This window comes from Ursus arctos, unplaced genomic scaffold (genome assembly GCF_023065955.2).
Source record: "Ursus arctos isolate Adak ecotype North America unplaced genomic scaffold, UrsArc2.0 scaffold_29, whole genome shotgun sequence".
Classification (NCBI taxonomy): domain Eukaryota; kingdom Metazoa; phylum Chordata; class Mammalia; order Carnivora; family Ursidae; genus Ursus; species Ursus arctos.
In genome coordinates, this window is record NW_026622974.1 from 28,155,076 (window position 1) to 28,226,766 (window position 71,691).

Sequence of the window (71,691 nt, forward strand, 5' to 3'; positions counted from 1 at the left end):
CAAAATAATTCTCTTATTTAGGGTAAGGAAGGCATTTTATCTTCTGATTCAGGAAGCCAAGAAATTAACGTGCATTCCATGCTGCTGCTCTAAATACACAATTTAAAAAAAGTCAACTCTGTGTTTATGAAATACAATACATATGATGACATATCCTGTCTCCTTATCTCTAAACTCTTTAAACATATATGGAATATCCATAGAGAAGTAATGGCAAGTTGGGAATATAATTTGGGTTCGTAAGCAATAAATAATTTAATAATTTAAAAAAAAGCTGGCTTCCATTTTATAGATCCTCCCACCAAGCTACTAAGCTAGAATCTATTGTGGAATCCTTTTAATTGTCAAAGCCACATTTCAAATTTTAAAAAGTCAAATGACGTAATGTTGCAGGCAGGTTATAGATCAGTTGATTTGTGAACATTCTGTTCTAATTTTCCCCATAAACTAGAAGTATTGAGTGTCATGCTAACATCTGTGACCTAAACATAAAGTTGACAAAAATCAACCTTAACAGCTTTTCCTACTCTAAAATAATGTCTAGTTTCAATCTGTGGTTAAAAAAAATCTGGAGTGTCAAAGCAATATATGCCTCATATTTCTAACCATTTTGTGTTTTCCCATTGAACACAGTTTCACTGGAATCTAAATTAGGGTTTTTGTTTTTTTTTTTAATTTGGTTTATGATGAGATTTTGTTTTCCTGTGGTGTCAAATGGTCTTTATGTCAAAGATTCAGAGCCATGAGGCCTTTAGCAATCATCTAATATAATATTTTAGTTTTACATGTGGAGAAAATGATCTCCCTTTAATTCCATAGGGTCTCAGTGGAAAAGGGAAAAATTGTTGCAGAAGTGGGTGCAAAGGTGGTGGTGGCTTGTGTGTGTATATTTTGAGCAGGTTGTTGATAGGAGTAGGGCACGGCCTGTATGGTTGATTATCTGTGTGTATATGTATATAACAAATGCTTATTCTATTTTTTGATTAGATTTTTCTGCATTTGAGTGAGATTGCAACCACAAGATTGCAACCACTTTTCTGATAATTGCCAACACTGCACTTTGATCCCCAGCATAGCCCGTTCTTTGCTTTTGCTTACAATAGGGAATGGGTACCTTTTGATTCAGCTCATCACTGTGGTCCTATTCTAATTGTCCTGTTTGTGGTCATATCTCTTCGGTTTTCCTCTCAATTGCTGCAGAGTTCAGCCATCATCTGTTGATCACATATATCGAACACAGCACAGCCGAGGGGCTGCGAGTTCTGTTTCAGGACCAGCAATACTCCAGGAGCCTGGTTTTATTCCTTGCGTGAATTTTTTGTCTTGCTGTTTGTTGATGATGTCGTTTCTAGGTGACCCTAATAAAAATGTCCAGGAAGTTATGTGTGATGCTGTTGACAAGTCCATTAACAGCTGCTTATTAGGAGAAATGTCTGACTTTATCTGGTGCCTGATGATTTCGTTGTGGCTCAGCGTTCCACTGACTGGGTTGTGTTAGGTACTCTTCATAACAGACACACACTTGGGCCTCTGCCTTTTGGAAGCTGATGCCATCTAATTCGAGAGCCTGAAAGGGCACAGGACCACCCTCAGAATGACTAGAAAGCCTGTGAGGTTTTCCTTAGTGCTCTCAGCTTTGTTTATTATTTCCTTTTTCCTCCTTTGTGGCTCATATCCTAATCTCACATACTTCCTTCATACTGAAAAGAATAATGTATCCAAAACAATGTAAAGAACTACTCGAGTTGTTTTTTGTTTTTTTTTATTTTAGTACTGAACGAATCTCAAATAGGAATAAGTTGTAATATTTGGATTTCAAATTTTAATGACAGGAATAATTTTCTATGTTGGGGTTTTCTCATTACCCACTAGTGGTCATGTGGCTATGGACCTTGGTATGATTTTCTTTTCTTTTTCTTTTTTTAAGATTTATTTATTTGGCAGAGAGAGAGACAGCCAGCGAGAGAGGGAACACAAGCAGGGGGAGTGGGAGAGGAAGAAGCAGGCTCCCAGGGGAGCAGGGAGCCTGGTGGTGGGGCTCAATCCCAGGACCCTGGGATCACGCCCTGAGCCAAAGGCAGACGCTTAATGGCTGAGCCATTCAGGCGCCCCTTGGTATGATTTTCTAATAAACAGGTTCACATTATGTTAGTTTGAGTATGTCCTTCTAAGTAAGTCATGTTAGAATTACACTGTTCAGCACTAGTTGAGGAGGTTATCAGCTGATCTGTGCATTAGTAATCGTGCTCAGGTGAATAATTAAACTAATTAAAAAGAAGTTATTGCAGCATCTCATTTGGGGCAAAGGTATTTTTTTCCAGTTTTATTGAGATATAACTGATATATAACATTGTGTAAGTTTAAGGTATACAGTGTGATGATTTGATACGTATATATTGAAAAATGATTAAAATATGCTTTGAGTTATTGGTATCTTTTGGGTATATATGGCATATATAACTTAGGAAAGAAGATAGGGAATTTTAAATTTGTCTGAATGTTTTTAGGTAATATATTGTATTAGTTATCTCTTGCTACGCAACACATTACCCGAAAACTTAAAACCACAAACATTTATTAGTCACAGTTTTTTTTCTAAGATTTTATTTATTTATTTGATAGAGAGAGTGTATACGCAAGGGGAGCAGCCGGTAGAGGGGTAGCAGACTCCCCACTGAGCAGGGAGCCCAATATCCCAGGACCCTGAGATTAAGCAGATGCTTAACCAAGTGAGCCCCCCAGGAGCCCTGAGTCACAGTTTTGGTAAGTCAGGGATTTGACAGCAGCTTAGCTGAGGGTCTGGCATAGCATTTCTCCTGAATCTGCCACGCGGTAGCCAGGGCTGCAGTCATCTGAAGGTTTGACTGGAGCTGGAGTAGCTACTTCTTCCGATGTCTGATTCATATGGCTTTTTGTAGGAGGCCTCAGTTCCTTGCCATGGGGACTTCTTTATAGGGTTCTTGGGTATTCTTAAAACGTGATACCTGGCTTCCACCAGAGAGGGTTATCTAAGAGAAAGAACAAGGAGGATCCTCAGTGAATTCTGTCACATTCTAGTTCTTAGAAGTTAATCACTAAGTTGAGCACACACTCCAAGGGAGGGGCTTTAAGGTCCACCTCTTGAAGAGATGAGTATAAAAGAATTTGTGGACATATTTAAAACCACCACACGAATTGAAGGGGCAGGAGGAGGATGTAGGGGAAATCATCCAACCTAATTGAGCCACAAAGGATCCAACTTTATTTTGAAAGATTTCTTTCTCTATTTCTCCTATTACCTGGGAAATACCTTCTCTTGATTTCTAGAGCTACTGATCTGTAGCTGATTGCTATAGATATATTCTTAATACAGCCTAAACTGATTATTAGGCGAACTGTATGTTTAGAACATATAGAACATATGTATACAGAAACAAATATAGAAACTATCTGTTTATGCTTTTCTCATTCTAGAGCACATCATATGTTGTCCTATGTTCTCACAGAGTTTCAGCAGAGGCTTCAAGGCTGAGAACAATGGATTTTAAGTGATCTCTTGTCCTGAAGACCAGTACTGATATTTCCATAGGACTTGCTGAAAGGAAGATTTAAAATGATTGTATCATGGACCCTTAGCCCATGTTGCCTGAGATGATAAATTTGGGGTAGAGGGATCTGACCGAGGAGGAAGTTAATTTGAAAAAGATTGTTGGCTGTAGTAGAGTGGAGCTGTTTTCCTCTTACTCATGCTAAATGGGGTGGCTGCCTTTGAGAGAGTCACTGGTGAAGATTGGAAACTGCTGTCTTGCCCTGACTGGTTGCAGATATGAATAGGCCACCAGAGTGGAGGGGATTAGCAAGTTCTCGGGAAGTGTTGATCTGTTTACTGTTCGCCTTGGTTTCAGCAGGCACTGGGTGTCTGCTTTTTACCTAGAAAAGTCTCAAGTATGAGAGGCTGCCTGTGGCAGCTGCTGCAAGTCAAGTGAGGAGAGCGCTGCAGTCTGAGCGACAGACTCCACGAATGGGAGGGCGGGTGGGATGCGGAGGGTGTGCTTCCTGGAGCCACAGGGGGTGCTGCGGAAGGAAGCAAGAACAGAATTTAGAGGGATGTCTAGTAGGGCAAGTTGAACTATAAGTGGAAGGGAATCCTGTTTAAGTGAGGACAGAGAGAAACTTAAAAATTGGGTGAGAAATGAATGCTTGAAGTTCAATTAAACTGGAAAGGAGGTGGAAAAGGAGACTGTTCTAATGCCTGAAAGTAATCAGAAAGCTATGGAATCTGCCAAGGATATAGCCAAGGGACAGGGGAAGAAAAATATGACAGATAAGTTTGAAGACAGGTATGTGAAAAAAATGAGAGTATTTCCTATTTGAACTCTTCGGCTCATTCAATAAATTGGTTGAACAAAAGCTTATTGAGCAATCATGTTCAAAATCAGTGCCCCGCGGCATACTGGATCCCTTCCCGGGTGTTCATCAAATGATGGTAAATGGGAGCAGTGTATCCCCATTCCCCACAGAGTAATCATCCTGTGAAGTCTCTGGGCTGAAATGATGAACTGAGAGGTTCATGCAAAGGGGTACCAAGGGGCAAGCTGGAAGAGGACTAGCATAAGGTCCACTGACTGCCAATGAGGGTTTGCATGAACACTAAAGAATACCAAATATTGCCTCCCTGGTCGGAAGTGAACAGATCTGAGAGACATGGCAATAAACGGTGACAAGTGAATAAGCAACACCATGGATGCTTTTCTGGACACCATAAGCCCTAATAATTGCACTGTGGCTATTTCTGATTTGTTTAGGAATTGTTTGGAATCTTTTAATCCTTCAATCATACTACCAAAAAACGTCTGGTATTTGAAAGTGCACCTGCAACCACTGTTGTAGATAACAAAGAAATGGAAGTCAAAAGATGTCCAAGAGGAAAGTATAGTTAAAAGTGATGATGGTGATGATGGTGTTGAACACATATAACAATTCAGCATTGTTCTAAGTCTGCTAAATATGGTAACTTGCCTTGCCATAATATTGGCAAGGATTTTCTTAAGTCTTTCATATATCTGATTTTATTTAAACATTTTTATATTTGTTCTATGCTATGGACATCCCATTTAAACATAACTGGTTAGGGTTGCTTTTTTTCAGTATGAAGAATTATCACTATTCAGAAGTGTTGTGTCATCCTTCTAACTATATTTTTTGAAAGCCAGACTTTGTTTCTTACCTTCAGAATCACTATTGGTGATATAATATTGCCATACAAACTAAGACTAAAAACTGTTATGTTCAAGTTTTCTTTTTTCTTTTCTTTTCCCTTCCTTTCCCTTCCCTTCTTTCCTTTCCTTCCTCTTTCTTTCTTTTTTTTTTTTCTTTTTTTTTTTTTTTTTAAAGATTTTATTTATTTATGTGACAGAGAGACAGCCAGCGAGAGAGGGAACACAAGCAGGGGGAGTGGGAGAGGAAGAAGCAGGCTCCCAGCGGAGGAGCCCGATGTGGGACTCGATCCCGGATCGCCAGGATCACGCCCTGAGCCGAAGGCAGACGCTTTAACGACTGCGCTACCCAGGCGCCCCCTCTTTTCTTTTCTTTTCTTTCTTCTTTCTTTGCTGTTACAGGCTCGTTCCATAGGGGAAAGATAGAATTTTTTTTTTCCTGCTTAGAGGCTTTGCATGAAAAACTTCTTTTAAATATTTTGAGAGACTTTTCACTCAGAGGAGGTGTTATTTCATTTGAGGTTTGTGACTCATTTGTTTTAATTAAACGTACCCTGATAATATAATTAAATGTGTTTTTAAATAATATGGTTTTTCCTACATATGTGGTAGTTTACTGTATGTGCTAGTTATTTGAAACAGACATAACCTGGGGGAGGCATAAGGATAATTCTTTATTCCAGAATAAAGAATACAGAGAGTGAATGGAAACATATCTGCTTCACTGCTCTTGGGTTCTATACTTGGTCCTGTTGACTTACCATTTTGAGGCCACCAGATTTATATCCTTTGAAATTATGGAATTTGGATCAAATTCTCATGTTGGAAAACAGCCTAAAGTGAAATTAAATGAGCATGTGATTTGAACAACTTACAATTTTCACGTAGGTTCAGATCACCAAAGTAAAAATATTTCCCATAAAATGCTGTAAATTTGCTGAAATTTAACCCAAACCCCCTATGGTACAATAATACAAAGAGATTCTGTTTACTAAAAGAAATTCTGAAATACCCTTTCTGGATTTTATTTTTAACAGTTTCAAGGCAGAAACATCTCACAGATATGAAAGAAATACGTCCTCAGTTCAAGTCAAGAGGTTATTTTTAAGCGAGTGACTAACATGGTACATTATTGGAAAATGTTATTAAAATTACAGAATGTCAGAGTTGGAAGACTCAGACAGTTTATACCCACTCTGTTAGTTGACTTCTCAGATAGTCACAATTGATTCGGCAAGTCTAATGATCAGTTTGTAAGAATTTTCTATTGCTGTGTAACAGGTTATGACAAATTTAGAGGCTTGAAACAAGCCATTCAGTATGTCACAATTTAGTATGGCACAGTGCAACTGGATTTTTTGCTCTGAGCCTTACTGGGCTGAAATCAAGGTGTTATCCAGGCCTGCAGTTCTCTCCCGGTGCTTGGGATTCTCTGCCAAGTTCGTTGTTCGCAGGCAGAATTCATTTCCTTGTGGATGTAGAACTGAACTTCATTGCCTGCTAGCCGTCAGCCAGGGAAGACTCTCAGCTCCTGGAGGCTGCCCTGAGGTCTTCCGACGGGGTCTCGGGGTCTCGTCCATCTTCAAGTCAGTGATGGTGCTTTCAATCTCCGACTTTCCCTTCTGCCACAAGACAGAGAAAACTCTCTGCTTTTGAAAGGATTATGCGATTAGGTCATGCTCACGGGATAATCTCCTTTTGGCCATATCATGTTAGCACAATTACAGGGATGATATCATATTTACAAGTTCTGCTCACGCTCTAGGAAAGGAGAGTTGACAGCGGCACAGCTTACTTTGGGGTGAGGGGTTATCTTAGGAATTTGCCTGCCACACATCCGCATATACACCAGTGACTACAACTTTGCATTCTGCAGGACTATTTATATTGGGGAAATCTGCATTCTGGACAGTGGTCCGGAGTTCTGGCTTGTCTGGTTATTACCATCCATTCCTACTTGATTTTTTTTCACATATTCGTGGCCTTAAGGTACTTTCTGGAAAGTAGACGGCACTCCTTCCTTGATTTTGACTCATTAGTGCCAATATTCCAGGCTTAAGCTTCTCTCTCTTTCATTTCCACACCACAGACTTATTCAAGTGAAGTCCATGGCAAATGGATAGGTTCTAGTTGCATAGCATTTGGAATAAAATGCCACAATTTCTACTTATAAAAATATTTTTGGTTCAGAATTTTGTACGGAAACACAGTAAATTTGCCCCTTCCCTTTTTCTTATAATGAAACAATAATATTTGTTCCTTGATCTTCTGGGTTTCTGAGAAGAGCACATACCTGACATTTCCTGAAATGAGTTTACTCAGCAACAATACATGCTCATTCCTTCTTGTTAATGCTCCTGTATTTTAGTGGAAGGTAGAATTTTGTTTATACGTAGGATTTGCTTCAATTTTTTACACGTTTTCTAAGAATGTGCATATTGAGGTTGGTGGGGATTACTGTACATAAGATCTGTATTCTTACTCTTTTTGGCTCGTATGTATTGGAAACACCAACTTGCCAAGGTTTTTTTGATGAATTGAGACAAATGCATCTGAATATTTTCCGTCAAACAGGAGGTAGAGGATCAAGCATGGATTTTCTCTTTATAGCACTTCTGGCAGGAGGCTTTTGGAATGAAATTCATGTATTCCTTTTCCAACTTGGTAACCGCAACATCTGTTTGTCTCCATTGGCTTTTGGCCATTGATCTCCTGTCTTCAGTGGAAGACACCCACGATCCCTCTTAAGACCAAATGATGACAAGAAACAAGCAGTTCTCAAGTGATTTTAGTCATGGAACTAGTCATAGCCAAAGCATGGCCTGGTTACGTCATCTAAATTCATTGAAAAGGGGCTTAATTCTATGTTTTTCTTTGATTTGGGCGACTGAATTATTAATAGTACTTATTTATTGCAAAGAGAAAAGGTCAAGAGACTTAGACTGGAACCAGGAAAACACACTCCCTACTTCCTTAATATAGTGCAGGATGTGTAAATTTACTTTTTAACTAAAAGAACCACCAAAAGAATTTAGTTAATTTTCACAAATTCAGGGAATAAAAATATAGCTGAAATTTTAAAAAGTATATATATATATATAATATGTGTATATTATATATATATATTTAGTATATTAGAGTAAACGTTTAAAAAAATTAAAACACCATGTTCTCCAAGTTTTTAAAAAAGGGTTTTGCTAATATGTAAAAACAGTAGCTCATAACTTTACTACAAAACTCTTGCTACTTCTAAAACTGCAGTTTGCAACTAGTAGGCAGAACAAGGAAAAGTTCAGGAGAGGCCGCTGCATGCAAAGTTGGTGGTATCATTATCTTTCAACAAGGGTTTGGGGCCTGTGGAGCTCTCCTTTGATCAAGGACTCTCTCGGTGCTGGTACCTCTCATTGGATGACTCTCTAGTTTTGCTTTGTTCTGGCTGGCCACACCCTGTCCAGCTGTGGCAGGTCCTTTAGCTGGTACTGCTGCTGTTTCTTTATCTTTTTGGTTTAACTGAAATTGCCCTAAAGCAAAAATAGGTTGGGCCATTTAGAAGCAGGAAGACTTGGACTGAAAATCTAGGCTTATGCTGTAAAAATTCTCAAGAGCCCTGATGAAAGCACTTTCCCTTAGACTTCTGAGATGCGGTGCTCAGATCTGGATTTGCCTCTGTCTCTAGTCTCAGCATCTCCTCTGGGGCATCTGCTGCCCATTCTGTGCCTCAGCTTTCTGCTGTGGCCACTCACTCTTCCTCTGTCCTAGACTCAGAAGGAGTACCTCCTGTTACTGACACCTCCCAGTTTCTTGGTCATGTCTCTCTTCTGTGGTTCTCTCGTAAGACCTTGGTTTGTCTCTGGCCCAATGCAGGCCTACTGGATCCTGCCCTGCTCACCTCTCTCCCAGCTGGAGCTGTATTACATCACACTGTGCTCAAACTGAAGGGAGCTGGGGGAACAAGATAGATGTGGTATTCACCTGCAAGGAGCTCGCAGACTAGTAGCAATGGCAGACCTTCATTAATTAGAGTATCAATCCTTCATGCTCTAATTCTGAATTGCATAAATATTGGAACATTATTTTTTTTCCTGTCCCGCTTTCATATCGGTTATTTCTAAATATTCCAACACCCACTGATTTAAACTAGGGCTAGTTTCTAACCTGGCTACATCTCTGCTCTGGAGTGCTCACTAAATTCCCAGCTTCGGTGTCAACAGTAAGAAGGAAGGCATTGAGTGGATGGATTCAACTTTAGGCTGCCCTTTGTTGTGGAAGTGCCCTGGCCCCTGAATTTTGACTGTATATGTTCTTTATTTCATAAAAACTATCATTGCTGTGAAAATGTCCCTATGTGATTTTGTTTGCTGACTGAAAAGAAATTCAGAAGAAATAATTATAGTTGTTGCAGAAGAAAATGTTTCAATATAGGAGCTTTTGTTCCCCTCTCTTTAACCTTCATAATTCCGCTGGTAATATTTTCTGGAAAACATCTTAGGAAGTATGTGGAGTGTTAGGGATATTTATGGTAAAAACAAATATGGTGAGGTGAAAGGAATTGTCTAGGGACCCACACAAATGGAGGCACACTCATACTCTTGTGTTCTAGCCACTGGGCTTCTTTCTTGGTCTTTCTTTGTTCTATCCGCCAAGGGATGACCAGAGCAGAAAACATCCTCAACCAATTAGTCAAGCTCCCTATTTGGTGATTAGCCTTGTTTTGAGAACATCTTGTGTATTACCACAGTTGAGGCTCTAATTGGAGCTTCGTTCACCTTTGGGGGCAGCTCTTTCCAAGGAGCTGACCTTCTGACTGAGCCAGGAGGAGCTGGGTTAAGCTTTTCTCAACTGGATGTTACATGTTACATATTTAAAGTATTTGGTCACTGAGATCCATATGAGGCAGGGGAGGAGAAGGCTGTGCCTTACAGAGCTTCTGAGTAGATTTCCAATCCTTAAGTCCAGCTTGGCCATCTCATCTAATAACAGCATTTAAATGTGTCTATATTCTGAGAGCTCCCAAATTTATATCTCCGGTGTGGACTTCTTGCCCAAACTCCAGACTTCTATACCACTGCTTCCTTGATGTTACCATGTACTTGTGATCTTTGAATGTCACGAGTCCAATATTAACCCCTGATATTCTTTTCAAAATCTTTTTTTCCTCATCTTTATCATCTCGGTATCATCTCAGCACTTTTTTCTTCAGTTCTCAGTCCAAAAACCATAGTCATCTTTGACCTCTCGTTTTTCCTCCATCCCATACCCATACTCTCAGTAAATTCTATTGACTCTACCTTCAAAATAAACAGAATCTGAACACACTTCCTTTCCTCCTACACCACCTCTTGGTTCAAGGCACCATTATTTCTTGCATAGATTATTACGAGACTCTTTTAATGGGTCTTCCTGATTCTTTTCTTTCCCTATGGTATCTCTGCTCAGTGATTATGTCTTAAGCACTTAAATCGGATCATGTCACTCTTAAATATTCTCCTTTTTCGTAGCAGCATAAACAATGAATATTCCATAACACAGATCTATATGTGCCTATATCATGGTCTTTATCCTTTATTTTATGTCATTAGGTAGTTTTGGAAAAGGGAAAGAACTTTTTATATTCACACATGTGCGCGCACACACATGCACACATACACACACAGGAAAATGAAAGACTTTGACACAAATGTTGAAAGTTGTGAAGAACGCCAAAATCAGTTCTAATCCAGGGGCCAGCCAAATGTCACTTAAAAACAACAGTACAAATAATTTATACACTTAATTTTTCCCTCAATAATGTGAAAGAAGTTATGGGAAATTGCTAACTTAATAAAAATGAGATCTGTTCTATGTCAAGTCAAAATTCTTCTCAATAACGTTGAAATTTGTATGCATAAATGCACCTAAAATTGATCAGCGTCCTAAAATAGAATGTCATTCTATTCCCGATGTAAAAATTAAAATGAGTTCAAAAAGTGAATCTGTGCATTTAGAAGTGATGAGGCAAAGGATTAGTTTATTTATTCTCTCTTGAGCCCTCCTGTGTGCAATGTATAGCCTGGCTTCTCACGGGGGGTGAGGGCAGTGTTTTTGCCTTTGTTATTTTCGGTGTTGTTCCTTGCAGTACTCATTCTCATAAAATATATGTAGAATGAATAAATAAATACAAAAAATATTGTAGAGTGTGACAGTCAGGATTTTCCCTTGTGAATTTTCTAAGATCATACAGATATTTAGTGAATTTGCTATAAATAGTTTTTAAGCTTTCCTGATTTTTAATGTCAAATAAAATGATTTTAGTTACATAAAAGTAAAATGTTTTAGTTCAAGAGGTTATGGTCCTGATGAATTTAACAAGCTCATTTCAAAACACATGTAAATAACAACTCCTGAAATATAAAATCTTGCTATTTTTATTGAATGTGCATAAGCATTTTTAGATTAAAACAATCAGATAAAAATTAATGTATGTAGTTTTATTTTATTTTATTATATTTTTTTAAAGATTTTATTTATTTATTTGTCAGAGAGAGAGAGCACAAGCAGGGGGAGCTGTAGGCAAAGGGAGAAGCAGACTCCCCCCTGAGCAGGGAGCCCAATGTGGGGCTCAATCCCAGGACGCTGGGATCATGACCTGAGCTGAAGGCAGATACTTAACCAATTGAGCCACTGAGGCATCTCAACATATGTAAATTTAATAGAAAAATAGAACTTAACTTTTTTGACTTTTGATAAATAAAAATTGAAACTTCAAATTTTAATCCTGATTTTTCTTTAGACTCTGACTTGAAGTACTTTGAAAGAAAAAAAATCTTATTTGATTATATCAATTTAATTTAAAAATTGATCATATAAATAAATCATCCCCCTTGAATTTGAATTCCCTTTATTAGTGAAGGTTTAATATAAATTTTAGAAAATAGTTACTCATAATTATTAAAAGACATTCTAATATGTGAAATATACATTGCAGAGTTTAATTTCATAACTTCCAGGTAAAGAAAAATCATAAAAATTATGTAATTATTTTAGAAATTCCTAGTTTTTACTATAGTAAATTTGCAAAACTGAATAAGTTTTCTTTCTTATTTTTTTTAAAGATTTTTATTTATTTACTTGAGGCAGAGAAAGCACAGAGGGAGAAGGAGAGGGAGAAGCAGACTCCATGCTGAGTAGGAACCCAACGTGGGGCTCGATCCCAGGACCCTGAGATGATAACCTGAGCCAAAGGCAGACGTCTAACCAACTGAGCCACCTGGGCGCCCCCTGAATAAATTTTCTTTAACAGAATTTTTCCCCCATAGAATTAGTATAACTGGAATATTATTTCTGACTATAGACTTTCCATAAGATAATTTAAAAAATGCCTATGGGGTGCCTGGGTGGCTCAGTCAGTTAAGTGTCTGACTCTTGATTTTGGCTCAGGTCATGTGAGTTTGAGCCCTGCATCTGGCTCCGCACTTGTGGAGCCTGCTTAAGATTCCCCCTCTTCTTCTTCCTCTGCCCCTCTCCCCAATAAAATAAATAAAAAATAAAAAAATAAAAAATGGTTATTGATGATAATCATATGGTGGAACAAAAAAGTGATTATATACTTTTACATATTTAAAAATTGCAAACTATTGACCATTTCTATTGGATTATAATTAATGTATGTACATGTGCAAGGGGATATCAGTTACAGAGCTACAAGAATTCTGAGGTTATGTGGGGAAGAACTCTGTTCTAGCCACATTTTCCCTGAAACTAATTTCTAGTAATTAAAGTTTTTTATTGCCAAAAATTTGATTTGCATTTTTTGGAAATTAAAAGGAAGTGGGTGTGGTTCAGTGGGGATTTGGATATTTGGATGTTGTGAATCTTTAATAAAAGTAAGTGAAGGCCTTGAAATGATGCCATCCTTTTTCCTTGCTCTTTATTTCTCCCTAACCAAGAGAAGCTTTCTAAATCATTGCATTGACTGTAAGTTGCTTTAAGTTTCTGTATGCAGTAATTAAAACTTTGTTGCCAGTTATTGGGACAATGGATATTTCTCTACAAAGCCTTGAAAATGATTACCAGGTCTTTGACATGATCTTTTTTAAAAAATTTTTTTTCTTAATTTTTTTTTTTTTTTTTTAAGTAGGCTCTACACCCAGTGTGGAGCGCAATGTGGGGCGACCCAGAGATCAAGACGTGAGCTGAAATCAAGAGTCGGTTGCTTAACTGACTGAGCCATCCGGGCACCCCATGACATGATCTTTTAAAGAGAATTTTAAGTTTCTCCTGTAGGATTGCTAAGAAGTACCTACATTATATGAGACCTTTTGCCTTCTGAGTGGTTGGACATTAATTAGAATTGTGACATTTTATGTGTCAGCCAGTGGAATTATTGTTAATGTTTACTTAATAGATTTGTTTATGAACAGCCTCTGGAACAGGCTTGTTCTTGAAGAAGCTTGGAACTTTCAGCAAATAGGTAGTGCAGGGAAATGACTTGTAGCACTTAGGATTTTAATGATTTGACAGTGTCCCAGTGTGAGATCAACTGGACTTCATCCTCAGTCCCGTGGCTTGTGAACATGGGGAAAGCCTGGGAGGCAATTTCCCAGCTTTCCTTACCCAAAGTTCTCCAGTTAGATTCTGTTAATGGGAGGTACTAGGACCCAGTTTGAAAGTCAAAAGAGAAGGAGAAACCATTATTTTTTAGCAAAAACTGTGAGCAGGTGCACAATCACCATAAGCGAGGCTTACGGTGGCTTCCAGGTGATTCCCTGTGATGTGCTGCACTGGGGTTTGGGTATGTCTTAATTTCATGCCCTCTGTTAATTTCCTTTTGCTCTCCCAGCCCTTCCCATAGTCACAGAACCCCCTAGTTCCCTGTATTAAGCCCTTTCCTACTTCATACCCATAGGTTTTACATTTTCCTGATAAAATCCAGAGTGATAACCATAAAACTTTAAAAATCAGCCATTGTTTCAACAAATGTAATCAGAATTTGGCTAAAAAGTACCTAACATCCTGTGTGATAGAGAAATTGTTTGGATGTATACTTCTTTTCTTTCACCATTGTGTTTGGTTGTGTTCCCCAGAAACACAGTCTGAGACAAGGATTTGGTATAAATAGTTTATTTGGGCAATTCTAGAGAGCACTGGTAGGGGAATCAAGAAGTTACATAGGTAAGGGAAAGAAGCTTATACAGAGTAAGGTTAATTGGGGGGGGGGGTTGTGGTGGAATATTGGGATTCAATCATGCTGGAGACCTCTGGGGACAGTGTGGAACATGCTTCAGAATTGTCCTGTCCAGGGGGCAAGAAAACTGTTGTACTGGTCACCAGTTCCCATCTGTTACTGGTTAGGGGCCATTCCTGGAGGCATTTACTCCCCAGTGTTTATGATCTCCTCCTCTTGCTAATGGGCCAAGCAGGCTGCAGCACCAGCTAGAGCTCTGAAGCGGAGACAATTCCAGGTCCTTGTAGTAAGACACCATGGACGTGGACAAGAAATTGTTAAAGGGCTGTGAATTCTGAAAGCCTCTGCTACAACTATGATATGTTAAAAACAAAAGAAGTACATACTGTATATGGCTACGTTTGAAGGTAAAAATCGAAATTATGGATGGATAAGAACTTGTAAGTAATCTGAAAGACTGAAAGCAGACAGGGTCCAATTAAAATAAATGGTAGGCAAGAACGTATGCAGGAGCCCCTGCAGGGAAGTATTGGAATAAAGGGTGGGTCATATGGCAATCCACCCCCAAATGTAGTGGTAACAGAAGGCGGGGTATCCCAGGAGGAAGTGGCAAAGGAATTAAATGGGAACCACTGTGGAAAATGCTGGATGGTCTGACTCCTATGGATTCCTTTCTGTCCCCCCAAGAGCCAGGCATAGAAATGGGGTTGTCTGTCATCAGGCAGAAGCAACACTTGAGGAAAGTAGAGCAGCACCCAGAATAGCTGGTAATGTCCAAGGGATCTGGGAGCAGCCAGACTCAGAAGACTAGATAGAAAGGTACTCTGCCTGGTGCAGAATTTCTACCTCCTGGATTTTACTGATTGCTTCCTTGGGGATGGTATTTCATTTGTTCTTCTATCCCCTGTATTTTCTGTAAAGTAGAAGTTAGATCTAGAGCCTTGCCTAGATTCAAGTTAAGAATATTTGGACTGTAGGATCTATTATATCCCTAGTCTTTTAAGAGCCTAAAACACAATGAAGAGAGAAAACAATCAGCAAAGAACTTACGTACACCTCAAAGAAGAGTTAACAGAGAAAGTGGAACACTAAAAAAAGTATTTGTTATTCTCAGAGACAAAAGAGAAAATATAGCATCTAGGAGACAGGAAAAGATGTTATGGAAATGAATTAATTATGTTGGGTATAAAAATATCATTATTGACATAAAAACTCAAATAGGCCGAATAGCTGCATAAACGTGCCTAAAGATTGAATTAATGAGCTAAAATATAGAGGCAAGGGATTCTTCAAGAACAGAACAAAGAAATGAAGGTTTGAAAGTCTAAAAGACATATTAAGAGATGTGGAAATTAAATCTGAAATTGCCAATTTTTGTTCCAGAAGGAGAGAATAGAAAGGATAGATGGAACTCCCCAGTTGAAGATAGAAAGCCTAAAATTTTCCAGAAACGAAGAGAGGCAAATGTCCTGCCAATAGTATAGTTTGAAAAATAAACAAAGAAAAAAAAATGAACAGAAACAACAATGAAAAAAACACTGAGTGGAGTAAAGAGAAAACACTAGAACCAACACTAGAACCAACAACAGAGGGAGAGAGCAACTGAGATAGATTACTCAAAAGATACAAAACAGGGGCGCCTGGGTGGCGCAATCGTTAAGCGTCTGCCTTCGGCTCAGGGCGTGATCCTGGTGTTCTGGGATCGAGTCCCACATCAGGCTCCTCCGCTGGGAGCCTGCTTCTTCCTCTCCCACTCCCCTGCTGTGTTCCCTCTCTCGCTGGCTGTGTCTCTCTCTGTCAAATAAATAAATAAAATCTTTAAAAAAAAGAAGATACAAAACAGATTGAAATCAGCTTTCTTAACAGCTATAAGAGACAATGGATTCTGATTTTTAAAGTCCTAAAGGAAAAGGAATTTGGACTATAATCCCATACCAGCATTCAAAGGTGGGGATAAAATAAGGGCCTTTTTATATATAGAAGGACTTAGGAAGTTAATTCTGTACAAATCTTCTCTTTAATAGGAACACCTATAAGAAGAAAATTTCACCCACAAGGAGAGAGTGGGCTGTAAGAAGTTCTGGTGAGTAAGCAAATTGGTAAAACTTCTTAAGCATACAGAGTGCCAGGTGTCAAAGTCAAAAAATCATTTGATACTCATTTATTATTAAATTCCTGGGGATATCAACATCGTAGTGGAATGTAGTCATATTCTTTTTTATTTGTGGGGAGGATACTGTTATAGAATAAATGTAAATGAGAGAAGATTCAAATTCTTTATTTGGATATGGCTGAGTCATAGGCTTTTATTAGTTCTTTCAAGCATATGGGAGAAGAAGAAAGTGCCAATGGTCTTTTTCTGATTTGACATACAATGTTTACAAATATTTATATGCTTTAAGGGAACACATTATGGCATTATGACCAAGGCAACAAATTGTAATATATTTTTGGTTATTTGTAATTATTTTAGAAATTTGGGATGCCCTTTAAAATGGTCTTTTCCTTCTGAACTTGCCCTTCATATTTATTTCATCTTTGTATTTGGAGTGGAAAGTGTTGATTCTGAGGAAAGGGAGCCCACTGTATGGTTTCTCCAGGGCTCCACAGTCCCCAGGAATGATCTTGCATCTGTATTCCCCTGAGAATTGTCGTGGGAGCCTGGGATTGTGAACCAAACTGGTGAGGTTTTTTAAAGGAGGTAGAGCTTGGTGAGTTTGTAGAATTTAGGGTGGTGGTAAATGGTAAGGAATACCTAACTCATAACAATCCCCATTTAATTACAGGCCCTCAGTGGCAATGAATTTTTCTCTGAGAACCACCAGGACAGTTTGACTCCAGACATTTGTTCACAGTTAATTGGCCCAGATTTTGGGACTTTATACAAACTGGGCTAACCAGAGGCCCTGCTCTGGGAATCTTGAATGGAGAGTATGAGATGCTAGTGTCAGTCTAAACCTGTCTCTCAGTAGAGGAGATAAAGAGCTATTTCATTTTTTGTCATGGGGATCAGGGATCAAAGAGAAGTGAAAAAGAGAAAGGAAAAGTGAGAAGAAACTGTCTTCAAATAGCGGTTCAAATTTGTTCTTGAGGCCTGGTTACATTTCTGCCTTTGGATTCAGTGAGAAATATTCATAATATATATGTATGTATTTGTTTTAACTTTTACCTGTTCTATTGGTTCTATTATTTGTAACCAGTGTAATCCTAACTGACGTAGTGGGCCAGAGTGAACAAAGATATTCTTGGAATTACAGTAAGTAGCCCAGTCTGGCTGCAACAGCAGATGGCAGAGAGCTCTGCATTCTGAGGAGCTGGTGTTGGGCTGCCTTTGCTCAGCACATTACAGGGAGGAGTAATGGAGCACATTAGAGGGTTAATCATACTCACCCACTAAAAGACTGTTTAGAATTGAGTAAATAGCAGGTTTGGTATTACCATGGGCCAAATGCAGAAGATGATCAGTATTAAGGAAGCTGACGTTGAAGGAAATGAGTAGAGCAATAGAAGTGTCTTGATCTTTTCATGAAGACCCAGAGAAGAGCAACTAGAGAGAGATATAGATGTGACCCATGTTTCATGACAGCTGCAAAATACACACATTGATTAAAAAAGAAAAGCTTTCTTCTCAATCTCTTAGATCCAAAGGGATGTGGGTAGAGAACTAAACCACAAAGCTTGCCATGCCAGGTTAGTTTGACCCTACTATTGATTATTGTCTTTTAATTTTTAAAACATTCTCTTATATAAGCTCTTATTTAACTTAATATCTGCATTTTTTGGCGGGCTGGCTGGCTGATACATTTGACTAATCCAGCATATTCTCCAGTGACCTTTGAAAATTTTTTCCTACTTACTTTTTTCAGAAGGATGTTTAAGTAAGTTCCACACATTTTTTTTTAATGAGCAAGACAGTTGGTTCTAATAAAGACCAAAAAAATATAGTATGAGATAGTGATTTGATATAAATATAAGTTAAACACTAAATACATCAGCCCAAGAACCCCAAAAGATATGGGGTTTGCACGGAAATGAGAAGCACAGCCTTGGACTAATCATGAGCTTTTCCTGGATTTCTTGTGTTAACATGGAACAGAGGAGTGTGTACATAGGCCCTGGAGGAGCTGACCACTTTGGAATAATGGAGAGAAAGAAGTGTATATGCATTTTTAAATAGCTTTGTTCTGAATTTTGAAGACAGTTTGATTATTGCAATTCAAAATAAAAATTAGTGAAATGAAGTTGTCAAAGATTTGAATGTTAGAACAATTTCCACTGAGTATTTGATTAAGTTTAAGTATTTGGGATCTGAAAGGCAAAACTACACATAATCTTGCATGTTATATCACTAAAGGCTGATCTGTTTTTTTTTTTTTTTCTTGCTCTCAAAAAGGGATTAGCCATTTATTTGAGCAGACATGTAAAGGAAAAAGAGATTGCTTGCTTTTTGTTGTACGCCATCCTAGAAACAGATATACATACACACCAGTACTGTAAAAATCAAACATTAAATTTTCCCATCTGAAATTAAAGAATATATTTTAGAAATACATACATTTTTAAACAAATAATATATAATTTTCTAATCTGGAAATGTGCAGAGACATATTTAATGTGATGGAAAAAGGCAAAGTTATAGGTCAGGAGCAAAGAAACAAATAACAATGAACCCATATGATATTTATGTGCCAGGCCTTGTTCTAGGTGATTGACATATACGAACTTATTCAATCTTCACAATGGCCCTATGAATTATATACTGCTAGCAGGCTCATTTTAAAGATGAGGATGAAGCTTGGAGAAGCACTAACTTGTCAAAGGTCACATAGTCTGGATTCGAAGACTAAGGGCTGATCTTTTATTTAATAAACACTTCTGTCAAAAGATCAACTTTTCCTAGTCATTATTCTCTTCTAAGAGAAAGAGAAGGGAAAGGAGTGGAAATACATGTTATCAAGCTAGACACAAACTATGCTATATACATACGTATCTCTCAGCTTCTCAACACACTATGAATTGTGTTTCATCACCCACTTTCATAAAATATGACCATGCAGCTTAATTCTTTAGAAATTTGATTAAACTCATGCTGCTAGAATCTGATAGAATTAAGTTTGAAATCCATATCTGTATCACTACTTGATTCATCTAAAAAAATATGTACTTACTGTGTGCCAGGCATTGTGTTAGATATTATAGACTCAAAGGTGAACAAACCAGAGACTGTCCCTGCCTCCAAGGAATTAGCAATCTGGTTGGGGTTAGCACTAATCAAAGGACCACACATACCATGTACGTTGCAATTGTCATTAGTGCTCCGAAGGGGAGAGTTAAAGGATGCTACAAGAGTTTATGCTGGGAGGTTTGGTCCCATCGGTGGAAGGCAGGAAAGCCTTTCATGAGGAAGGGATGATGGAGTTGGCTTTGACAGTGAAAAAGCCAGTGCAGTCTGGTTCATACAGGTGCCTTAACTTGCACAGGGAAAGCTCCTGAGCCAAGGGAGGTTGGGAGTTTGAGATTAGCAGAGCAGAGCCTTATTGGCTTTTGGTCATTTGGTTAGAATTTTGGTCTTTATCCCAAGAGCAATTAGAAGCTATTGAAAGTTTCAAAGTTGACCTTTGTTTTGAAAACAATACTCTTCTTGTAAAACAGTCAGCTGATTAAACACATTTTCTATTTGCATTTTTTTTTTAGAGAAAGAGAGAGTACATGCAAGTGGGAAGGCAAGGTGGGGGGAGGGACAGGGGGACAGAGAATCTCAAGCAGACTCCCCTCCAAGAGGGCAGCCCCATGCGAGGCTCAAGGCTTGATTTCACGACCCTGAGACCATTGACTTGAGCCAAAATCAACCCTGTCACTTCACTGACTGAGCAACCCAGGTGCCTTTCTATTTGCTTTCCAACTGGTGGTTGTATGTGCCCTGGGAAAACAAAGTAGTTAGCTTATGTGCTTATCCCTCTCGATGTTCTCAATTTCTGCTTTAAGTTTGTAAGAAATAAAAAAAAGGAATTATAAGATTTCACCTCAACCTTTGAAAGAAAGATTCCGTAATTCAGATCTTAGAAAAGAAGACAAAAAAAATAATAACCCAATGTTAATCAAGATCTGTCTTACAGTTAAATCTTTCTTTGGTATTTCCTGTCTCCCTCCACACAGTCATCAGACATGTGGACCTATTTGTTATACAATGAACATTACTAATTTCCTTTAGTCCTAGTGGGAATTATGTGTTTACACCAAAGAGGAAAAAATATCTTTGAAAGGTTAGTGACAGAATTGTGAAATACAGTTGAATGGATAAAGTATTAGTTTATAAATATTCATTTATTTTTGAAAAAAGAAATTGAATCTTTCTGTTTATATGTTTCTGTTTCAAAATGTTAAATTTTGAAAATTAATGATGGAGTTATTTTCATTTATTAGATCATATGTGATATTGGCATTCACACGGAATATATTTTTCAAAAAAATAAAATTTCTCTTCATCTTTAGAAGGGACTTCTATGATACTGAAATGATATAACAACCAGTTGACCTTAAGTTCCAAATGGAGACCAGAATATTAGTTTTCAACTTTCAGAATTCCTAGCAAAGAGTGGCACGGTTATAGTTAAGAAAACACCACTCCAAATATATGACAAATAGAATGATACTGTAAATATCAGCAGTAACTAGTGCAAGAATTACTTTCATTGTATAGTTTTTATGATCACTTTCCTGTTGTCTGTGAGTACCAACAATAGGTTAAAGCATGATATGGACAGAACATTTACTACTTGGTGAAAGTTACAATTTGTATTTTGTGGAACTGCACTATGAAAAATGAATGACTTAATATAAACAAGGGGATGCTTTTGGGAAATGATTAGAATAAAATGCTTGAGACATCATGTTAACAGCATGAAGTTAGTTGCTGTTAAAACATGAAAAATCAAAAATTGCTTTCCCGAGGATAGCTAAGTAAAATGAAATTGCCTGAGCCAGATCTGAATTAAAATCTGTCTCTAGACTCAGTCTGAAAACTTCCTTTTTCCTTAGTTGCTGAAGTATTTCATATAAGAATAAGCTAATCAGATGTTAAAAGATCTGCTGCTCTTTTCTTTAAAAAGTCAGAGTCAAAATATCTAATGCCCCTCCCACTCAGGAATAAATAGATTTAGTTCACACCACAACTTAGGTTTTAGTTCAAAGGAGGTAAAAGAGATTATCTTTAAGAATACTTCAAAAGACGTGTTCAAATTTAGATGTAAGTTTCATTAATTTTTGTTTGAGCTTTAAATGCACAAAAATCTGCCATTCAAATGTATTTCACCTCTAGCATTAATAACATGCAAGAATTTAAAAATATTTATACTCTGTAACTGTAGAAATATTAGTCCCTTGAAAGATCTCTTTGTATATAAAATATTTCTGTGACTAGTGTCAGACATGGGGACTCTACAATAAATGGGAACGTAGGAAATTAGTTAGTCATGTAGAAATTCCCCCTCATAAATTTTGGCTGCCTTCACTGAAGGCTGTCATCAAAAGTGCTATCAATTTTCACCTCTCCTTCATTCCCATGCTGTCTTGCAAAAACAAAGGGAGAAAAGAAAAAATAATCTAAAGGTTAAATGACTCTTCCACAAATTCACACTCAAAACAAAAACATTTTGAGGCCACATAATACACCCTTCCCCCACAACACCTCAAAAAAATTGGAAATGATTATTGTTACACATAAAAGCACAGACCTAATTTCCTATATATTTACTGGAACCTAACTGGTCTTTAAGAGAGTGAAAGTAAATAGTATGTGTACAGCACTACAGCCTCTGGGGCAACATCACTGGTGGCTTTGCTCTGGTTGCAGTGCAGTGGTTAGGTTTTTATTAGTGTATGTGGGCCTCTCCCACCTCCTGCTGGAAAGCTTCAGTCACCCTCCCCCATCCCCCCAACTTGGCTTGGTAGATAATTACAATCACACTGTGTGATTCCTCCAGTGAAGGCTTTGGGATCTCTGTTTGTGACTGAAAACAGAATTTTGAGAACATTTGTACCTTGTTCTTGGTGACAAATGGCTCAGTACAAATTCTAAGATATTATTGAAGAAAAAGTCCTTACCTTTAGAAATCAGTTATAAAAGACTAATTGTTCATTTCCCTCATCTATTACTTTCAAACATTTCTTTTCCTTTACTAATAATATTGTTGTTACAATGTTAATTTTAAAATTTAAGATTCAGCTTTCAACAAGATCAAAATAATATGCCAGAGTTCAGTGGAAGAGGAGAGAGAGATTCAACAACCAAGCGAGTAGACCTTTAGAGCAAGTTACCAGGGACACATAACAGTCAGCATGTGTAATGTGTATTCTGAGGGGATGCTCTTACCCACTCCATTTTATTTGTCCTATTTAACTTACTTTATGCTAATAGATTTAAAAGATGGAAAAATAGCTATTTGTGTTATCTTATAATTATTATTTGCTAATTCTTCAAAGTTGAGACCTATACCTTTAAATTTATCTTCACTGACATTCTGTGTAGTTCAAGTTATTGGTTAGGGGGTCTTGGGTTTCTTAATAACACACAATTGGATAAGATAGAAGATTGTCTTCATAGATAATGCTATCTCTTGGTGCTGGGAGGCTATATTTTTGATTGAAAAAAAATGTGCTTATCTAGAATTAACAAAATATATATATAAACCAAGCCCTACATTTACTAACTCTTTGCTGCACTGTTTAATCTCTTTGGGATCCAAATTTCTCACCTATGAAATGGAAATGGTACTAAGCCATATCATAAGGCTGTTGAGAAAATTATGAGACTTGTAAAATATATGCCTGTTATATGAATTATTGTCGTTATTAGCTTCAATTTTGACAATATAATATAATATTTCATTTTATTAATTTGACTAACACATATTATGTAATAAAACAAACTCCCAATGCTATATATAACTCAAATTTATGAAGAAGGAGTTGTGCTAAAGTACATAAGTTGAAAGGCATATTCTTCGTAACAAAGCTGCATATTATCATTTCGAGAATAGTGAAAACACATGGCTGGCAACAGAACATTAAAAAATGTCTGGAATTGTCTCGTTCAGAAATAGAGGTAATTTTTTATAGTTCTGAAAACATCAAAGAATGGATGGAGTCGGGAGTAATGTAATATTTCTTTTTTTTAATTTTTTATTTTTTTAAGATTTTATTTATTTATTTGACAGAGATGGAGACAGCCAGCGAGAGAGGGAACACAAGCAGGGGGAGTGGGAGAGGAAGAAGCAGGCTCATAGTGGAAGAGCTTGATGTGGGGCCCGATCCCTTAACACCGGGACCACGCCCTGAGCCAATGGCAGACGCTTAACGGCTGTGCCACCCAGGCGCCCCGGGAGTAATGTAATATTTCTATAATAAGTAGTTATAGACCAGTAAAAGTGAATCTATACAATGTGGCCACTACATGGACATTTAAGAAAAATTAAAACTAATTTAATACCAAGTTCTTCTCTCTCTTATCTAGATATTTAACAAGACTGCCTGAGTAATAAATTATCTAATGTACATACACTGTTGATTCTTTCTTTACTAATATAGTATTATGTTATTGCTATGATTGTTAAATTAGCATTGAGATAATAGATACGTGGATAGATAATAGATTACACACATACCTTGACCTATCATGTGTTTCAAAGAAAAATAAAAAATATTCAAAATTCTGCTTTCTTCGTGTAGTTTCTTAATCATATATTTTGCCTGTTCCCCAAAGGAAATAGTAATTTAAAAAATACAGCTAAGATTTTCAGGGTCTATTTTTCATTTTTTCCTTTGCCTCTTTAGAACTAGCCCTGAGCAAAACTGTGAAGTGGATTTGTTTTGTTTTCCTCTCCGTTTCCTTTCCTGTGTATGATACTGTTTATCCACAGGCACCAGGGCATGTCCTTGGAGTTGTTTTTCAATTCCTGGTGATGGATTTACAGTGATCCATCCACACTGTTGGCCCAATGTCTTTTGTAGTCATCACCCTGCACTCTTTGTCTCCAGGCCAGTGTTAGTGGTTCTGCTTTTGCCTTGGAACTCAGTGAAATGGACTGTCCCATGGGGAGACTTCACGCCGCCAGTCCCAGATGAAACACAAGTGGGGCTGCTTTTCTCCCAACCATCCTTCCCAACCCTTTTAACAAACCATTGATGTGCTGCATTCAGAATCCCAGGGCAGTTGTCTGTATTTATCTCGTCCTCTTTTCTACAGGTAGGATTAGAAGGCCAAAACTTAAGAAGAAAAGCTCCAAATGATGTATGTTTTAAAAGGAAAGCCTAGGAATTACATACTCCATACAAGTGAGTACGAATATTTTTAATATTCTCTAGGTAACTGTGTACTGCAGCTGTACACTGTCCTACTAAAGAGAATGGTGTCTTCAATATTGTGCTAGAGCCACCCCCCACTTCACGTTGGCTTGTGTCTTTTGCCTTTTAAAAATTTATATTCTTTCATTCAGTTGTTTAGCCTTTACGTTTCCAGACAAACTAGTCATTGGAGAGCCCTTCTGTTTCTGAATTCCTTGCTTAAATTATATTTAGGCAGCTGAAGGGTCCAATTAACAGACTTTATGTTAGCTTCAGGTCAAGAGTTCCTGAAATAGTGGAGGCATTATCCAATAATCTACTTCTTATCTCTGACAGAAGATACTGGTTTTCCTTTCTGAAAACATAGGATGGTTGAGACGTGTTAATCTTTGTATTTTCCTAATACACACGTGTAGCTCCTTCTTCATCCCAGAGTATGAAATTCCATGATTAGGAAATATATTTTCCCATTTTTTCCAAGAGCACAATTTGCACTGTGTATATTTACTACTGTTTGTAGAAAAGAAAGACTTTTGTTTTTCTTTAATATATAAAATAAAGAAGACATAGATAATACTCAAATTAAAACACACTATGCTGTTACAGGCATAATAATATAGAAATTCCATGTTAGTCTAATCCACAGTTTGTCTGGCATACTGTTTAATTTATTAGGAAATTCCTAACATGCTGAGTGACATAGACACTTTCGATCCTTTCATTTTACTTTATTTATTTTACTGGTAACATTATAACAATATTAAGAATAATCAAGAAGGAGTAAGTTTTTCCAGGGTCTTTAATTCTAAGTGATTAAACTGTATTTCACCTTTTACACTTTAGTCATTATATTGCTAATCTCTTAGTTAACAAGTAAAATTATTTAAATTAGCTATGATACAAAATTAAGAGAATCTCTTTCATGGTTAACTTTAAAAAAAATTCGAAACAATCTCAAGCTTATAGAAATTTGCAAGTATAATACAAAAGCTTTTTGTTGTTGTTTGATATCTTTTGAGAATTACTTGCTGATAAGATATTCTACCACCCGCGCCATCTTTAGTGTGTATTTACTGCAAACAGGGATTTTCTCCAACAAAATCAGAATACAGTCACCAATCAGGAAACTAATAATATTGGTACTTGACTACCATCTAGTCCTCAGGCTCCACTCAATTTCCCAGTTATCTCAACGTTCTTTATAGCAAAAAGATGCAGTTTACAAATACTGGTATGTTTAGTATATATTTAGGTGATATATTTAGTTGTGTCTCATAATCCTCTCCAATTTGAAACCATTTCTCGGTCTTTCCTTGTCTTTTATGGCTTTGTTACATTTGAAGTTTTGGGTACTTTGTAGAATGTCCCTCAACTTGGACATAGCTGATATTTCTTCCTGCTTAGATTCAGTTTACGTATATTCAGCAGGAATAGAATGTGACGAAGTGAGGCTATGTTGTTTTAACTACCTCCTATTCGGTGGCATAAATTCTTAGTTTTTCTTATTGTTGATAACATTTACTTTTATCACAGGTCTGATGTAGTATCTGCTAGCTAGGCTTCCCCACTATAAGGTTATTTTCTTTTCACTTTGTAATAAATAAATATTTTATGCGAAGGTGGCTTGAAATGATATAAAATCCAGTTCTTCATAAAAATTTCAATTTATGTAATTATAATCATATGAATTCATAACTCTTAGTTTGCTCAGTAAGTGATAACTCATTACTATATGTATTTATTTTGATGTTCAAATTGCCTCCAATTTAGTCAATGGCTTTTGTAAACTTGAGGCTTACTTCTGGGACCTTTTAAAAAAGTCCCCTTTGAGCCAAGAATAGTCCTGGGGAAAAGATAGTCGTTTTAATAAGTGGTGTTTGAAAAAGTGGATATTCACATGCAAAAGGATGAAAGTGGACTCCTATCTTATGCCACTCACAAAATTAACTCAGAATGGATTAAAGACTTAAATATAAGAACTGAAGCCATGAAACTTATAGAAGACAACACAAGGAAAAGCTCCTTGACATTGGTCTTGGCAGTGATGTTTTGGATGCAACATGAAAAGTACAAACAACACAAATAAAAATAAATGGGATGACATTAAACTAAAAAGCTTCTGCTGTGCTTAAGAATAATTATGAGCAAAATGAAAAGGCAGCCTACTTAATGGCAGAAAATATGTGCAAACCGTACATCAGAGAAGGTGTTAATATATAAAATATATAATATACTTGTACAACTCAATAGCAAAAAACATCACCTGATTTAAAAAATGGGTCAAGGACCTGAATATTCATTTTTCCAAAGAAGACATCCAGATGGCCAACAGGTACATGAAAGGTGCTCAACATCACTATCATCAGGGAGATGCAAATCAAACCACAATGAGGTATCACCTCCTACCTGTTAGGATGGGTTGTTATCAAAAAGACAAGAGATAACAAATGTTGGGAAGCATAAGGAGAAAAGAAAACCCTTATGTGTTATTGCTGGGAATGTAAATTGGTGAAGCCACTGTGGAAAACAGTATGGAGGTTCCTCAAAAAATTAAAAACAGAACTACCATATGATCCAGCAATCCCACTTCTGAAAATATATTTGAAGGAAATGAAATAATTATCTCAAAGAGATATCTGCAGCCGCATATTTATTATAGCATTATTCACAACAGCCAAGATATGGAAATAATCTAAATCTTCATTGATGAACGAATGGATAAAGACAACGTGGTAAAGAAAAGGTGAGAAAATACATGTAATGGAATATTATTTAGCCATAAAAGGAAGGAAGAACTGCTATTTGTGACAAATAGGTGGAACTTGAGGGCATTATGCTAAGTGAAATAAGTCAGACAGAGAAAAACAAATACTCTATGATCTTACTTATAGGTGGGATTTAATAAAAGCCAAACTCATGGAAACAAAGAGTAGACTGGTGGTTCCTATGGGCCGAGGGGCAGGGGAAATGGGGTCATGTTGGTCAAGTTTTGACCAACTTCCAGTTATAAGATGAATAAGTTTTGGAGATCTAATATATGGCATGGTGACTACAGTTAATAATGCTGTACTATATACTTGAAAATTGCTGAGAAAGATCCTAAATGTTCTCACCCCACACACAAACAAAATTATAACTATGTGAGGTGATGACTATATTAACTAACCTTACTGTGGAAGTCGTTTTACAATACATATGTGTATCAAATCATCGTATTGTACATCTTAACCTTGCACAATGTTCTATGTTAGTTATATCTTGATAAAGCTAGAAAAAATTTAAGATTTCCCTTCCTATTTTGAGCACCACAAAATGTTCATTCTTAAATTTTCTGACATAACAACATGCTTCCGTCCTGTATCTTCCCTGCCCTAGCCATGAAGTCGACTGTTTCTCCTGTGCTCCTTTTATTGAAGAATTAAAATTAGAATTATAGATCTGAGGGTTGGATTTGCTTACTGTTGCTGGGTGTTGCTGTTCCCAGGCTGTTTTGGGGAACAAAGCTATATTAATTTTGTTACCTACCTATATGTATTTTGAAGTGCATGAGTTCATACTGCTGCATCCATTCTCAAGCCAACACTCGGGGATCATCCTAGTTTTTTGCTTTTGTATTTTTTTTAAAAAGATTTATTTATTTATTTGAGAGAGAGAGAGAGCATGAGCGGGATGGGCATAGGGAGAAGGAGAGAGAATCTCAAGCAGACTCCCTGCTGAACTCGATCCCAGGACCCTGAGATCATGACCTAAGCCGAAACCAAGAGTCAGACACTTAACTAACTGCATCACCCAGGTGCCCCCGAGATGAGATGGGCTATTCCTATATATTACCTAGCTCTTTTCAGAATCCGGAGAGTGGGTAGTAATCAAAATTGTATGTAAAATATGTGGGGCCCAGATCAGAAGAGCCAAAGACAGATACAGGGGTACAGAATAGATGGCAGCAGGAGGAGTTCTAAGGGATGCTAAGCAGGACAGCATCCTGCTAGATGAAGCATTAGGACTGGGCATATGTGAGTGCTAGGGGTCAGAAAAAGTGATTATTTTAACCAGCCGGGCAATTTGCGGTCAGAGCACGCTGTCCTCATGACCTTGTCTCTGTTTCTCTTTATTAGTTGGTGAAGTTCTCTTGGTTTTTTTCCACAAAGGAAGAAAACAAAACAAACTTCTTCCAAAGTAACTTTTAGAAATATTTGTGCAAAGGATAAAAATGAGATGAAAGTAAGGGTTTCCAGCTATATGACAAGTTGATGTGTTAATCTTAACACAAATAAGAACAGAAAATTTCTATATCTTATGTAGTCCTTGTCACTATTTTTGATGAATCCACTTTGGAGTGTCCATTTACCCTCAGAGGAATAGCATGCAATCTATTTCTTTTTTATTTGTTTGCTTGTTTTAGTAAAAGATGATTTTAGAACTACTTAGCAATGGCAGGGAAGTGATTCTTCTTTTCACGATTTGGTAATTTACTTGTGACTTTACAGCAACAGCATTAACAAGACTAAACAACATATTTTAAAAGAAGTTGAATCAACCAAAGGGAATTTACAAATCATTTTGGCCCTGTCCTCATTCCATCTCTATTTGGACATGATCAGATTGATAGAGGAGTGGGAACAAGGAGGCTGGATGTGGAAGAAATAGCAAAAAGAATAACAAAAAAGGCTGAGCTCATCCCCAGCCTGGGCTGCGTCTTAGCCCTGATCACATTTATCAGAGTTCCCAAGTGTGGTGGTGACAAATCTTTTTTCCTGGCTTCTTGCCTTACACAGGATTAATAAATAATGAGCTCAATATTTTAGGAAAGGATTATTTCATTATCATATCTTTCTAAAACATTTATTTTGGTTACGAGCCATTATTGATTCGTATTTGAATCACAATACTATGATAGATATCTGTATCTGTATTTATAATCTCGATGGAAGACAGCGTGAGCACACATACGCATAATATATGTCTATGTACAGAAATACATTGTTATACACATGAATGATAATCTTTCTAACACCAGCTTACAATTTCATTCTTTAAAGATTATTTTGATTTCATGGATAGATTTGGAAAGATATGTTGGAGAATATCAGTTGCAGAGAGTTTTTTTTGGAAATGAAGTCTTCTGATTTCCCGTATCCAATGGTAGAAGGCATCATTTATGGGGGTGAGTGGGGAGGAGTGGGCAGAAGTAGATGGAAGTGGAAAGTTGCTCAGGCACACCTTGTGAGCTTGTCCTGGAAGGGGAGATCACAGATAGGAACGTTGATTTGATAGTCGTTTTGTCAATCCAGTCCTTTTCAGAGAACAACTGACACCATTTAGAAATTAGTTATCTCCTTACTGATTTATTTCCTCAGATAAAATAATCACAATTCTCTTCCTAATGAGCAGAAACAGTTTATATATTTTTTTGATGTCAAAGGAGCAGAAGGAGCCAAAAGCATAGATGAGTGCGCTTGTGTAATATCTAGTAAATTCCACCGTGCATCATAAACATTAGGTTCATGATAACTTTCATCCAAAAATGGGATTAATTTGATCCAAACCAGATGAATGAGGAAAGCAGCTACTGTGTAAATAGTTCACTTGTTACTTTTCCAGACAGAAAACAAACTAGCTATAAATCTTTTGGGGCCATTTAAAAAACCCAAAACTTTCATAGTTTTGTCAGGATAGCATTAATTTTTGGAATCTTAAGAATGTAATATTTTCCAAAGATAAACTCTAAAGGGTTAGATGAACAAATAGACACATAAAATATTTTAAGTGATACAGCAGCAGATTTCTTCCCTACACTTTTTTCAGTTTTAGGCTGGGACTGTTTTTTCTAGGTAATGCCATTAAGTTGTTATATTTAAGTAGGCATGGAGAAGGTATTTTGTTTTGTAGACTCAGTGTACCATGACATGTCCACAATGGAAGAAGGAAAGTCTTTGTGGTATTTGCTTCAGACCACCGTTTTGTGGCTACAAATCCATTGACTACTTCAGCAAAAAGCAAGCAGTGATGTTTTCAATGAAAAATGCCATTATGTAACCATCCGTCAATATATAAATGATCAGAGTGTTCCAGCCAGGTCTTTTAGCCTGTCTTTAAGCCCCTTACCCCATCCCTTCATACTTGGGACAGTTAAGACCAGTGAAGAGGAAGAGAGAGAGAAAGAAGGAAGCAGAGCATCGTTTTAAACAAAGTTGGAACCCTTCCCCTCCAAAACAAAATTCTTTTTGCAGTATTTATCCAGCAACTCATTTTCCATCTTCCGCTCATTTTCTTTGCAGTAAACTCTGTCTCCTTCAGGTTCAGCACCTGTGTTAAATTTTCAGTTTTCTCTACCTTCACGTCCTGTCCTGCCTTGGATTCTGAAGGCTGAGATCCTTTCAGTAAATCGTAGTTTGCATTAGTTCTATTTTTAGCCCAAGACTTCATATCCACATATCTTGGGGATAAAAGCAACCAAGAGAATGCAGTGCTGTTGTATTGAACATTAGAATGAGATAGTATTTCGAGATCAGGTCCTGTTTTATTCATTTTTATACTTCCCTCTCTGACGGGTGGAGCGGCCAGCACAGTGCTTTGCACACAGTAAAAGGCACTAGATAAATAATTGCTGGAAAACAGAGGCAGATATACTTGAGTTCTCACTCTGGTCCTCAGTAACTGAGTCATAGGGAGCTTCTGTTTCTGCTGCTATAAGACAAGAGTAATGCAGGACTTATGTAGCTGATACATTAAGTAAATGAGAGAACCCGCTTAAGAAGTGCCTTGCAGAGTTCTGAGAACAGAGTAGGTCCACAATAAATATTAGTTCTGTTCTCTTTAGGCTAGTCATTTAATTTTCCTGAACTGTACTTTCCTCATGTGCACAAAAGGATGATGATAATTCTTGGAACATCCCGATGGGTTTTTTCAAAGGATTAGATGAGTTTAGGTTTATGACACTCCTTTTACAGTATTAAAAAAAATAAGTAAATTATTATTAAGGTATTGAAAGTCTTTATCAAACAGATGTTGAAACACTGATAGATTAAGGAATTTAAGAACAAGGCTACTCTTGAGAGATTATTTTCTTTTCAAGGGCAATGTCAGTATTTACACTTTTATTTTTTTATTTTTTATTTTTTAAAGATTTTATTTATTTATTTGACAGAGAGAGAGACAGCCATCGAGAGAGGGAACACAAGCAGGGGGAGTGGGAGAGGAAGAAGCAGGCTCATAGCGGAGGAGCCTGATGTGGGGCTCGATCCCATAACGCTGGGATCACGCCCTGAGCGGAAGGCAGACGCTTAACCGCTGTGCCACCCAGGTGCCCCAGTATTTACACTTTTAAAAAGATGTTTTTGATTATATATGGCCTGTTTGTCTAAAATGTGTAATGTAGTGGCTAGTAGCAGGGCTGTGAGGCAATTCTGCTTGGGTTTGAATTCTGGCTTTAGCACTTTTCAGGTATATAGTCTTGCACAACTTCTCAGAGCCTTTGTTTACTCGTTTGTGAGATGGCAATAGCAAGACAGCTGAACTCGCAGGGCTGTGTGATGGTTCAGTGAGATGGTGTGCAGGACAGGCTCTGAGCAGAGGCTGACGTGTATGAAATATTCAGTGTGTCAGTATTGCTTTAAATAGATTCATCTCTTTTTTATCTGTTTCCTTTAACTTAAGACTCTATCTTGACAACTTTAAATTGTTAGTCAACTTCTTTTTATGTTCCTTTATGGAAGAAATACAACACCATCTTTTGATCCAAACAGAAAGGGTGTGAGATAAATAAATAAATGAAGGAGCAATTGGGGATCCTTCACTTAACTAAATTGAGATTTTATATAAAGGCTGAGGTCTTCATTTAATTTTTAAAATTATCAAGTCGGTCCTTTTTAACTATAGATGCTCATAATAAATTGAAGATCATTCTGCTGGAAAATTTATTATGTCTTGGTCAATGACTTCTTAATTGAAATGCACAGAAATACACATCAAATCACGTGAGCTAGAAAGGGACTGTTGTGGATGAATAGTAGGCATTCACGGAATCCTGGATCAGCTAGGCCATGAGGGGACCCAGGAGTAGGTCATATACTCAGTCCTTTATGTTTACTTTTCTTTGTGTGTCAGCTCCTGTCGTGCTGCTGTGCAGACATGTTTTACTGACCTGGCTTGCATTTGGCCCTCCCTGCTGGGCCATGGCATGGGGTCCTGGAGGAAAATGGCTGCCAAGAGACCACCACTAAAGTGTGGGACAGATCTCTCAACTCACCTAGGTCTCTAGTAGAGTAGATTTTTGCATGAAATAAATATATACTATAACATCAAAGCAGGAAATCTTTCAATGTCATACCTTTAAAAAAAAAACCTGGAAGAGGAATAATAATACTGTGCACATTCAGCTACATATATTGTTCCAAAATGAAAAGGACTCGTTTATATACTGACGGAAAATGTGTGAGATTCAATGTGTTTTTGATAATTCTTTTTTGAAGAGGATGCTCAGTACCATTTAATATTTATTTTTAAAGCCAAACAAAATATAAAAATTATTCGAATTTTAACAGTGGGCCAGAAAATGTTGAATGGCAAAATTCCTATAGATTTATAAACCCTCTGTATTTCAAGTTGATCCTTTGGTCTTTCATCGAGGATTTTTGCTCATAGAGTAGCTACAATAACTCACACATGTGAGTTACTGTTTGGCCACATCTTTAGTCTGCCCCCAAATTGTTTTTGGAGGCATCTTAATCTCTTCTGGCTTGATGGAAGTTGGCAGACAAGGCAGCAGGGAGCTATTGTGGATTTGTCTGTTGAGCTGGGGCCAGAACTCAGTCCTGAATTAGGTTCATTGACAGCATTCTCCTCACCACTCACTCTTTCTCAGACTTTAAGATTTTAAAGGTTCTGTTGGATGCAAAGAGCATGGTTTTGGGAAATGAGTAGAGAAGTTAAGACCTGAGAGACTCAGTGAAAAGAAGATTGAGGGAAAAAATCTTCAAAGTTTAGGAGTTCAGACAAATTTTCATTAGTCTGGTAACATTTTAGCACTTTAGCTCATCACCCGGAAATATGTGTATGTACATGTTTTTTAAAAGAAATATATGTATGCTATATAGATAATAAGCACATGGCATTTAAGTGCTATAAGTAGCAGGTATAGTTTGCAAATAAAGTACAGTGTCCCTGGCTAAAATTACTGATATGGATTTACCAATGATTATTAGAACATGCAGGTATTTGGTAAGAGCAGCATTAAGCAAATTAGCAGACAGAGTTTCTACAGTGATTTATTTTGCATATTGAGTTAATTGATGGCTGATGTCAAGAAGCACAAAGAATTGGTGATGATGGTAATATCAGTCACCAGGGCCTAATTCATGAAGAATCTTTCACCAGGCATTTTAAGAGGTGATCATTTAGAAATATCTAGGCAGCCTTGGAAGAGTCTTGCATTTGATAATTAGATCTGACATTTCTTTTTATGATAGAGCTTATTTTCAAGGGACAAGAGATTTCATAGTTTACCCCAGGCTGCTGTTATCTTTGATACTACACATATGACCTTTCAGAACTTTATAGGTTTGGTTTCTTTAATCAAGTATTTGATTCTTCTTGGATGAAACCCAAGTCTCTGTAGGTCTCTCCATCTTTTCATTTATAATATGAGCGTGTAAAATGAGAAGACCTATAATCTTAAAACGTTTGTTTCCAGATTTAAGAGCATCTAAAAAGCTGTGAATATTAACCAAGCCTGTCTGCAAAGACCTGTGGGAGGAGGCAATAACTTTTGATTTTGAAAGTCAATAATTCTACATGCCTGGGGTCTCACTGAGAACTGAAAGTAGAGGAGAGTCTGCTGCAGGGAATCATGTAGTTGAAAGTAGCAAAAGAAGAAAGTAAAACAGGGGGGCTTGAACTTAAAAGAACTGTGTTTTGTACTTTTCCTACATACTATTTCCTTTTCTATTGCCTTTAAGATTTGCTTCTAAGAATAAGTCAAACTGTGGGTCTTACTTTTCATTCTTGTTTCAAGGCCTTCCTGGATATTGGGTTTGTGCCTGAATGTCAGTTATATTTAGTAAACCCAATATAGGGATTTTTCTAGAAAGCTTCCGTGAAGGGAAAATGTTATAATTTCAGCTATTTCAGCACATACGATTTTTTCCCCCACAACCTATAGTTGCTCTAACCATGTCTGTGTATCTGGCACATAGTAAGTACTTTAAAAAGTGTTTATTGAATAAATTAATGCTATTCAGAGAGAAGTGTCTCAGTGTTTGAATTGAAGACAATTCAAAAGGACCGAAGCCTGGGTATGATGACTGACTGATTCTGATGACTACTGCCCTAGTGGATAATTGGGTTGCTTGATTTATTTATAGTAAACAAGTTACCTTTCTCCCCAATTAACTCTATTTTGAAGAAAGGTTGACTTCTCTTTGTTTTAGCTTTGTTCCCACTTTCCTGCCTTTTGCTTCCTTTGTCTCTCTTCTTCATGCACTTCTTCCCTTTCCCTGGTGTCTTCTTTTCCCTCTAGTCTTTCTCTTCTTCCTCCCCATTCTTTTCATCTTCTTTCCTTAATCTTTTGCCTTTCTTTAAGCAGTCATAAGATGAAGCAGATATTTTTTATAATGCAGTAATTTCTTCTAACGTACATTAAATTAGTTTTACTTTTGGCAAATAAAATACATTTATGATGTTTCCTAAATCTTAGAGAAGCCTGTTTTCCATTTTTAATCTTTTTCTCTTTGAATCGTTCAGTTTTCCAAATACACAACTATCTTGTTAGAATAGAAGTAATCAGTATATATTTTATGGGGAAATGCTCTATGATTTTATACATTTAAAATTACTATTTAGAAAAAAGCAGATCATAGAGAGGCTCCTAAACACCAAAGAAATATTAATTTTAGAGAATAATAAGCCTAAATTACAAAGATTCCAAGCTACTTGATAAATAGAACAATAGCAAATACTTCCCTTGGCACTAGCTCACTACTTTTCTAATAAATCATCCCTAAGGGAGTAAATCCATCATTGGTTGGAAGGAAAGATTAGCATTTCACTTTCTGCAGTCCTTTTCAGTAAGCAGGTGGATGGAAACACAAAGAAAGGAATAGACGGAAGCCTGAGACAAGAAATAGCAGGTCCCCCAAGGTGAGAGAAGAAATACGAAGTATGTCCTTCGGTGTACCTAAGACCTCTCACAGCACTGTCGGACTTGCACAACCCACCAGGTTCCCCGGTGATCAATAACCATCTGCTTTCCATTTGATTTGAGCAGAATGGAGAGGAGAGTCTAATTCCAGAGAAAAATGCTAGCAAGATAATGCCTTGTCATTGAGTTCATCTGTTAGAAGTTTGGCCGCCCCGGATATTACTATCCACAAGACATTTTAGTGTCTTAAATGCAATTTCCCACATGAGAGATGAGAATCTGGCACCTACGACTCCAACTGTAGCAAATCCTGCGGAAGGACATAGCATAACTCTTTTCTGTCTACCATCCCGTGTGGCTAGTGGGGAAATATCATTTGCTGTCTTAGCAGAAATCCACTTTAATTAAACAGTCGGTCTTCTTCAAGTTCTTCCCTTGGCTCCTATGACACCACATTCTCTTCATTTATCTCTTATTGTTCTTTGTGTTTTATAAATAAATTAATCATTTAGCTTATATTTTCATTTTATATGGATCAGTGGATCCTTCATTAAGATAAAAGTTTCCCCATCTGATATCCAATGAGCTTTGTATTAAATTAACTCAAGGATACAGAAGACAATGGAATAAAGTAAATGAAACTAGTACTGAGTTGTGTGGTTCACATGGTTCAAGTTGATACTGTATTGGATCAAGGCTGATGAAAACCAAGCTATTTCAATGTTACAATGCAATAAAAATTGGATTTTTATTTGAAATCTTGGAAATGTTGCTTGATACACCACTTACTTCTTTTGGAAGAGGTAAAGAATTTGAAGGGAAAACATTAAGGCAGACAACATTATATTTTTTTATGCTGAAGCGGTCCTAAGAAAGTAAAATGCAAATGACTACAAAGGATTATTATCTGAATACCAGGAATAGCATTTATCTGTTTGGATAGATAAACATAAGCCAAAGAGTGATATTTCTACAGGATTTTGCCTGGGAGTGATTACATTTGAGTACTCTGTGATTTCTGAAATATGATTATTTCTTGTGACTTTCTTTATGCCCTCAGAGGGCCAGGTTGCTGTTCCCTTTCTTGGTGATTTACTCAAATACTCTGAAATCTTTCTGGATCTCTTTCTTGCTCCATAGTAAAAATTCTTGCTCTTGCACAAAGTTATAGCTTTAAAGAATAGATATCATGTGATAAAGGAAATGGCGATAACATGCAGAATAGACAGATGGAGTAACCCTTAAAATATTTGCATGGTTGTAATTTGAAAGAGAGATTTATAATCCAGCTAGCATTCATTGTTTGGTTATTGTGTGGTAGCAGTTGTCCTCAGTGCCTCCACATAAATTGTCCCATTTAAGTTCAAATCAGCATATTACACAAACATTATTGATTATATTATTGCATTATCCCATTTTTCAGATGGAGAAATCCAGGCACAAAGCACTTCAATAATTTTCCTGAGAATGCACATATATGATGAAATGGCGGGGCCAACATTTGAACGTAGGTATACCGACCTCAGGGAGCTTGCTGAAACACTCCAACTCCCTACGTCCTTTGCTTTGTGTGCCCCTGGGCAAGATAAGAAACGTTGACCAACAGAAGTCATAGCAAGGCAAGTACAGGCTAAATATAAAAAAGAACTTTCTAATGATGAGCTCTGTACAAAAGTAGAATGGGTGCTTTAGAAATGATTGTGTCCCCTTGGTTGATGTTCTGTTGGAGATGTAATGAAGACTCACTGGAAATGTTGCAATGAATATTTTTACTGTAGGGCAAAGTTAAATTATTTTTTAAAACTCCTTATCTTCCTCTCATGGAGTCTATGATACTCTGAAAAAAATTCATAAGGATATGTCTGTTTGTAAACTTGCCATCAACCTTGATATCCACATGAAAAATTTACGTGGATATTTTTGTAACCTTGCCATCAGGGATAGCTGTCTCTGAGATGTCTGGTGCAAAATGCCCCCTTGGCTCACCTTGACTGAATCTAGCTCTCAATTTCCTTTACAAAATTCTATGAGATTAGCAAATGGAATCTGAGCATGGAGGAGGAAAGATCATGAACTTCAAAACATGAAAAGAAGATAGAGAAAGACCAAATGAAGAGAAATGAAAGAAAAATTAAAGCCTCTTATTTCTTTATTTGAGAGAGAGAGAGACAGAGAGAGCACAAGTGCGGGTGGGTGGGAGAGCAGAGGGAGAGAGAGAATCTGAAGCAGGCTCTGCACTGAGCAGAACCCAGCACAGGGCTTGATCTCTGATGACCGCAAGATTAGGACCTGAGGCAAAACCAAGAGTCAGATGCTTAACTGACTGAGCCACCCAGGTGCCCCTCTCTTCTTTTTAAAGTAACAATTTAGAATTTCTTTTAAATTTCTTGATTAAAATGTAGTATCTATCTATAGATGCTTCTTAGTTTGTAAACATATTAGTTTGTTTTTAAGTTCAAGTCCAGAATACATTTTTATGAAATAGGTTAGTAAATGAGTTCTCAAAGGTTTGCAGTTTTACATACACCGTCCCCATGATGTGATCTTTTTGTAGAATTGGTCGGTATTGCACATTTTATTGCTAATAGTAATCTGCATATATTATTTGAATCCGTGGTACCAGATAAAAGCTGTACTTGTGATAAAAATTTTATCAGTGGTGTTTTACCTGACTAGGCTTTAAATTCTTAAATTCCTTTAGTTCTTCTGAATTTAAAGTAGGTTTTTTCGTTTCATGAATTGCCATTGCTTGTTGTTTTTCAATTGCCTGGACACAGAATTTTTACAAGTGCTATGATTCATTCTTTATCCTTTAGAAATATTCTTACAGTTGTTGAAACACTCATCCTATATGTCTGTACAATATTTTTCAATTTCTTATCTCTTTCATTTAAAAATATATCTTTTTATTTTCATGTCCCTATTTACTGGTATTTTAAAGCCTCTTATTTCTTTTTTACTTTATTAGAAAAATTGGTGTATTAGGGTAATTTAATTTATGCTGCAGTAACAAAAATGCCCAAATCTCTATGGCGTAACCTAACTAAAGTGGTCTTGTTACATGTCCACAATGGGTTGGTGGTGGAGGTGGGGGTCTGTTCACTATCTTATGCTGGCTCCGCTTCAGAGTTTTTGTGTTCAGAGGAAAAGGGGGCAAGAGTTGAGCACTGGCGATTAAATGCTTCCTCCTAAAGTGGCATGTGTTACTTCCCTTCACATTTCATTGGCTAAGGCAGGGCACAGTACCACTCTTAACTTCAAGGAGGTAGGAAGCACAATCCTTTATGAACTTAGAAGTACAGAACAGGCCAGTGTGAATGTTGGTCATAGTCTATCATACCCTGGGTTTTTTACTTTTCTTAAACCCTCTCAAATCTAAGCACAAACACATAGCACATGCCTTAGCAGGTTCCTATGCAGGGCTACGGCTGAGACTGAAATGACCATGCTTATCTTTCAGTGGTGGTCAGACTTGAGGTGCTTGGTTCCGCATGGAGACTTTCTGTGTATCTGTAAGAGTAGCGTAGTTGAAACATTGATTTCGGTAACACAGGGCATGGACTCCTTCACTGACCGTTGGTGTTTCCTGTGGTGCAGACCTATTTTGGGAGGGCTGGTCAGGCGGGTCAGCATTATCTTGGAGAAACTTGTGAACTGTTGGCTTGGTGCTAAGAACTATGAACCAAAGCCCACTCTGTAAAGGTGGTGGGGAAGCAACGAAGATGACATTACTGATTTTACTAAAATAAATTTTAAAAGGCATTATTAGCCCAGGGGCACCTGCGTGGCTCAGTCGATTAAGTTTCTGACTCCCTGATCTCAGCTTAGGTCTTGATTGCAGGGTCATAAGTGTAAGCCCCATGTTGGGCTCCACGCTTAAACAAAATAAATAAATAAAAAATAAAAAGGCATTAGCCTAGTGGCATAAGGTTATATTCTTGGCCTTAGTTTCAACATAACAAATTCAGAAATGGCTTCATTACCTTTTGTGAGTTTAAAATGTATAATCTTTCAAAACAGTGTTCAGGGATAGAACAAAATGGATTTAGCAGAGCCTTCAAAGTCTTTGAAAACGTCCTCTAAATGTGTTTGTCTTAGAAGTGCTTAAGCTTTGACATTTGTTATAGACTTAGGAATTTAGACACATTATATAATGTACAAGCTCTAATTTGCTGAAGATTGTTAAAAGGTAACAAATATGAAAGTGACAAACTCTCGGAGAGAAGCTGTCTCACTTTGATTCACGCAAAAGTCTGAATTCTGCTTCTGAAGTCCTTAAGCAGCCACAGGGACACTTTTTTCCTCCCCTCCCGTCCCCCTCATTGTCTCTTGCTCTCTTTCTCTCACTTCTTCCCTTTCCACCGCTTTCTTTCTTTCAGGCTATCTTTCTTTCTCTGGCTTTCTTTTTGTCTTTTCTTTCATTCTTTGAATTAACAAGAGAGAAACAGTTCTTCTTACAATGTTTTGCTTGGCAGTCTAGCCCTTAACCTTATACTATTTAATGTTCTCTTGGAGAATGACTTAGGCATTGCAGAAATATATGGAAGGTACGCAAACTAAGTTGCTCCTGTCTTTAATTAGATTATAATTGTATTTGGTAATTTAAAAAATGAAGTGTAAGCAATAATTAATTAAAAGCTTGTTCTTTTTTTCTTCCCCTTAACTTTCTATTTCTTTGGAAGGAGATAGGATTTGATTTTGTACTGTTGGATAAATCCTGGCAGGAGCTAGACTTAATATGATGGATAATGACTTGGTGAATCAAGTGAAACTTTATAAGCTCCTCTCATCAGCTTACCTTAGCACCTGTACTGACTTAGGGAGTCTTTTTCTCTAACACAACTGCTCTCCCAATTTAGTCTTTTGAGCCTCCTAATCTTTCTGGCATAAAACAGAACTCACTTAAGGTTAACAGAAAGAATTTTTTTTCTCTGAAGCGATAGGTACAGTTTCTTTTTGTGAACAGGAAGTAAATAGATTTTTAAAGAGAAAAGATTTACAGATTCAAAATGGCCCAACTGTAATCAAAATAAATGCTACCACATTTCCACCAGATGGCACCCCCCTTTTGAGCTTTGGAAAAATTCTGAAGGCTGAGGAAAGCCGCTTTTATTTTAGAGATGGGATTGTTACTGGAAAAATTCCAGCCAATGGAATTGAATCAAGAGAAAATAATACTTAAACTATTCTAAGATGCTTCCAAAGTAAAATGCACAATTAAATAATATGTTTAATTTGGGAAAAATTAAGGCAATATAAATAAAGCCAATCCTAGTTTAACCTGAACTCCACAGGACTTAGGTTCCAATAAATTTTAATTTTCATATGATATGATCTTTCTAACCAGCTCTCATTTTGAGTGCCTCCTTTAACTTTTAAGAAAGCACAGCCACCAGAATATATTTAGCAATGGAGTGCCCTAAATGAAGATTTAATTTAATTTGTAAACCAGTCATCAACTTGCCAGTCAAAAATTCTTAGGTAAACACTATAACATTTTATCCAAAACCATGAGATTGGCAGCGTGGATCTTCCAAGTTAAACAACTTGGGGCCAAGTCTGCTGGCCACACACTTTGTCCAGGCACGTGGCTCCTTCTGAATCTCTGGCTAAACTCTCACACTGTCCTTGCTACTTTTCTTTGGTGGCCTTTTCCACAACCTACTTAACCTTTGTCACCCCAACACAATCAGTCAGTGGACAAGCATTCTGTTTCACCATCCTGCATTCACTAAAGACTTTCATTTTTCATTTCTACTGAGTAGGGTCTACATTGGAACCTTACTTTTGTTTTCCTTGGAACATTATTCATTGATGATAAACACACAAGAGCAAGTAAGAGAGATCCATCTAAAAATATGCGTTTGCTACAAGGCAGGGCTTCTTGTATGTCTTGCTGCTCATATATGATATGTAGCCTATGTCCCGAGGTTGGTAAATTCAGTAAAGTTATTGAAGACTGTCAGGGAGGAGGGCGGGGCCAGTATAAGACTGACTGACTTAGCTGGAACTAGGACCAATTTTTCATAAATGGTTTCTATGATACTTGCTTAAATATTTGCTTATTTGCTTAAATATTTGCTTATTTGCTTATTATATTTGCTTGAAAATGAGATGTTCACTGTTGGTGGGAATGCAAGCTGGTGCAGCCACTCTGGAAAACAGTATGGAGGTTCCTCAAAAAGTTGAAAATAGAGCTACCCTATGACCCAGCGACTGTACTACTGGATATTTACCCAAATATACAAATCTGAAGGGGCACCTGCACCCCAATGCTCGTAGCAGCAATGTCCACAATAGTGAAACTGTGGAAAGAGCTCAGATGTCCATCGACAGATGAATGGATAAAGAAGATGTGGTAGATATATACAATGGAAAATTATGCAGCCATCAAAAGAACAAAATCTTGCCTTTTGCAATGACATGGATGGAACTAGAGGGCATTATGCTAAGTGAAATAAGCCAATCAGAGAAAGACAATTATGTGATCTCGCTGATATGTGGAATTTAAGAAACAAAACAGAAGATCATAGGGGAAGAGAGAAAAAAATAAAACAAGAAACCAGAGAGGGAGACAAACCATAAGAGACTCTTAATCATAGGAAACAAACTGAGGGTTGCTGAAGGGGAGGTGGGGTGGAGGGATGGGGTAACTGCGTGATGGACATTAAGGAGGGCATGTGATGTAATGAGCACTGGGTATTATATACGACTGAAGAATCACAGGCCTGTACCTCTGAAACCAGTAATATATTATATGTTAATTAATTGAATTAAAATTAAAAATGTTTAAAAAAAATGAGATGTTCATGTTGTTTTCCCCCAATTCTCCACATATGGATGCTCAGTTTGATAGTAATTTTTTCTCATGTCTGAATTTGCTCAAGACCAAGATGTTTAGTATCCCAACCTATGAGATGAAATGGAAAAAAAAAGTTGAGAGAGAAACTTAAGTTTTTTGTAGTGGTATTCTTTCTTCAACTGTTGTTATTTATTTTCTTCTAGTACAGTTCATACTTTACACAAGTGTCACATCATTTGATCTCTGGACGGGAAGTATTGATGACAATATTTGATGGGCTCACAGAAGATGTATTTTTTGATAACTAAAAATCTTTATGGGAAATGTTATTTGCTTCTGCCCTGATAAGAGCCTCTGAACAATTTGTCCACATGGTTGCCAGATTTAACAAGTAAAAATACTTGTTAAGTGCCAGTTAAGTTTAGGTGTGAATTTCGGATAAATAATACATAAGTTTTTAGTATAAGTATACCCCATGCAATATTTGAGATATACTTATGTAAAAAAAACACAAACAAACAACAATTTGTGGTTTATCCGAAATTCAGATTCAACTGGGTATCCTGTATTTTGTCTCGCACCTCCACCTGGTAGGTGATCCTTTTAGGTGCAACCCTCCTCCACAGTTGCCACAACACAGACTGTGGAAAAACTTCCACACAGACAAGCCCCTCAAGACCTCTCAACTTTCCTGCCAACATCTTACTCTCCAAGAATGAACTGCTAGTCTTAAGAAACGAACCACTATCCTTTGCTGTTTGGGGGAAAATTCCACACTAACTTCATTTGGAGTTGCAAAGCCAATAAGATAAAAAGCTGCCAGAGTGGTGTCTGGATTCTCTGAGGAAAGTTTCCTGAAGTTTCCTGAAGAAGAGCTATGCCTGAAGTAGCTCTCCAAACTTCAGATCACAGGGTTATATTAAATAAGCTCTCTGAGGACCTCTGGGTGGAGAGTATTCAGACTAACCTTGAATTTGATCTTACCTAGCAGGAAACAGACCTGGGGAGAAGTTATCTATCATGAGGACCATCGGATTTTACCTCTGCCCTCCATGCCTTGCAATGGGGAATGGCTGTGGAGAATACAAATTTATCATGCCAGTCACAGAGAGTTTGTCTGGGAAGAGTTATGAAACCAACCCCATATTGTTTCTTTTCCTTATTAGCAGAGGAAATAGCATGGGCCTTAGGCATGTGTTCAAAGGTACATCCTGGTTCGCACATCTGTTCATCTCAGGGTGACCTGGAAGTCCTCTTTCAGAAATATTGCAAAATAAATCTTTCTTGAGAAAGAGGAAAAGGGAAAATTATAGCATTAAAAACATCCCTTACCACACACTTATAAATATTAACTTTGCTTTCATACATACTTTTAAAAATAGAGAGCTAGTTATGTGTATAGCATTATGTTTAGGGTTAGCGGGTGTAATGGGTAGACAGAGAGAAACATAATCAGAATTCTTATCCCACCTGAGGTGATAATCTGACAGGGGAGACTGATCTACACATGTGACTCAGTTAAGCAACGACACAAAGAAGTATAAGAGCAAGTGCCAAAGTCGTTCATAGAAAGAACAAATGTGTGGTAGTTCATTGAAGTGGAAAGTCCATGGAGGCTTGAGTGGACCTTGAAGGATGGGCCCCATGTGAATTAAGGAAGGGGGATAGGAAGCAGCAGGAAAGAAGCCTGGGAAAGGGTGGGAGCCCTTGAGGGTCAAAGAAGACCAGATCTAGATAGAGGAGAGAATCCCTGTTGAGGCACATGTGGAGACTAATTTGCACAAGGAGAATGACGCAGTGTTATAATAGGGTAAGGAGTTTATATTTGGTCCTCTAGGCCTTGGGGGGCCATTGGAGATTTCGAGTCATGGCATGACAGGGTGAAAGTGCTCTGGTAATAATCTGTAAACTGGAGAAAAGAGACAAAAGATGGATTTTGCACAGTGTACGTGTGAAGTGGTGGTTGTGCACAGTCACGCAGTGTTAGTCTGAAAGCCAACAAAAGCTTTCTTAATGCCTGCAAATTAGTAAATGTAAAACACACACAGATGGACACAGAGAGGCCCATAGCATGCATGTAAAGCATACTCTGCTCTCTGCTTCCCAAAGAATTACTCTTCACTTTGCTATGCAGTTCCCAGGAGAGGCACACTGAAAGCTCAGTGAATGTCTTTCACAGCCTCTGTTCTTTGCCGTGACTGCATCTAGGTTGAGCTGTACGTTGTGTTCATTCTGCTTCTTGGTATTCCATCATCACTATATTGCAAAGAGGGAGGAGTGGGCAACTGCAGTTCTCCTTGTACAGAGAGTGTTTTATTTTTTTGAAGATTTTGCAAGTCTTCATGATTATAAATAAATTAAAAGCAGAAAGAGTAGTCTCTCTTTGCTACGTAATTAAAAATCTTTCGAGTGACATGATTAAGTGATAAAGGAAATCCTAGCTGCAGTCAATTCCAGAACAATTCTTAAAGACTTTAAGAATGCAAAATCCATTTGTTGTATGCAAGTGGAAAATAAGTTTTTTTTTTTTTAATATGCATTTTAAGGGAAAAGCAAATAAATCCAGCATGGTGAGGTCTCTGATGCTTTCAATATAAAAAGGAAATATATTGTAAATAACATGCAGATTTGAAGCTTAGTTGTGACTAGTTTTTCCTGTGTTGTAAAAAATAGTTCCAGAATCCTGAGAGAAAACGGAATGGGAATAATGTTATTCTTAAAGATCTTTGTGTTCCAAAACAGATTGTATTTTACTATAGTACCTGTAACTTGTTTTTATTATTGCTTGCAAGTTAATCTTGATTTTTTATTCTTGTCTTAATTCCAGAGTCCTCTGGACTGAGTGTCCACAATGAAATCAAAAGTAGAGATTAAAACTGGATTAATTCACATGCTTATCTCAAGCCCATCTGTGATGGGGTTTGGCAAATGGAGAAGTCAATATCTACATTCCTCAAGGTTCTTCAGAGAAGCAGAACCAATGAGATATATGGGCAGCAGGGGACCCAAGTCTGAGTCCAAAGGCCTGAGAACCAGGAGCTCTGATGTCTGAGGGCAGAAGGTACTTGTCTCAGCTCAAGTAGAGAGAGTGAATTTGCCTTTCCTATGCCTGTTTGTTCTATTCAGGTGCTCAATGAATTGGGAGATGCTTATTTGCATTGGTGAGGGCGTATGTCTTTATTCAATCTACCATTCAAATTTTAATCTCTCCCAGAAACTCCCTTATGGACACACCCAGAAATAATGCTTTATCAGCTATCTGGGCATTCCTTAACCCAGTCAAGTTGACACAAAATTAATCATCACAATCTCAATGGCCTGAGTATGTAAGTAGATAATTCAAGTATGACTCAAATGATAATTTTTTTTGTTTTTTGTTAAAGATTTTATTTATTTATTTGACAGAGAGAGAGACAGCCAGCGAGAGAGGGAACACAGGCAGGGGGAGTGGGAGAGGAAGAAGCAGGCTCCCAGCGGAGGAGCCTGATGTGGGGCTCCATCCGATCCCAGGACTCTGGGATCACGCCCTGAGCCGAAGGCAGATGCTTAACGTCTGAGCCACCCAGGTGCCCCACAAATGATAATCTTTTAGAAGAAATTTAATGCCTCTTCTGTCTCCCAAAAGCATTCAATTTTATTCAAATTTATATTTGGAAGTAGTGAAGAAGACATTAAAGAATCAATTAGTCCATTATTTATGTACTTACTATTCTGATAAGTGCTATGGAAAAAAAAATAGAGAGAGCTATTAGAAAATCAAATAGGAGGAAATGTAAATATGCTTGGGGATTCCCTGAGGGAGTGAGGGGATACCAGAGAGCATGAGTTGGGAGGTGAGTCTTAATTCAGACTGTGAACTGCTTGAGGGCAGAACTGCGTGTTATCAAGCTTTTGTTTTATGTATTAAAAAACTCATCGCTGATGAAACAAATGAATCATATATTTATAAAAATCTATTTTAAATTATTATGAGACTTTGGTATAACATTTTTTTTGTGTGTGCCTGAAGATAAGTTTTTCTTAAGGGTTTCTGTTGGAGTTCAGATTTGAATCCGAGAGAACATTCGTGTTTGGCACGCGTATTTCCTCCATACAAACAAGGTCAGTGCTTTTGCTGTAATTCTGTACTTCATCGCTACCTCTTTTTATTAGTGGAAATGCTAATTCCTGAGATGGAGCCACATGCTACTTGGCAACTTTATTGCCATATTAGAGCAAATTTAATATGATTCACAGTTTCAACATAAAACAGCACTTACATTATAAATTCAGTAGTGAAGCATTATTCCGGGACTGCTTTGTGCCAATATTATATTAACAGGTTATAGCAAGGTTATTTCATTTTGTCCTCACAACCAATCTTTCACAAATTGTAAGTGTTTTTGCCTTGGCCACAGATTCTTCCTACTGCATTACATTTCTGGATTACAACAGTCTTTAGATCATACTATTTTTTTTTGAGAGATTTTTAGTGTGTTCTGGTATTTATTATTAAGCATGAATAATACATGTAAACTTCCTTTAAACCCACAGAAATTCAAATAATTATGCTGCTGTCTTTTAAAGCAGTTGCTTAAGAAAGCTGGCATCTTTTAGAATTGATGTTGCCAAATTTCTCCATACTTTGTAGAGCCCAAGAGAGACACTTGCTGTCTTTCCGTGTTAATGACAGATACTATCTCTTTATCTTTTCCCCCTTCTTGGCTGGTGTTAGGGTTACCTAGTTGTCTTCTGCTGAGACACTTATGCACAGTCTTGAAGTACAAAGAGCCATGGGACTGTCAGGCGGAAAGGAAACAGAATGGAGTCAGATTGATGTAGAGATGTCAGGAAAGAGATTAAACATTTGTGTATCATCTGCATCTGTCTGAGTGGTGGTCAGGGTGACATATAAAATATCCAGTGATCAGTGAGGCAGAGCTACCAACAATCAGAGCAGATTCGTCACTGGTTAGAATGAAAATCCCAACCACAAATAATTGTTAGGACCTTCTAGCTTCGTATCTATCAGTCTTGGGAGTAATCGGCTAAGTGTGGTACTTGTGAATTTTAAGAAAGCGTGGGATGCCTATGCTATATAAATTAGGAACTATTTGTCTCTATAATGGGAAAGATTTGATTTGAGAAGGATTACAATGGTATGTTTTAACAGTCAAATAGTTCAACCTTAAAAAAGGTATTTGTTAACAGAATTGGTAATTGTGTTACCTCACGACCTTGTATATATGTCTTTAGTAGTCTATAATTTATGCAACATCTGCAGTCGCATCTAATCTTTACAAGAAGAGGTTAAGTAATTTTCCCAAGGCCACACGGATAATAAGCACAGCTGTACGTGATGAGACAAGGGTCCTTTTAGAAAGAAGTGAAAGTGTGAAAATTAACTATTGGGTTTTTTATAAAAAGTTGAGTGGCTTCTGAGCAACACAGGGAGGTTTGAAATTATACTGAAAGTAAGTAGTAACTAATTTTTTTTCTTGGGAAATAATAGAAGGTAAGTTCTATCATAGTGTTGTGCTTATGAAAACAAATAGAACAGCACGTATTTGCTAGCAAATATGTGAAATATATATTTGTTTCTACCTATTGTCCTGCTGTTGATTTCTAAATACTTTTCTCCAATAACTTGAACCATGGAGAAATGGCTGATGCCGGAGCTGGGACAGAAAAACATATGAGATTAGTCCGGACCATTTTACAGTGGCAGAAAATTAACAAGTGTGGGGGAAAAAATCCACGAAACAAAACAAACAAAAAATCTTCAAAAAGCAAAACAAAAGAATAGGGGCCTGTTCAAAGGACACCAGGAGCCAATATGAAAGAGCTCGCAATGGCCAAAGCTGAAACGGTCTGAGCAGCAAAAGTAGTATTAGATTATAATCTAAAATATAAAGTAAATGTCCATGAGTTTATATTAAATAATCAATTCTTGAATAAACAAATTGGGTCAGAGAGACTAACTTTTCTTAAAAATAAATTCCAAATAATATATGTATATAATCCTCTCTCTAATAGATGGAGTTTACCACACCTCCCTACCCCCAGTTTGAGTGTGGGCTAGAATCACTGACTTGCTTCCAAAAAACAGTGTATAAAAAGGGAAAAATAGTAACTTACCAGTGAAGAAATCTGGCAAATACCATCTTAAACAAATGATCAAGGTTAACCTCACTGGTGTAAAGTCATGTTCATATCATGTATGCCCATCATATGGTTTGTTGAAAGGGATTCTACTTTTGATGTCATCTTTCTTCAAACCTATGCCCTCAGTCTAATTATGAGGAAAATATTACACAGACTCGAATGACATCCTATAAAATATCTGACAAAACTCTTCAAAACCATCAAGAACGTGAAAAGTGAAGACTGAGAAACTCCCACAGGCCAGAGGAGCCTAATTAAAGACAGGACAAAAGAACGTATTGTGGGATCCTGGATTGGATAGTGGAACAGAGATCGAACATTAATGGAAAAGCTGGCAAAATCTGTGTCAAGTTTGGAGTTTAGTTATTAATATAGCAATGTTGGTTTCTTAGTTTTGACAAATGTACCATGGTAAAGAAAGATGGTTAATTAGGGGGAACTGGAGCAGGGTATATGGGAATGCTCGGTGCTATCTTTGCAACTCTTCTGTAGATCTAAAATATTGCGAATTTTAAAAGCTTAATAATAACTATTTGTTTTAAAGAAAGCTCTTGTTTGCTTGTTACTTTATGTGTCTGAACATGTGAGGATGCATAAATATCAATCAGGGATTGAGCATATTACTGATAATTCCATAATGTTGGAGTCATAGTGACAACTTTTTCGTTTAATGCTTCTCTTATAGCTTGGCTATTTTTTATATGTGTTTATAAACCCACGTGGCTTATATGTGCATGTTGTCATACTTACGTATATCTTCACATATATTTGTTTTCATTCGGTTGTGAAGTGTTTTAAATGAGCTTTTTGAGCATTCAGGACCCTTCTATCTAGGGATAAAAGCCGATGGGCAGCAAGAACACGTGTCTGTTTCTATTTCCTATGATGATTAAGGGAATTGGTGTTCCAAAAACTCAACACCAGAGGCTTCTGTATCCAGTGGGCGTCAAGAGCCTTCTGGGAGTTACAATGGATAGGACAGGAGCAGTGAAAAAGCATCAGATCAAAGATTTTAGACCCCTCTAGAGCCCTCAGACCTCATCCAGTGTCTGTCTGTTGACAATCAAATCGTGAAGTCATCGTCATGGCAAATAGTATCTGTTGCTCAACGAAAAATAACTTGGCAAGTATTGGTAGTGGTATGAATAAGATGAATAAAAAAATTTTGAAAGTAAAAGTGGTTGTTTAGTGAAATGAGAAGTGTGGAAGGCCGGTATTTTCTGCAAAGCTTTGCTGTTCATCAAGTTCAATCTGGTATTTGTTGTAGGGAAGAGCAAAAAGATGTCTCGAATTCCCTACTGTTGAACTTAGTCTATCGATAACATCGTTGTTGCCTGGCTTTTATTATCTTTAACTTCCCTGGCCTGATAGGAGGAAGCTACTAATCCATTTTTCATGTCTAAATAATTTCCAAAATGACTTAATATTTTTGTTTCTATTCCAAGATTTGTGCAGTCAGTTCCCCTGTCTTTCAGACTGTGTGTGTATAAGATGCGAAATCAACTAGTAAATTCAAAGAAAAACCCCCAAATCAATACATTCATCCTGTTGTTGGGTGTTGTTTTGACAAAATGATGTGTTGATTAATGCTGATTCTTTGTTCCAATCTGTTGTGTAGACACAGCCTCTTATCCTACCACATGATAGTTCAGGGAGTTTTTTTCTTAACTTGAATGATTTGTTAATGTCTAAAATGTACATATAGAAAATTTCCTCATAATGCCAGGCTTCTTGATAATGATGGATAAATTCATTCAAATCATCCTAACATGATAATTTGTTACCTTTTTTGCTTTACATTCAAGAATTTTATATTGATTAGATGTTCACAATTCTTATATGAATTGTTAGGTAAAATAAAGCTGTGAAATTAATTTTCTTAAAATGTAATAACCAAAAATTTTAAATACACAGGAATTAAGGCATTAAAATCCATCATCACATCCAAAATGCTTCTCCACTGGTAAAATTGACACTAAACTGTGAAGGGGTGCATTCCTAATTGTTAATTATCATATCTAAATAGTTTACTAACAAAAATGTTAAGATTAGCTGCTTTTGGTTTCTGATTTTACCTATAATAAGATTTCTATTTTTTTCCTCTTATTTTTTTTAAGAAAAATAATTCTTTGGTGAGAAATGTTTTTGTTTTTTTTTTGTTTTTCCTGAAGAATATTAACTTACTTCCTGAAGATGTATGGACTCTCAGCTCTGATCCTTAACGTTCATACTCTTTTTTTTTTTTTTTTTAAGATTTTATTTATTTATTTGACAGAGATAGAGACAGCCAGCGAGAGAGGGAACACAGGCAGGCGGAGTGGGAGAGGAAGAAGCAGGCTCATAGCGGAAGAGCCTGATGTGGGGCTCGATCCCATAACGCCGGGATCACGCCCTGAGCCGAAGGCAGACGCTTAACCGCTGTGCCACCCAGGCGCCCCTAACATTCATACTCTTGAAATTTAAGGCTAATGAGATATAATTATTTCTGATCCAAACTCTCTGTACTGCTGAACTGTGTGGTACTGTGTTTTTGTGAGGCAACTATACACAGCACGGGGTCTTCCACATCTAACTCCGGGGATGGTGCTCATTCTCCCTAGTTTAGTAGAATCGCTGCAATAAACGTTTGGGGGGAGTAATAGGGAGAAGGGATAGAATGGAAATTTCCAAGACTATGCTAGCCATAAAATGTTTTATTTAACAAGGACATTTTCCAGAGTTATCTGATTCTTGGATGTAATAAATTCTCTGGTAGGATTCTGTGGAAAATGGTCTACAGTAGTAAGGAGTTGTGTAAATGGGCTCTGGGACAGTGGCAACAAAATGTTCTGTCTGTCTCTCCCTCTCAGTCTCTCTCTTTTGTTTGTCCCAAGTGTAATCTTTGGTCAGATTTCTTGCTTCCAAACTTCACCCCTGAGTCTGTGTTGAGAGTGGGCTTAGTAAAAGCTTTATTATTATTATTTGCTTGCCTTTTTGACTGATGAAGAGGTCTTATAGGTGAAAAATTTTCAAGGCACTAAATTTTAAAATATAAACTCTTGGTTTCATGTGAGCAAGATAACGTTTTCTTTACTTTTTTCAGGTATTGTTTTTTACCATCTCTAAATCTATTGTGATTTCTTTCCCAGAAATTGCTTTTTGAAAATAAAAACAGATCATGCCAAGGATCTTGTAGAGTCATGTCTGAGGAACTCAAATGCAAGTGTCTTGATTCCTGTTCCTTGGGAATATGAGTAAGAGAAGGAACAAAAGATGAGTCACTTCTGTCATCCAAAAAACTGAAAACATACTCAATATTTTGCAAAAGAGCAAATGCCATGAAAATTTCTGAGAATGTATAATGGAATTTATGTGCTCTGATTTTCAAAGTATTATACATTCATTACATATGCTTAGAAAAAACTGTAAAGGAAAAAAGAAACTATTCAACCAAAATCTCACAGAGAAAAAGGTTAACATTTTGGACCTCTACTTAAAATTTTTTTTTTCACAAAATTCTTCAATAGTTTCAATAGTTATACCTTTAAAATCCTAGAAGAAAAATAATCTCAGGGTAATTTGTTTGTTTTGTTTTTAAAAGTAAAACACATGCTCTCCTTTGTATCATTATCTTTGGTTCAGTGCTTCTTTGGGAGTGATGAATTTATTTTTCTTAAACGTGGACTTTTACAGAAGAATCATACCTACATTTTTCTAAAGCATATGATTTTTTAGGTATAGAATTTTGAATCTCAATCCAATCTTAATAATAAATTCATTCTTTTTTTTAAGATTTTATTTTATTTATTTATTTGACAGAGAGAGAGATTCAGCCAGCGAGAGAGGGAACACAGCAGGGGGAGTGGGAGAGGAAGAAGCAGGCTCCCAGCGGAGGAGCCTGATGCGGGACTCGATCCCAGGACTCTGGGATCACACCCTGGGCCAAAGGCAGACGCTAAACGACTGAGCCACCCAGGCGCCCCAATAATAAATTCAGAGCTAAGAAGATAGGATTCTCTGATATTTGTCTTTTTTTTTTCAGATTTTATTTATTTATTTGACAGAGAGATAGAGAGCCTGAGAGCACAAGTGGGGGGAAACAGCAAAGGGAGCTGGAGAAGCAGGCTCCCCACTGAGCAGGGAGCCCAATGTGGGGCTTGATCCCAGGACCCTGGGATCATGACCGGAGCCAAAGGCAGATGCTCAATTGACTGAAGCACCCAGGCACCCTTAATATTTGTCTTTTTAAGAGGAAGATAACTATGGAGCAAATTAACATTGAGAATGAAATAGGAACAGCCCAAATTCTTCATAAGCATTCGTTATTCAGGATTATTCCATGGACTTCAATATTTTGTTTAAGATCCTCATGAATCTTAGAATTAGTTGCATTATTTAAGAATTCAGCTTCTTTTCCTCTTTTTTTCTCCATCAGTATGAAGAATCATTGACCCAAGGCATCTACTCCCTTTTCTCTTGGGGAAGGTAGAAGAGAAGGTTAGAGGAGGGACAGCATGCTGTTGAGTCCAGCACTCTGGTCCAGTTACCATCAGTTTTTTCAGTGACCACAGACTGAACTTCTAATTGCAGCCAGCTCTCTCAAAATACTTGTTTTTGGTCAAAAAGGGAAATAAAATGAGGGTGCATGAGTCACTGTACATTCTTGAAAGTTACTAGCAAAACAATCTTCATAAGGAGGGGCAGTAGTGTCATCTTTATCTTGAAAGAACATACCTCACAGTATTGAATAACAGGGGGAAACTACAATAAGACTGCAGTAATATGGTGAAACTGCATTTCAGTGTAATCCAAGCTTTAGCTGTACCCTTTCTTACAGCTAGGATCCACCACAGCAAAGTAGCAGACATCCTGGAGTTTACTGGACACCCCTGAGAATTCCAGCTGTCAGTAGCCGCTTGAGGCTCCTGTACCCAAAGCCCAGCTGCTAGCTGTCACTTTGAAGCACTAGTTTCTAAGGTGGAATTAGTTGAAAGAAGAGAATGCTTTTGACTAGGGCCAGAAACTTTCCCCTTGAAAAGATGTGCAGAAGTCGGTATAGGGAGTAATAGAATTATTGGAAAATGCTTCATTGAGGAGCCTGGTGAACCATGCCAGAGCCTGCCCCTTCCTGTCTCTGAAGACAGCCCTCAAAGGAGAGGAAGTTTTGAGTTTTACATAGGCTCAGAATATGCTGTGCAGCACAGCCAATGGGTAGGTTCTTTTAATGAATTAATTATAGCTTCATGTGATATAATTATTTATGTGAATTATAATTGGATATGATAGCTACCAAAGAGTAATGCAATTGTCAGAGTGTCATGAATGTTAGAAGAGGCTTAGCAAAACTAAGTAATGACACCATTTGGATAGTTCAAAATAAAGAAATGCAATCAAAAGAAAATGTGGTTGAAAAGTACTTTGTTCAAGCATATACAGAATGAGCTGTCCTAAATCAGATAAAAATATATGTATCAGTTTCCATTTCCTATTAGCCTAGAAAAATCGGACAAATCACAAGAAAGGAAATGTTAGACCTTGGGATAGCCTAAAATACCTAGTATTACAAATTAGGCTTTTATTTTTATATCAATAGATTTTTGCTTTTGTTTGTTTCAAGTTTTTATTTAAATTCTAGTTAGTTAACATGCAGAGCAATGTTAGTTTCAGGAGTAGAATTTAGTGATTCATCACTTACAAATAATGCCCAGTGCTCATCACAAGTGCCTTCTTTAATATCAGTAGATTTTTAATTTTTTTATTTTATTTTAGAGAGAGCATGAGCGGGAGGGGCAACAGGAAAGGTGAGAGAGAGAATCTCAGGCAGACTCCCTGCTGAGTGTGGAACATGACGTGGGGCAGGATCTCATGACTCTCATGACTCTTATGACCCTGAGATCATGGCCTGAACCAAAACTAAGAGCTGGACACTTAACCACCCATGCCACCCAGGCACCCCAATATCAGTAGATTTTTTTTAAAGAAAAAAGGAGAACAATAAAGCTGATTTTTTTTCTCCTATGAAATATGGCTTCCCGTACTATTGTTTATAGTTCTGAAAAGTTGAAAAAAAATTTTTAAAGATTTTATTTATTTATTTGATAGAGAGATAGAGAGAGAGTACCAGCAGGGGGAGTGGGAGAGAGAGAAGCAGGCTCCCCGCTGAGCAGGGAGCCTGACGCAGACCTCGATCCCAGGACCCTGAGATCATGACCTGAGCTGAAGGCAGATGCTTAACTGACCGAGCTTAACCGACCAAGGTGCCCCAGTTTTTCTAATATACTTAGTAAATTTTTGCTCAAATTTGATAATGAGAAGGCGTCTTTTTTCCCACCACACAGCTGTTAGCCATTAAAGGAATGAACTTTGAACTTCAGTCTTTAAAACATGTGCAAATATTTATATATCTGCAACTTAGGAAAAATGTTTTCCCAACACTGTTTAACAAAAACTTTTAATCTCTGCTTTATTTTTATATTATTGTAACATTTCAGGTGTCTCTTAAGACACAGTTTAAGCTTCCAGCTTATAATAATATTGTGTCCAGCCAAAATCTGAAGTAGTTTAATGGTTACAGATCACTTAGTCAAAGCTGACTCCTAGGTATTTGGGGTATGTTCTTATTATATCTTTATTCCCAAATAATTATGAAGTATTAAATCATCAACTGAAAAATTGGTATTTTTATCTGAAATAGAAAATTTTGAATCACATAATAATTTTCACGTGACTAGAAGCAGCAGAGATAGTCCATTAGGATCACACTTTGTACCATTCCTTGCCTAGGGTCCTATCACTTTACTCATTTATTGAACATTTTGGGATGTCCGTGAGGGGTGAGACACTCTGTTAGGAGGTAGGTTTACAGAGAAAGTTCTTGTCCCTGAGCAATTGAGAATGAATTATAATAATGCTGTATTAAAAATGCTATAATAAGTATTTTCAGAGGGTGCCATTGGAGTAGAGGGGAGACAGAACAAGGGCATTTAGGGTAGTGTAGCCTGGGTATAAGAGGTAGGGACACACTTCTAAGAAAAGGTAACATCTGATACTTGGAAGCTGAATATAGCAATTTCCATTATGGCTAAAGGCCAACTCATCTTTTCCGTGGTAGTAGAGTCATTGATACATTTATACATGTGTTTTGTTTAGATCCGGGTAACCTTTCTTTAGATGCTCCTCTTGGTTAATCTTCCTGTTTACCTTTGATCATATAATTACCTAATTTCAAAATTGACAAGCGTTTTATCCCTCATCTATCTCTGTGGCTCTCAAATTTTGTTGTGCACCAGGATTACTTGGACAGATTACTAAAACATAGATTTCTGGGCCCCACTGCCGAGTATCTGATTCTGAGGTGGAAATTGAGAATTTGCATTTTTTAAGTTCCCAGGTAATGCTGCTGCTACTGGTTCATGAACCATACTTGTCTGATCATCAGAATCAGCTCCTGGCATCCACTCCTAGAGATTCAAATTTAGTTGAATTTGGGTAGGAACAAGGAATCTGTGTTTTAAAATATATCTCTAATTGATTCTGATTATCAATGGAGTTTGGGATCCACTGACATAGTCTAGACGGCCTCTCATTTCACAGATGATGAAATTGAGATGTAGACAAGTCATGAGGACTCATAAAAATCACACAGCTAACAAAGAGCTGAGCAAGCTCTCTTTCCCACTGTACCTCAATTTTTTTCCCTTCAAGAAATGAGAATTCAATCTCTACCAAATCAGTACTTTTATCGTAACATTCAATGTTGTCCAAAAATCTCTTCTTTATAACCTACTGCCCTAACGATTATTCTTGGATAAAATGAGACCAGCTCCAAGTATATAAAAAAGTATCTACTATATTCTATGAAAGGGGCTGGATGGATTCAGATTAGGATAACAGTCCCCCTTTTCAAGGAACTTCCAGACAAGTAGCAGATAACACATTCCCAAACATGCTCAAATATACAGCCTCACATAACGATAATAAAAGACTTATTTAGTAAGTGCTAGTGAAGCAGTATAAAATGTCTGATGATTAAACAGCTGTTTATATAGATCTCTTTGCCAGATACTGTGCTAAGTTTTTAGGGATACAAAAGTATTAAAACTTGACTTTCTATCTAAAAAAATCATAATACAACTATGTAAAGCACAACTGACTTTACACTGTAACATAATTAATCTATAAAAATGGCATGAATAAAACGCTATCCGAATGTAGAAGTGGGAGAGATTAATTCAGCTGGAATATTTGGAAGTGTTCACAGACAGGGTGACGGAAAACGCATTTACACATTTATACATAGGTTTTGTTTAGATTTGGGTGCTCTTCCTTTAGGCTTTCCTCTTGATTAGTCCCTGCCAGGTGAAGAAGCAGCAGACCAAAAGCACAAGGTGATCCTGTGACATGGTCTTTTTCAGAATAGATAGTAGAGTGATAGAGCTAGAACGAAGCCTGCGGAATCAGAATAGTATTCATGAAAGTGCATTTGAGCTGGGCTTTGAAGGGTGCATAAGATCTGGTAAATAATACTTTTGCACACATTATTAATTATACTGATTAATTTTAGAATTCTTCTTCCTTTATTTCCAAACTGCAGAAAATTTTACCAATCCCCTAGGTTCAAATCAGTGCCCCTAAGATTTCCCACATCGGTATTTATTAACCCTATCTGAGCATTACAGCTACCTCTGGTACTTAAAACCAAAACAGAGCAGAAGCCCAGGCTCCCCTTGAGAAGTTTTGATTCTGGAGATTTCTATCCAAGATGCCTGATGGTGGCACCTTGGGATTTCTAATTGGTAGTTTTTCATAGCTCATTCTGAACCAATGGCCTACCAAATGCCAAAACCTAGAATGAGTTAAAGATGTAATTGCCCAGTTAAATGTTTCTCTGCAACTTAAATGTTTCAGTAAGGTCTTTGTACAATTTTATTTTCTTTATACCAGGAAGATAATTTTAATGTGCATACCTACTCTGAGATCCTAATAGGTAAAATCAGAGAAAAATTTCCTACATAAACATTTTGAGGCTAAGGAAACTCAATCTGTTTATCCTCTCTGTCCTCATATATGCTTCCATCAAGAAATGCCATCCCACTGTACTCATTTGGACTAAAACAAAGCAAGGATTTTAAAAGTACATAATTTTAAAATAAATATTATTTCATGATTTAAAAATAAATATTTATATGTTGCTCTAAGATGAATTCTAGCTCATCAATCAAATTGAACCAAATTGCTCAGATTACATAAATGTTAAAGAAAACCTCAGGAAATAAAAATATCTAACTGACCCCTATCAGATATTGAAGAGTTAGTCATTATTGAATATTGCTGCATTTCTAAATTCTGCGCTTTTGACGCTCACTCACATTAGTCATAGAGCTTTGTGTGGGTGGATAATGTGGTTAGAGCAGTTGTTGATGACTTGTTTTTCTTTGACCATTTAGTAAGCATTTTTAATGAATAAGGTTTCAATTATTTGTATGCCCTGACAGGCTATAATCAATGCATCATTTCAAAATATAAATAAAGTATTTTTATTTTTGAGACATGATGTTCTGAAGAGTCAAATCCCATAGCTGTCTATTTAATTAGATCTTGCTGGGTCGGGATTTTATTATTAGGCATTCCATTAGCTCACTATTCAAGGTCAATGTAGATATGACTAAGAAAATTGTGTTTTCTCATGGACCGAAGATGTGACCTTGGAGAGCAAAGGAAAGGATGACATTTCGATATGATGACATTTTAAAATCTTTTATAATTATCTTTTTCTGAGTTCTGTAGATACTATACTCCCCACCCCTTTGGTCCTTCAATGAGAAGAAATTAGCATACATGATACACAAGGACTAATACTTTGGAATTCATGTAAAAATAATAGAATATAAGATGCTATTCCAAAGTATAGTGTTTATGAGCTGTCTCGTGTGAATTGTGTCCTCTCTGCTTGTAGTATGTATCTTTTTCATCTTATGTGAAAACTTACAACATGTATATCAGGCATCATATTTCAATGTTGTGTTTCTTAAAAATGAGATTTAGTATGGCATTTACATTTAAAAATAAAGATAGAGCCTAAGGTGTTATATAAAGTGATAATAATAGACAATTTTGTTTTGTGTAAATCTGAAATATACCTGCTATGTGTGTAATGATGAAGATTGAAAAATAATGGAAGAACTCTATTCTGATCGAACTCAGATAGTTTATTAGGCACAGCTAATTTGATACTCACCCCTACTCTAAAGTAGGTATTATTAGCTGTACCTTACAAGTGAAAAGCTTGAAGTAGAGAGTTTAAGTAATTTAACCCATAGTTGAAGAAGTGGCAGAACTGGGCTTTGAACCTAGGTAATAGACTCTAGGATTTCTGATCTTAATCACCACACTATACTGAGAGAAGAATTTACCTTTATAACTCTTAACATGATGATTCAGGCTGGGGGTAAGAAAGCACCTTATGAGAGAAAAGTGTAATTTTTGCAGCTTTGTAATGTTGAACAAATTATTTTAATACTCTGCCTGCTGTATGAGAAAGTTCATTTGCTGAAGTAGAAAAGTGTGTTTAAATTAAAAAGAAATAATATACATTGGGCATGAATTTTTAAGATAGTAGCAAGAACATTGAACTTAGAATCAAGAATTATAATCTCTAGACCCATCTCTATCTTTGCCTAGACCCTTCATTCTCTGACTATGCACCAAAGCACCATGGGACATGAGCACTGAACTCACGGTACAGTGAGGTGTCTTAATATTTTTCAAGGAAAACGTAGAGACACTTGACGTACGTTGGACACTGCTCAAAGTGCTGGCTCAAGGTAGTTCGTGGTTTTGACTTTATGTCACACTGCATTCAATTACATCATACTTTTGTGAGGCTGAAGTTTCAACAGCCACTGTGATAAAAAAAAAAAAAAGCAAGTAACACATGAAAATCAATGTGGAACAGAAATGAGGGTGGGGGTGTACAACCTGATTCCAAGGTTTGAGAAATCATGCTGTGCCTCACAGGAAAGCATACCCCATTAATAAATAATTGTGGTTAAAAACGAAATAAAGAGGCTATTTTTTCTTTCAATCAACATGTATGATATTGTTTAAATGGCTGCTGAGTTGAAGCATAAATAATGTATTAAGTTGTTTGGATGTAACTACTTAGTAAATGGAACTAGTACATGTTTATTTTGTACTAGAAGCATCATGAAAAATTTGCTGAGAACCTGAGGGCCCTGTGAACTGAAAAAGCTTAGGAAACTTTGGAACAGAAATTTGGTTTTTGGTATTTTGAAGTATTTTTTTGTTGGCTTCAGTTTTCTTATCTGAGAAATGAATGGGCCAGAACAGATGGCCTCAAGTTCTAGTCTAATTCTAACAGGTAATGATTCTATGACAAGGCAGAGGGTAATGTAGGCGACTTTGATAATTTCTTGCCACATTCTCCTGTAGTACTTAGCCCTATCTTAAATTGGGAAAAACACAGAATGCAGCTGTCCTTGTGATGATTTTCTAATGTATTTTAAACCAAATCTTTTAAAACAGATTAACTGCTGCATGTAGATGAATTGTCATTTTATAAATATATCTCACTTATCTCTTTTATCTATGGAGCTCATGATGTTTTTGTTTGTTTTTATTTTTTGGCATTCAGGTGTTTTCTCCACTTAAGACAAGGAATTAGAAAAGTCCAAGAATAAGTGAAAATGTGCACTTTGTAAATATTGGAAAATCTAGAGTGTCTGAACTACCTAAGCAAATATTGTCCCATGAAAATTCCAAACCGAAAACAAGTATCTCACTGTTTTCAATAAAAATTCTGGCTAATAACTACACCACAATTGCATTCTTTTATATTGCCAGCTTACACAAGGACGTGTTCATTTAGAAAATCTTTGAATATGTGTCTATAAAAATAATACTTGTTACGTGGAAAAGTATTAGATTCTTATTAGGCATCTATCAAATAACTGCTATCATTTGTGACAACATGGTGAACCTGGAGGACATTATGTTAAGTGAAATAAGCCAGACATAGAGGGACAAATGTTACACGATACTGCTTACAGGAGGAATCCAACGGTCACTCATAGAAGCAGAGAGTAGAATCGTGGTTGCCAGGGGCTGGGGGGAGGAGGGCAATGGGGCGGTATTTGTCAAAGGGTACAAAGTTTCAGTTATACAGGATGAATAAGCCCTAGAGATCTACTACACAGCATAGTGCCTATAGTTAACAAGCTCTATTGTATTTCTTGAAAGTTCGTTAACAGAGTATATCCTATGTTGTGTTCTTATCACAAAATAAGTAATAAAGAGGGCAGGGGAAAACTTTTGGAAGTGATGGATATGTTTATGTTCTAGATTGTGGTGATGGTTTCACAGGCGTATACTTATCTCCAAACTTATTAAATATTAAATTAATATTACATTAAATATTAAGTAAATATTAAATTAAATATACATTAAATATATACAGCTTTCTTAATATCAATCATACCTTAATAAAGTTGTTTTTTAAAAAAATTTCCTCTAAGTAGCAAAGAGAACACTTGGTGTTTTAAAATAAAAATGAGGACTAGTAAATGTATAAAAGCTTAGAGATGATCTATTTCCAAAAAAATTTAGATGCATTATAAGACCTTGGTTGGGTCACTATGAGGATATCAACCCTGGAGACAAATCAGCAATTTCTGTTTTTTACAAGTGAACTGAAGTGACAGTCACAGTTCTATCCATTTTTGTGAGCAGTCTATTTAGGCATTTGTATACATCTGTTTCAAATACTGTTGCTGTAAATTGATTTAGTGTCCTGTTGTATTAGTTTCCTATTCCTGCTGTAACAAATTCTCACAGACGTAGTGGTTTCGGCATTGCAAATTTATTCTCAGTGTTTTCGAGATCAGATTTCTCAGTGAGCTAAAATCAAGGTGTTAGCAGGGCTGTGTTCTCTCTGAAGCTCTAGGGGAGAATCTATTACCTTGCCTTTTTCAGCTTTTAAAGGCTGTTCTCATTCCTTGACTTGTGACACTCTTCCATCTTAAAGCCAGCAATGGCCTCACTTTGACCTCTGTTTCCAAAGTCACATCTCCTTCTTTGACTCTGCTGCCGCCTTCTTTCCTTTATAAATGCTGTCGTGATTACTGGGTCCCACCCAGATCTTCACAGTCCCTTTTTCCATATAAGGTAACATCTTTGGGGGAGGGTGTAATAATTCTGCTTATCACATTAGGGTATGCCTTGCTTCATGCAACAGAAGATTTTAGGAGATAGTATAAATATTCTACGAAGGCTCTAAGTTTAGTAGATTAACTCCCTTAAGTTGACATATAGAATTCAGGTTTATGTTTGGTAGAATAATTATAAATCATTCACTAATCAGCTATTACCACATATTTCTTTAGATAAAGTTATAAGTTATAGCAAGAAAGTGAAATGATGAGTCTTGTAGTATAAAAGATTTTCTACAATCTGAAAATAGTTTTTAAATCTAAATTTGTATCAGGTTTCTATTTGTCTGAAATGAACCTAAAGAACATTTACAAATACTTTTTTTTAATGTTTTTTTATTATATTATGTTAGTCACCATAAGTACATCCCTGGTTTCTGATGTAAAGTTCGATGATTCATTAGTTGCGTATAACACCCAGTGCACCATGCAGTACGTGCCCTCCTTACTACCCATCACAAATACTTTTATAGTAAATAAGCATGATAAATAAATCACCCTGATTAGAAGTTAATTTTTATCTAGAAAGATAGAACACGTCTTTAGCTTATGCTCCAGGGAGAAAGTTCTTTCATACCAAAAAGGGCTTAAAGTACCCCATGTATTGGCATAACATGTGGAGCTTGTTGAGTTCACACAGATTTCAGCTGCCAAGTACGCAATATCATCAGAGAGAAACAGCTGTAACATCATACAGCTATTTACTTGTACAAGAAAAGCAAGGTGGCCAGTTTTTGTTTTAGAACAGAGGTTCTCAAACTATAATATGGATAAATACTACCTGGGGAATCATATTAAATTACAGATTCCAATTCAGATCTGAGGAGTCTTAAGTTTATTATGAGGTTCTAAGTGATGCTATTGGTCTCTGAACCACACTTTGCACAGCAGTGTTGTAGAACATTCTGGAAAGAGCAAAGACTATTATAGAAATCAACTTATAAAAACACTATTCCTTTTTTTAAATTATGTTCACTTAGCCACTATATAGTACATCAATAGTTTTTGATGTAGTGTTCAATGATTCATTAGTTACATGTAACGCCCAGTGCTCATCACAGCACATGCCCTCCTTAATACCCATCACCCTGTTCCCCCATCCCCCTAACCCCCTCCTTTCTGAAATCCTCAGGTTGTTTCCCGGGGTCCATAGTCTCTCATGGTTCATCTCCCTCTGATTTCAACTCCCTTTGTATTTCCCTCCCTTTCCCTGTGGTCCTCCATGCTATTGCTTATGTTCCACATATGAATGAAACCATATGATAATTGTCTTTCTCTGCTTGACTTACTTCACTTAGCATAATCCCCTCCAGTTCCATTTATGTCGATGCAAATGGTGGGTACTCATCCTTTCTCATGGCCGAATAATATTCCATTGTATATATGTACCACATCTTCTTTATCCATTCATTTGCTGAAGGGCATCTCGGCTCCTTCCACAGTTTGGCTCTTGTGGACATAGCTGCTATGAACATTGGGGTGCATGCATCCCTTCTTTTCACTACATCTGTATCTTTGGGGTAAATACCTAATAGTGCAATTGCTGGGTCATAGGGTAGCCCTATTCTTAGCATCTTGAGGAAACTCCATACTTAAAAACACTATTCTTAACACATTACTTTGAGTAAGCACTTAAGTGAAAACCAAAAATTTTGTTGTGAGTGCTAATAAGAAACAAGAAATGGACACCTCAATAAAGATTGGGTGGGACATATGGTTATCACCATTTCTTTAGTGAGGAAGAACTGAAACTATGTTTTAATTAGAAACTTCTGTATACACTTTCTAGTAAGTTGTGAGTAGGAACATATGGTACAAAAATACTGTTCATTATAATGTGTGAATTTATTTATTTCCAAATGGATGGATCTTTTTGTTTGTTTGAAGAATACCTTACATTACTGTTATATATGTGGTTGGCACCACTGGTTTGTTCTATTTCTGGAATCAAGTTTCGATGCCTAGAGTGGGAAAACCTAGGTGAGTCCTAAACCTTAACAATTTCATTCTTATTTTTGTAGTTTAGTTATTACAGAGCTCTGTATTTAAAGTTAATACTGTTTCTCTTACTTAAAAATAATTAGATGATAAACACACAAACACGTAAATAAATAATACAATTTCAAGCAGGGGATGGATGCAGGGGAAAAGAATGGACAGTGAGGGAATTGGGTTGAGCAGAAATTAGATGAAGTTAGATAAAAGACTGGGATAAAAATTCTAAACTGAGAGGAATAGAAGATATACAAGTAATGACTAAGAGAACAGCTCGGCTTTCCAGCTGGATGAGAAAATCTGTGTGGCTGGAGGGAAATGAATGAAGAAAAGAGTGGGGGAGACAGTCTTGAGTTTGTAGGGGCCAAATGATGCAGCACTTTGTGGGCTGTGAAGTTAGGAAGTTTGGATTTTATTCTAAGTGTGATGGAAATATACTAGAACAATCAGAGGGGTAAAAGGAACAGATTAATGACTTCAAAGCAATGATCCATTATTTGACCTTCTCCCTCCATGTTTCTCATCAGAGCATCTATTACTCTATTTCCTATTTGCTGATTTCATGGCCTGTCTTCCAATATGGAATGTGAAAGCTTTGGACCTTCATATTGCCCTTCAGCATATCCCCTCTGCCCAGAACACTGCCTGACCTATGATAATTTCTTAGTAATTTCTTCTTTTCTGAAGGTATGGGTAGGTAGGACTTGTTAGTTGATAGTTTGAGGAGAAGGTACAAGAAGAAAGAGTCCAAGGTAACCATCATTTTTTTTTTTCTTCTGAGAAAGTGGATAAAAATGGCACAATGTACCACAGCTGAAAAAATATTAAATTCCGAAAGATACATTTGTTTTGGAAAGAAATAAAAAATGAGTTTACCTTGAAATATATTAAAATTCGGGTAATGGTGACATATTCAAGGGGGAAATTTTCTGCAGAATATATCAAAATGTTTAGAGAGGAGAGACTTCTATAGTGAAACTTATTCTCACAGAACACTAGTTCCGTGTGATTCAAGAGGTGTTCTTCCAAAGACAATTCACAAAGGTCACATCTACTCACAGGATCCTTTTACCCTTTTCTTGGCCTTGTACTTCTCCATGTCTTCATTTGAATCTATACTAACTGTTTTCAGTATGTCCTTACAGCTGATTTTCTTCATCATAGTGATGATTTATTATAATAATTATCTCAAAATTTATATATTTTTGTATTAATTTTAGCTAATTGCATGTATTTTAATTTTTACCATGTTCTTTTTTTTTTTTTTTAAGATTTTATTTATTTATTTGACAGAGAGAGAGACAGCCAGCGAGAGAGGGAACACAAGCAGGGGGAGTGCGAGAGGAAGAAGCAGGCTCATAGCGGAGGAGCCTGATGTGGGGCTCGATCCCATAACGCCGGGATCACGCCCTGAGCCAAAGGCAGACGATTAACCGCTGTGCCACCCAGGCGCCCCTACCATGTTCTTTTAACAAATTTCCTAATTTTGCTTAAAATCTGTATTTTATCTTTTATTGTTGTGGTTCTGGAAAAGCAAACATAGCATGTAAGTGTATGGCAGGCATCTGAGAGGAATGCCTCAGGAACTTCCATGCCCTAAAACACAGTGCTTTGATATTTGGAGTCTGCCCTCCCTACTGCTATCAGTTGGCTTTTTATAGCTCTCCCAGCCCCCTAGTTCTAGTTCTAGTCCCGATCTCACGTTTTCTGTTCTAAATAACACTGGGCATTATGGACTGAATTGTGTCCCCCTCCAGATCTATATGTTGAAGTCTTAACTCCCAATGAAACTCGATTTGGAGATAGGCCCTTTAAGGAGGTAATTAAAGTTAAATGAAGTCATAAGTCAGGTCCTAATCCAATATCGCTGATATCTTTGTAAGAAGAGAAAGAGACACCAGGGATGCATGCACACACACACACAGAGCAAAGGCCACACAAGGACACAGTGAGAAGGTGCCCATCTGCAAGCCAAGAAGAGAAGCCTTAGCAGAAACCAAACCTGCCAACACCTTTATCTTGGACTTCCAGCCTCCGGAACTGTGAGAAAACAAATTTCATTGTTTAAAGTCACATGGTCTGTGGTATCTTGTTATAGCAGCCCTAGTAAACTGATACACCAGGTTCTTCACTGTCACTGATGTGTGTCAAGCTTGCTGTGGTACACGTAGCTTCCTCTTTTAATTGGTGGGCGGAACTCAACACATAGCTCTACTGAATAGAAGGGGACAAGTAAGTGTAGTGTCCCCAGAGGAGAGCAGATTGGGGTACTGGGAAGGGCTAGTGGTGTATACCACATGCCTAGTTGTTGGTTGTTTCTCTTAATGAGTTACAGTGATTTCTCATCCTCTCCATATTGCCTCTCTGAGACTCCATCCTCCATGTTTGATTACACTTTTTCCATTTATAGAATGTAAGTTTTTCATAACTGACTATTCAATACCACTGCTACATAGTGATCTGATCTAGGAAGCCTATTTCTCATTACAAAATAGTTCATATTCAGAAGATTAAAATTAAGATTGCTGTAAGAATTCATGTTCAATTAATAAAGGTATTATTAGGTATAATAGGTATTATAGTAAAGGTATATATATTTAAAGGTATTATATATGTAATATATAATATATATTAATATACACACATATGTTTTTCTGTTCTGACAACTGAGAGGGTCTAAAAGAAAAGACATTGCAGTAGGAACAATCACGCTTAGTGCCCAGGTCTTGGTTTTTAGGACATTCTCCAATAAAAAGAACCAGGTGTTCTTGGAGAAAATGGCTGACTCTAGGACAGGGTCAGGATGAGCCTGGAGCAACTAACTTGAAAGAAATAAAGAAATCCACAATGATGGGGATGAAGGAGATGCGCAAAAAGAACCCGGGAGCCAAGTGAAAGAGCAATCAGTGGGCCAAACTGGAACAGTTTGAGCAACAACAATGACAACAGTAACAAATAGTATCAGATTATAATCCAAGTTATAAAATGAATATCTGTGAGTCCATATTGATGGAAATAAATTGCAAGGTAAATTAATACATAAAGGATAGAAAAATCTGCTGTGCAAAATGCCAAATAAATTATGGAGATACTGTGCCCTAAAGGAAGGGAAGCATAAGTCCCTACTTCTTAAGTATGGGGGGTACATAATGACTTTATTACAAATATTACGATATAGAAAAGTGGAAAAAGCCATAACTTAACGGTGGAGAAACCTGACAAACATGGCTTTAGCTGGATGATCAAGGTGAACATCAACAGTCAGAAATTATGCTGATGGTATGTAATGTTGATATGATGTGATGAAAATGGCATTTTGCCTCTGTGATACTCCTCCACAAAACCCATAACCCCAGAATAATTTGAGAAAAACACAATTTTATAGAGGGACCTCCTATAATATACCTGATCTGTACTCCTCGAAGGTGTCAAAGTTATCAAAAACAAGTTTGAGAAACTGTCATAGTCAAGAGGAGCCAAAAGAAACATGACGATTAAAGGTACTGTGGTATCCTGATGGGATCCCGGAACAGAAAAAGGGCATTACACAAAAACTAAGGAAATCTGAGTAAACTATGGGCTTTAGTTAATAATAATGTATGAATAGTGGTTTATTAATTGTAACAAATGTAGCATATAGTGAGATGTTAAAAATAGAAAATATACTATTTTTATATCTGTATACATTTTCTATAAATCTAAAACTGTTCTTTAAAATATATATTATTAACAAAAAATAATTGGGAGAAAATATTTCAATTACTGATTGCATCCTATGTACTAGGACCATGCTAGGAGCTTTTTGTTCATTGCAGCTCAGGGAAACAGCTGCCCATCCTAAGTGAATACAATCCTCTCGAATGTTGCTAAATGTTAGAACATTTATGTTAGAAAAAATCCCATATGTTCGAAGCTTTGAGACCCTTTTTTCTCTTGCTATAGAGCAAGCTGATGTTGGCATAGATAAGAAGGGGTAAAATTATTTAATGTATTTAATGTTAAAACTATGATTTTTAATTACCTGGCATATGTAAGAGGAACTTTTTTCTTTTGATGCTGATTTAGCAAACTTGAAAATGAACATGGTGTGTCATGGCAATTATGTTATTTCTGTCAGGGTGCATGCACATTTTTTAGATATCTGGTCTCAATTTGATAGTCTTTGAACTTAATATGTCTTCTGGGCACCATCAGCTGACATCATAATTTCATATCTGATACTTGGATTGGCAATGTTCCTACTATATCTCACTCATAAAAATGAAATCTTGACTAGGGATAAATGTATTCTTTGGGGCCATTCATGGGATATTGTGTAAATCAAAGAGAAAATAAAAACACCTGGCTAAATTAATTTGTAAGCAAAATCTACTAATGTTGAGTGGCAGCCAAGCATTCCTCATTGTCCCTCAGAGCACCAGTTCCATGTGATTTAATAGGTGTTCTGCCAAAAACCATGGTCATATAAGTTTGGGAAAAGCTAGGTTTAACTAAGTTAAATGGGAGATTCATCCAAGTCTTCTCATAATACACGAAGGTATTTTGTGATTCCTCAAGTTTGTATAATTTCCCAAGCTTTTTTGAACACAAAACCCATTTTCAAACATTATTATTCTAAGAAAGCGGTTTCTGTGGAACTTGAGTTAGGAGAACGTAGTCTAGGTCCATGTTTCTCAAAGGCTGGTCTTGTGGTCAGCAGCAGCAGTGTCAGTCAGGAAATTATTAGAAATGTAAGTGCTTGTGCATCACCTTAGTTCTCCTGAATCAGAAACTGTTGGGTCGGAGCCCAGCAATCTGTGTTTTAATAAGCCTTCCAGGTGTTTCCGATGCATGCTAAAATTTGAACACCATTAATCTAGGAGAAACTCACATCTTGAATTTAGAGACCAATGTTGTTGATTGCTTACTATCTTTACTATGGTTGTTCTCCTTCAAAGGATTTATGTCTTCCAATAGGCTGAAAGCCATTACTTCATCCGGGCTTTCAAAGGAGTTATTTATGAGTTCTTAGTACTCGGAATTGGATCAGTGGGATATATTGATTAAGAAATCTGAGATGAACCAAAAGAGTTCTTTGATCCTATAAACATCTGATTTCTGTTTAATGTGGAATGAATGAAGGGCTCTTATTTCTCTAGGTAGTACTTGAAAGAAAGATGACATTATGGAAAAAAAGAAATAAATGCGTTGTTGTGGACTATGAGAAACAGCTTTTATTTTGAGGTACAAATTTACTCAGTAAAGATTAAGAAGGTAAAATAGATTGGCAATGTAAAGGGTCTGGTAGTTAAGCAGCAGATATCACTCTGTGTCCAGATTGCTTGGGTTCGAAGCCCTGCTTTTTCTTGGGCAAGTTCTTTAATACTCTATGCTTCAGTTTTCTTATCTGTAAAATGGGGATAATAATAGTCTATCTCATAGGATGCTATAAAGATGAAATAAATGGGTTAATATATGTTTTGATGGATTCTTTTTTTCAGTTTATTGAGATATGATTGATAAATAAAAATGGTATGTGTTTAAGGTCTGCAATGTGGTGTTATGATATATATACATACTGTGAATGATTATCACAATTAAACTAATTGACATATCCATCACCTCACATACTCACAGTTACTTGTGTGAGTATGTGTGTGATGAGAACACTTGAGATCAACTGGTAGCAAATTTCACATATACAATACATTATTATTAATTATAGTTATCATGCTGTATATTAGGTCTCCAGAAATTATTCATCTTTTTTTTTTTTAAAGATTTTTATTTATTTATTTGACAGAGATAGAGACAGCCAGCGAGAGAGGGAACACAAGCAGGGGGAGTGGGAGAGGAAGAAGCAGGCTCACAGAGGAGGAGCCTGACGTGGGGCTCGAACCCGGAACACCAGGATCACGCCCTGAGCCGAAGGCAGACGCTTTAACCGCTGTGCCACCCAGGCGCCCCCAGAAATTATTCATCTTATAACTAAAAGTTTGTACCCATTGACCAGAACTCCCCATTTCTCTCACCCTTCAGTTCCTGGTAACCACAATTCTACTCTCCATTACTATAAGTTTGACTTTTTTTTTTTTTAAGATTCCACATGTAAGTGAGATCATGCAGTATTTGCCTTTCTGTGTCTGGCTTATTTCTCTTAGTATAATGTCCTCTAGATTCATCAGTGTTGTTGCAAATGACAGGATTTCCTTCTTTTTTAAGGCTGAATAGTATTCCATTATATATATACCACAAATTATAGCTATAGTTATTTTAATACCTTTGTCTTTTAACGTTTATACTAGAGTTAAAAGTGGTTTATATACTACCATTAGAATATTCTGAGTTTGTCTATTTATATACCTTTGTCAGTGAGTTTTACGCTTTCATGTTTTCACATTCACATCTCATGCTGGCTTCCTTTCATTTTAGCTTGGAGAACTCCCTTTAGCCTTTCTTATTAGGTCTAGTGGTGATGCATTCCCTCACCTTTTATTTGTATGGGAAATACTTCTTCTTTCCTTCATTTGTGAAAAATAGTTTTGCTGGTTCAAGTATTTTTGGCTGTTAGTTTTTATCTTTTAGCACTTTGAATATATTATCGTGTTCTCTCCTGAATTGCAAGGTTTCTGCTGAGAAATCTGCTGAGGTTTCTCTTGAACATGACAAACCTTTTCACCTGCTACTTTCAGAATTTTCTCGGTCTTGATTTTTTTTTTTTTAAAGATTTTATTTATTTATTTCACAGAGATAGAGACAGTCAGCGAGAGAGGGAACACAAGCAGGGGGAGTGGGAGAGGAAGAAGCAGGCTCATAGCAGAGGAGCCTGATGTGGGGCTCAATCCCCTAACACCGGGATCACGCCCTGAGCCGAAGGCAGACGCTTAACCGCTGTGCCACCCAGGCGCCCCTCGGTCTTGATTTTTGATGATTCAATTATAATGTATTTCAGTGAAATCTTTGAATTAAACCTGTTTGGGGGACCATTAAGCTTTAGGTACCTGAATACCTATATCTCTCCCCAGATTCAGGAAGTTTTCAAACATTATTTCTTTAAATTACCTGTTCCTCTCTCTGTTTCTGCATCCTTCTGCAACTCCCATAATGTGTATTTTAGTTTTGTTGATGATGTCCCATAAGTCACATGGACTTTCTTCAATCCTTTTCATTCTTTTTCCTTTTATCTCCACCGACTGGATAATTTCAAGTGATTTATCTTCATGTTTACAGATTCTTTCTTCTCTGATCAAGTCAGTGCTGACAATCTTTATTGTATTTTTCATTTCACTCATGGTGTTCCTCAGCTCCAAAATTTCTCTTTGTTCTTTTGTTATGATTTCTGTCTCTCTGTTGTTCATGTACTGTTTTCCTGATTTCTTTGCATTGTCTATATGTGTTCTCTTGTAGTTCACTGAGTTTCCTTATACAATTATTTTGAATTCTTTTCAGACAATTCATAGATCTCCATTTCTTGGAGTTCTGTTACTGGATAATTATTGTGTTCCTTTGGTTTTGTCATGTTTCCTTGATTTTTTTTTTTTAATTCCTGAAACTCTTGCATTGATGTCTTTGCGTTTCAAGAAACAGTCACATCCTGGAGTCTGTATTGACTGGCTTCAGGAGAGAAATACCTTTACCAGTTAGCCTGACTAGGCACTCTTAGGCTCTTTCTGACATTTTGTATGGATGCACCCGTTTCACATCTCTTCTTCCCCCTTGGGGGCATGCCT

General features: G+C 36.9%; 1 long non-coding RNA gene across 1 annotated transcript; it reads left to right on the forward strand.

Moving 5' to 3' along the window:
* Positions 1 to 16,301: 16,301 nt before the first annotated feature.
* LOC125282827 (uncharacterized) lies at positions 16,302 to 37,543 on the forward strand. Its single transcript, XR_007190154.2, has 3 exons — positions 16,302 to 16,441; positions 24,602 to 24,690; positions 37,260 to 37,543. It is a non-coding gene; the product is annotated as an uncharacterized LOC125282827 (long non-coding RNA).
* The last annotated feature ends 34,148 nt before the right edge of the window (positions 37,544 to 71,691 follow it).